Below are 72,089 nucleotides of genomic sequence, written 5' to 3'. Positions count from 1 at the left end.
AATTCAATGTATTTTCCCTTTTGATCACTGTGGAATATCTAAATCCTCATCCTCCAACTCTGATCCAGAGCAGAGATCATTATGGTGTTCATGATGAGATACAGCAGAAATGGGAAATCTCATTGCAGACTGTCTTGAACACTATTTGATTGATTCTTTTCTAAAAAACGTGCTCTCCTCTTAGTAGTCCACTTGCCACTTGTACAGTTTTGTTTTTCAGATTTGAGGGAGAGCTGGAAAATGAGGACCCTTCCACAACATGCTTGTTTTCAGTATGTTTAACCTTCTTTCCAAAGATTTGCAAAATGACAGCAAAATTTCAACAGCAGAGCTCTCACACACATACATACTAGACCAGCGCATCTTTGAGAAATACCTAAAAACCATGTGCTGGCTAAGTGTCAGAAAACGTGTCCACCTAGCAGGTAGCTGCCTAAACTTTCTTTTTGTGCATGCACATTGCAGACAGTAATGGAGCGTGTCACTCAATAGCATGTGTGACAGTTACGGCTTCAAAAGGGAGTCTCTTGCTTTCCTGTAAGTATGATCTACCTTCAGATGCCTTCGGGTGAGGTAGATGTTTTCAGAGCAAAGCTGAGATATTCCTTTCCCCCTGCTCCTCAAAGACTGTGTAGTGGAGCACTCTCCTCCTGTGTCTGGACCAGAAAGATCTGTTGATCTCACTTTCCTGTCTGTGTCTCAGTTTTGAGACAAGAAAATATCTGGAAGTTATGGTTGGTTATTCTCTGAAAGCATCTATGAGGGAGTGAGAAGTTTGTTTTTACTTTCTGTTCTGTCTCCTGTCTTGTGGTGGGAACCACCCCAAACATAATGACAGTGCAGTGGTTAAATGTGAAACAGTGAGTGCCAGCGCCTAAAACTTTGCTAAAAAGCTGGCATCTGGTGCAACTAAATGTCAGAACGCCGAATACCAAGGCTTGTAGCCTTTAATCCACTTTCAGACACTTCCTTACCCCTTTTCTCACGCGTGAAGGTTTCTGCTTTCCTGTTTGTGATAGTTTTGCCATCTTTTTCTACCTCTGTCAATCCAATCTGTGTGTTTTCTGTCTCTTGCACTGAGTAAATATCTAATACAGAAAAAAGTGCTGGTGCCACCCATCGGTAACCACAGGCTCAAATTAAGCACTGTGGTGTGGATGACGGACGTAGGATAATAACTTTAATTATTTTCAACAATACCCTACTCGATTGCCACAAAAGATGCCAGGCAGCAGTTTTATTTGGGTTCTTCTTTCACCCAGTTGCAGGCCCACCTCTCTGCTCATCTCAATGTGGCATCCTCGGCCTCTAAATAACTTGTTGTCAATGAAATAATTGACAATCACACAAAATGGAAGATAAAGGTGAACCTCAATGTGAGAAACATCCGAATGGGCGGAGATGCCTACCAACTAGCAGAGTGGAAAACATGACACATTAAAAGACCCATATAGAACTTTGGAGGTGTGAGACATTTTGTTATCTTATCTAATCACAGCATAACAGGACAGGATACCATGATTCATAACTTTTGCCAAATCACCAGGAAAAAGGTACTATGTGCAAACGCAGTCTTTTCATCTTACACCTGTTCGACTCCATGCATAAGCACAGGCACAAGTTTCCTGCAAAATAATTAAAAACAACCATGTGAACTTCAAGCAGGACATACAATGCTTATCTAGAGACTGCACTATAAAGTAACTACAGCGACCATGTACTGTGAAAGAGGTAGCAACAGACTATATTAAACCCACCTTCAGAAAGGGGTTCCTAAGATCCAGAACCCCAAATTCAAACAAATGATAAATATCATGCCAAAAAATAATAATAGCCAACAGACACAAACCACTAATAACCTAATGAAAGAGGTAGATTCTTACCTAAAGTTGTACAAAAGGATCCCAAATATTGCACTAGCCGAATTAAATGTGTTTGTCTTGTATTTCCGTTTCCAGTGTGCTACACAGGCACATTCTCTCTCCCGTACTCTGAACATTTAATCACCTTTCCAGCTATTTGTTAACTCACAAATATTCCCAAGATCCACTACAAATTACTGCTACAAAAGTGCTGCAAATGAAATCCACAGGAAAAACGTTTTTATTTCTGATGAAAGTGCATCTCCTTAGTTCCAAATACAGTGTTAAAACTTGCTTTTATCCCGGGCACAAGTCCTAAAAAACAGAAGTGAGGAGGGGTAACCTAGTTAGGCATGACGCAAGTGACATCATGGTGTGTGACATCACAGGATGTGACATTGCATCATAGAAAGTGGCTTCACAGCCCACGACCTCACAAGAAGTGACATCACAAGAAATGACATCAGATCAGATCACAGGGTGTGACATCGCATAATAGAAAGTGGCTTCAACGCCCATGACCTCACAAGAAGTGACATAAGAAATTACAACAGATCTTAACACTTCACACATAAATTTAGCAGATCTGTCATGAGTACATTTGAGCACATTACAATATTTAACAAAAGAGATTGTGCATTGGGGTTGTGCCAAAAAGTGACGTAACCCACTTATAAATGGATAAATTGAGGACCAGATTTTGTGTTGGGGTTGCATCACATTTTGGCACAACCCCAACGCAAAATGTGGGCCTCAACTTATACATTTATTTTTTAAAACCCTGCCACGAATAAATGGGCAACATGAAGAACGTAAAAGTAAATCTGTTCTGCTTAATTGGTTGCATAGCTTTCATTTTAAAATATCCCATGGGATTAAGGCACCTGCTGCAGAGATCTTTGTGTGCCAACTAAATCTCAGTAAATAATAATAATGGGAGAGCAACTCTGGAGGTTAACGTATTTGCTGGAGAAATATGTGCTTTGTCTAGTCCCCAGTTTTGAATCAAAGTAGCACAGAGGGTTAATAAGTCTTCTTCAAAGCACATTATGTAACACACACATGACAGATTTTTAGTTTATATCAATGGGGAAGTGGGTTACTGCTTTTCAAACACAGTTCCTTTGTTACTTGCAGTTCATTCATTGTAATCCTTTTAATATGGCACAGTGACCTATTAATGATATATGGCTCCTACACTTTTTAATCCTCACTGTCTTACTCAACACATCCTGTACACCGGTTGGCACACATATGTTTTATCGCTGCAGAACGTGTCTCAATGTCTGAAAATTACACGGGACAAGTTTACCATATTTCCGTGGGGGCCCAACCTCTTCTCAGGGTAGACTGCGTCCACCCTGTGAAAAGAGTTGGTAGACTCCGTCTACCCGCGTATGCCCGCGACTTGTGCCCTGCTTCTACCATCATCCACCTTAGACATGACTGCAGCGTCTGCCAATTGAACTAATCATCAGTGCATTTCGGGCATATTAGCCCATTACCGGGAGGCGCACTGAACAGTTCACGTCAGAAATTGCTCGTAGCTCATGCTGGTAAATACATATGCTGCTGAGGCGCCACCACTTCCGCTGCGCAGACTCGCAAACGCCTACTCTTGGAGGCGTCTTACTCAAACACCCAAAGGCGCTTCAGTGGTGTGAAGCGCTATACAAACGCACCATCCAGTACCAATGTCGTTTTCGTGAATTGATGTCCTTGCTCACCATTTTCGTGGAAAATTAAAGAAGTGCCCTGACGAGGTTTAATTACAAAAATTGTCATCAGAGCTTTCGAATTTGTTTAGTGGTGTACAAAAAGCCAGTTGTTGTTTTCCGTGGGAATAAACAAAGAAGACAGAATGCCGTGCTTAATTATCCACGGGATTACATCAGAGATCTGCAAACTCTAATTAAAAGCAGATGACAGATTGCAGGACATAATTATCCGCACGATGACATCAGAGATAAATAAATATATATTGGAACAAGAAGACAGCTTGCAGTGCAACAATTATCCATGGGATGCCAAGAAATAACAGCAAATGAAATTAACGAGACATCTAGTGGAGTGCCACAACAGTCCACCGGGTGGCGCAAGAGACTCAGCGATAGGACATAGTGCACGAAGCAAGCGGAGGCCTTATCTTTTCACTGGAGGGCACTAGAGATGAAGAAATACGATTTAATGTATATATGTGCAGTTTTCATATAGCGCAAACTTGGACCAAAAGCATTACAGCTCTTTACATGAGCACCACACTGCATTACAGAAGTTCAGTTTTTTAAGGCACGGAGATATTACACTATTTTCCCGGAATCATAGGAAGCTGAACCGACATCGGGATTCAAACCTCAAATCGGAAGTCCGCAGCTCTGGCCCTTAAGCCGCACATGCTCCAATCTCCTCTAATTAAAAAAATAAAATAAAAAAACCTGTCAGCTTCTGCATCTGTTCAAGACAAATCTTTCGAACAAAATCGCCTGTACGTTAAAAAAAAATATCACACCAAATGTTTTATTCTTTACGCGCACAAAGCTGTCCCAGTCCCCCGGGTTCGCAATTCTCACAATCTCCCCAAACTGCTACATAACAAGGGGGAACATTTCTTTTGTCCACTATTTTGAACAGGAACCTCCAACCTCGACCTATATTTGTGCCCGCTCCTTCTATGTTTATTTATTTTCTACACAGATTCCAAATGTATAGCACGGAGGCGCCTTTGCGATTTAGTTACATCGGGTGGACACGTGTCTATATGTAAACGGGATAGTGAAACGTCCCAGTGGGTCAAAGGTCGACCGGACTTAGGCTGTGAGAAGGTTCTTTCGAGTAGAACATGTAAAGAAGCAATGCTTTAAATACAGCGGCGACTAGAGTCGGGGCAAACTGGCGGAACGGGCACTAAGCAAACAAGCATTTGCAATGCAATGGGTCTGAAGTTTGCTCGCGTTAGAGCTATTAGCGTTGTTAATTCCTAACTGGACTTTTTTTTGCCACTTAAATTAAAAATGAAAAGTAAAACAGTTGACGTAAGCGAGCGGATTCAAAGCGCCATGGCCGCCATAAGCATGAACGTGAAGGAGAGACAAAAAAAGAAAAAGTTCACTCGCAGTCGGCAACAGTGCAATTATGCATGTAACAGGGGCCTGCAAGGCGGTAACAAAACCGCCCCAAGGAGGGATAAACGTAAAGCCTTTACCAATGATAACGAGTGATTTTCGAAAGGCAAGCCCACGAACGGATGAAAGTGATGGGCATGCGGTGGGTGTGGTTAAAAGCCCACAATAATTGCTCGACCTAAAAAGACACACAAAAAAAACCCCACTTTGCCTGCTGCTTTGCTGCTCTTCTGGGTCCCTTGTTCAAGGCATAGGCTCCCAGCATGCCCTGCGGCCAATCCTAACACTGCTCTCATACTGCTGGCAGCATGAGAGCAGCACCAAGATTGGCCTGAGTGCTCTCGATTTGCGCTCCTAGGCAGACTGGGAGCGTGAGAGCTCAGTGCGCACGTCTGTTTGGCCGTCCTGAGAAGGCCAGCCAAACACACATGCGCACTGAGGGGAGTGTACCTACCACTCCCCCTGGTGCCTGTCATTCCCATGGCCCCGCTCCCAAAAAATAAAACGATAATAAACATAGTTTATTAACATTTTATTTTTCAAGTTTGCAGCTGCTAGTGATGGTTGCGGGGAAAGGATGGAGGAAAGTGGGGTTTAACGCTCCTCCGCCCAGAGTGCATGGAAAAAAGAGAAGTGCCCTTATCACCAAATAGATTGGAGTTTGTCTGGTAGGGGTGTGTCTGCGAGGAAGGCACGTAACATTTTTTTTTTGCAGTTTTATAGGACAAACTCAACCCAAAGGTATTGAAGCACTTTTCATGAGAACCAGTTACGTTACACATTCATTTTTAACGTGTAAAACCACGTTCATTTTTTGATTTTCCCAGAATCACAGGATGTTGAGCCGACCCTGAGACTCTAAGCGGGTTCCCCCGCTCCAAAGTCAGCAGCTCTGACCCTTACACCACATGTCAGCATTAGGCGCTTTGACAATGGTCAGTGTATTCCAGCGCTGGGTTTGCTGGGTTGTTGCTGGAGCCTTACACCCTGACAGGGCGACAGTTCCAGTGTCCAGAGTTGTAGCCGTCAGGGCACTTCTCCTCAATGCTATTGCACGTCAGTTAGAATGGAGGGCTGCAGCAGCAACCTAGGGCTGGGATACATTCACCATTGGTACTCAGAGCGCCTCAGAGACAGGCTTCTTCAGAAAGCCTCATATTCAGCAGCAGCTATGCAGAAAGTACCCACACCTCAGTGCCTGACTGTTGCCACTAGCAGTAGCGGTATTCTAGCACAGTAAGGAGAAGTTCCGGTACTCAAGGGCAGAACAGTGAATAGTGTAGACACTCAGTGCCAGTGAGTACCGGGCATTTACAGCACTCTATGGAAGGGGAAAACAAAAAGAGAAGTGTGGTCAGAATATATGTGTTTTTTAGGTTTTGCCTGCACAGTACTTGCACTGTGCTTGCAAAATCTCCTGTAAATATAAAAACTTTACTTAAAATGGGTTTAGAGCCTGCCCATTACATACCATTGATTGGCTCCCACATCATTCTCCTTTCTTTGCTTCTCATTAGTCAGATCCTCTTCCTCGCCTCCACTTCCTTCTGGGTTTTGGCAGCCTATCCCTGCTGTGAAGCATACACCAAGTACCGTTTCCTGTCTTCATCAAGTGTCCTTCCACCGGTCACAGCCTCCTGCATGTTTTCTTTTGTAAAATTTTTGGCATGCCCTCTTGCCTTTCAGAGTGCATGTCTGCAGGTCCCGCCTTCACCCATGCCCTCTTTCCGCTTTCCGTTGTTTTTAAAATCAACCCCCAGCTCTCTTCAGCTCTCTGATGTTATTAACCCAGAACTCCCGCCCCCCTCCAGGTCGTCACTGTTGTTTTTTTTCTTCCAGCACCCTCCTCCACCCTCACCTTTTGTGCTGTTGTGCAATATGTAAAAAAAACACATTGACAAAGTTTTAGGTTTTGTACAGGTGAACCCTATTGGATTTGCCAGTGCTTGTTTTTGTTCTACTGGTTATGAAGTCGCCAGGGGAAATGGGGAATGGCATCAGGTCGTTCCTACATGGAGCTCCTAGGTTTCTCAGGTCAATGCGTAATTACCTGATCCAGGGCAGGTATTTTTTCTTTTCCATCTGGGACTTGTAGTTCTATTGATTCTATACTAAAAAAGGGACAACAAACCTCAGAATGCAATATGAAACCTGACCTGGGAGACTACACATGCATGGACCAGGGATTACTAAGGTATATGGCTCTACAATGGTGCCCAGCTAGGCACTGTTTACATCATGTCCTACCAGGAGCTCAGAAAATCAGTGTTTCTTCAGCCTTGCTCCATCTCCAGCTCTAGAAGGCTGCAAAAAAACACAACAAACCAAGGATCCCCATTAGTATCTGCCCATTGGTGGCTCTAGTCGGCCTAGTGCTGTCCCATCTAAGCTTTGGGAGCCGCAGAGCACTGTACCCTCTCCAAGCATAACCTTTGCTCTGTTAGAGACCTGCATCGCCTGCTGCTAGGACTGCAGGACTTGAGCCTCTCTCCATGGAATGAGCCCACACATCACCACCTTATTCACTCAGGGCCATATTTATAAGGGAGTTGCGTCATCCATGCACCACGCAACATGGTGCATGTGTGACGCAACTCTAAAATGCAGTTTATCAAACCACGCTAAAAGCCACCTTCCGTGGTCCTGAGTAGCTTGCTAAATCTAGAGTAAAGCAATGCAAGGCAAACCTCTCCGTTGCATTACACTTCCCCAGAGTGGCGTTTCGCGGGTGTTGCAGGGGTACTCCAATACAACACCCCTGGATTTTCATGCATTCCCAGATTTACCAAAAGTGGTAGACCTGAGAATGCGTCAAAACTGCTATGCCTCCCCAGGTGAGGCATAACGAGGAGATATATGTTTATTTCTCCTTGTGTTTTCCTCTTTCTATGTGTGCCGAATTCTTAAACACATTTAGAAAGAGGAAGATACCTCAAAGGATTGTTTTTGTGCCGGAAGGTGCCCTTTCCTGCACAAAACAATCCTCCTTACATTGCAGACACCCATGCACCATGGTGTAAGCATGCCTGCCTCAGTGCTAGACAATCAAAAGGGAACCAGTGCAAGGAAAAGGTAGGACTGTGCCATATTATTGTAAATATGGCACATTCCTGACCTTTCCCTGTCACGCAACGCAGCATGGCGACTTTCTGCGCTGCATGACTTTCTTATAACTATGCCCCCCAGTCTTTGTAATATTGGAAACTTCCACTCTAAGGTTTCTTGCTGCTGCAACAACAAGGAGACATCAGCCAACGTGAGCGATTTCACAGAAAAAGAAAAGCTTTAAGATTTGCCCAAAAAGAGATATTTTGGGATATAATTACACTCAGAAAGAAGAGTTTCCAAAGTCAGGGTGCTAAAATAGACAAGGATTTGCTACCAAATGTTGATTTATTAAGGCCAAGACTGAGAAGAAACTTTAATGATGTTGGGGTACATAAAGGACAATATTTGGCTAATTTTTATTCAACCAAATGAGAGTTTAAGCCGTACAGATATTTGTGTACAAGACAGAGGATTTTTAAGTGAACATGTAGGGTGGGATGGAGAGTAGTCAACTCAAATGAGGGGCTCCAAGCTACTCGCTGATAATCAGTGTGGTCACTGGCGTTTATTCGATCTATGTTATGTGCATTCCGTCTAGTTCAAGGCTTGAAGCTAAGTGCTCATGTGACGTAAACTGAAAGTGCCCTAGACTGGCTATCAAGTGGTGCTAGAATTCACTTCAAAAGTATATCCTTAATACACAAGTGCAAATGTGGTACAAGGCTTCTGCCACGTTTTGGAGCGTGGCATAAAGTGTGATATGAACATTCTTATAAGGTCAAATAATATGATAGACAGGTTTGTTCCTGGCTATCCGCCAAGAAATCTTCATTCAGCAAAGCAGAATGTTCTCCCCCAAAGGTTTTCACTATTACCCTTATGGAAGGGCTGCCTACAGCTCCTGGGCTATCTATAAGGAGTAGCCGGAACCTGGGCAGCCTGGGCTGGTATTCATGTATCAGTGTGCATTAGGAATCTTACCATCTCCACTTCAAGGTGGAAGCCCTTTGTGGTATGATGATCGTCAATGGTGTAACGAAACAGGGAGGCCGCCCCCTGCTAAAAACAGGGACCCCCCCACACACTCATTCATGAGCTCCCAGACCAGGCTGCTGTGCTGAGGGGGTCCCTGGAGTTTGCCCCACCCGAAACCGCTGGGCTGAGGTGGTCTTTGTTATGCCACTGATGGAGGGTTCAAGATCTAAGAGCAGCTGTCGCTGAGAGGTTGATCTGTTGAGATGTTTGGCATATCATTCTTAAATTGATCTATTCTAAGCAGAGGTTTCACCAGTAACACCTCATTCTAGTCCACTTCCAGTTTAAGCGCTCTTCGCTACATCTGCAGGAAGGATAACATGTCCACAATTTCTTCGTTCCATGTATCGCCTTCTCAGACCCCCACCTAGAGACAACCTTAATCAGTTTCTGTGCCACAGAAATGCTGTTAATCTGATTTGCTTATCCACGTTTGTTGAGAGCACTTTTCCACAAAAGTAGCTCTCCTGTTGCTGTTCTTAGTCTGTCACATCTCTGTAAATTGAAAAGGAGCTTTGCTATCTGTGTCCTGAACAGCTTCAGATGTAACTTTGTCTGTTTTAGAGGATTGTACAGTCTGTGCCACCACAGGCACATCTCTGCTGGCCATAACAAACGTGTAGATTATTGTGGAACTTATTTCATGAATCTATGAGTCTGTTCTTTGTGTGCTGCATGAGGCATAACTCTGCTTTGATACTTCACCTGTAAGGTTTATGTAATCTGCGATGTAGCTCTTCTGTCTAAAATTAAATGCTTCCAAAAGCTGTGTAACCTTAGCAGCAAGTTGGTTATCTAAAAATGTGTTTAACCTGAGGGATGGCTCTGCTGTGTGACGCCTGAGGCTGTGGGTTCTTTGACCTTTGAGGGAGAGTTCTCCTACTTGTGGTTTGGACTGGTCAGTTCTGGTCTTCTTCGTAAATTAATTATCTTCTAAAGTTCAGGTGAGGTTTAAGATTATCCTCTCCACTTAACATTTGATCGCCCAACACTACCATTTCCTTGATGGTGGAAACACCTCCTGCCTTCCTGTCACTAACCCTATCCCTTTCTTCCTCTCTGTCACAATAGCCCTACCATTCCTCCTTACGGTTGTCACTGTTCCCTTGTCACTCTCTCTTTAGTCTTCTTTCTGTCACTGTGCCACTCTTCTCATCCCACTTTCACTATATCTCTATTTCCTTTGTCTTTTGTCATTACCCTCTTCACTGAATGCCTCTTCGCCATCCCTTATTCACTGTCACTAGGTCCATGTCACTGTTTTTAAGGTTAAGTGCGCAAAGGGCTCTGTCCCTGTTGTTATCTCTCTACAGGCTTGTAACCATGCCCATCGGTTTGTTTGCTTCATAGGCTTGCCTTTTAAAATCCGCTTGCTTTCGTTAGTGAAAAGCATGCATATCTCACGCCTTTTCTGGTGTTTAGCCCTCGTCGAGCGCACCGACTAACTACTGAAAACATACGAGGCTCCATATTTTCCGTATGGTTTCTGAACTACTTTTCTCTTTGTTTCGTAGGCAGTGTGATCTCACTGGGCAGTAGTCGTGTGCTTTGCATGATATCGATCCTGTTACATAGATAATTGCACTTTTGCCAGTAACATGGATAATTGCACTTTTGCCGATACGTTTCACTGCAAGCAAACTTCTGTTTCTGTTTGTGTGTTTGCTTCGTGGCTGTCGGCTCGCTTACGTTAAACTGCTTATATCTTTATTTTCAGTTTATGTGGCAAGAAAACTCCGGTTAGAAGTTTACAACGCTAATAGCTCTAACTCGAGCAAACACGAGGCCCGTTGCATTGCAAATGCTTGTTTCATGCCTGTGATCATGTTCTATTTCCCGGTCACTTTACATTTTCTCTCATACCCCCCTACTTGATTCTGCTCTCTATGTGCTTTTCTGGTGCATGTCCCACATGCGCGGCCAATAGGATGAACCGCTTTGTGTTGTCACAGTGAATGGCTCTAATTTGTTACATAATACAAAGCTTCATGCAAGGAACTGTGTTCAAGAGGTACACTCAGACACTACGACCCTCATTACAACTGATCCCCAAGTCCTGCTTTAGGAACTGTGATTTGTGATAATTAGAGAACATCTAAAATGTTTCCCCTTAACATTCCACCAGGAACACTATTGTAAAATGTGAAAGAAAAAAACTGCCTAAAACGAGGCAAAACATAAGCTCATCGACATACAGTTCTCCCTTCCACTCATGTTATTCTTCATTCTGAGCGGAAATACTCAGAGTGTGGTAATTGCATATCCAGTAAATACCTGACCAAGCAGTATGGTCCTTACGTGGAGAGTCTGACAGTTATAAAGGGACCTAAACCTGCGTGAAAATCGTCTGCAGTAAGTGATTATTGCATGCCGTCATAAAGTTTGTAGTATATTGTGAACAAAGTGTGCAGTATTTTGAAATATGTGAGCAGGACGTATTTGGCTATCCAAAAAAGTAATCATAATGTTCAATATGTATTGGGTAGCTTTGAAACAAAAGCAAGCCTACTTTTCATACCATTTAGTATTTATTCAGAAGTAATCACTCATAGATAAGCCAAATGAGAGAAAAGTTTGAGATTAAAATTTGATTGTAGGTGCTCACATCCAAAAGATAATAAGCCAGTTGCCTCCTGATCAGTGCTTAATTCATGTGGGTGTTTGCTGGGGCTAGTACTGCCACTGATTGCTTGACACTGACACACATTTATGACAGTCTCCCACATGGTGGCGTAGTCTGTCTAATTTTAAACACAGCACGTCCTAGCATTGTTTAAGAAGTGCATTTTTATTGAATAAAACTAATAATGCCAATGTGCCCAGGCCAGTGCTTAATTTGTGCTTTTTGTTTCCGGTGCTGAGCACCGGCACTTATTTTTGATGGCCGGCGCTTATTCTACTGCCTGAAGCATTTGCTGCCAGCAAAAGACACATTTGGGAAGAACAGAGGAAGAAAAAAACGAAAAAGCGTTGCAATGGGAGAAAGCAGAAAGCTGCAAGAGTGAGCTGAGGGGCAGGGAGTGGCTGTAAACGGTTTAAAGAGGCCTGAGATGGCTTCATAATTACGCTGCCTCAGTATTCCGTGCTCACACATTTAACTGGAGCAGCCGTGTGTTTCAGAGGAGAGCTCTGAGCACCGGCACGTTTTTATTTACAAATTAAGCACTGGCCCAGGCCACTCTTATAACGTTTAGTGATGTGGAATAGTCTAGATTGTCACATTTGTAGGAGTGTGCTGGCTTGTAAGTAGCACTGGTGCTAGCATTTGGCAGCACCACATGGACAGTGGGTGATGCAAGCTTCAGTGGTTTCCTGAGAAAGATCCTTGGCCATAGTAGCACTTACTTATTTTTATTTTTTACAAATTAAGTACTGCTCCTGACAGACATTTGCCTTGAACTTCTCGGTTCATATCCAGCAGCTAATAGGCCTGCTGTTTCCCGATGGACCTATGCAGTGCTTAATTTGTAAAAATGTTGTGTCAGTGCCCGTATCCAAAGCTCTGGTCAGAAGTACACAGCCCGTGCAAATTAAACCTTGGCGTGCCCAATCCAAGGCTGGTAGTTTTACATCTATCTCATGCCCCTTTAATCCATCACCAGACACTCCTGCCCCTTGTCTCACTCTTGCAGGTTCCTGCTTTTTCCCTTTGTGATTTTTTTCAACCTTTCTCTTCCTCTTCCTCACAGATTTGTGTGTGTTTTCCCTCTGTTGCCCTCAGTAAATAGCTGATGTGGAAAAATAAATGCTGGTCCCAAAAAACAAATGTCGACGACTCCCACGGCTCAAATTAACCACTAGACCTACGTCTAGCTTTTTCGGGTTCACATCCAACAGATAAGAGTCCAGTTGCCTCCCAATAGAGCCAGTGGCGTAACAAAACTTAAGTCCCCCGCAAAGTACATGGAGTGCCCCCTCTCCCCTCTGGACTTAGTCAGGAACCCTGTCCGTGTACCGTCCTGAGGGGGCCCATTGAGCTTAGGGGTCCCATGCACCATGAGGGCTGCGGGGATAATGTTCCACCACTAAATGGACCTATGCCAAAACCTTCCTCTGACTTTTTACACCTCCTCCCACTCCTTTCTCTAATAAAGGAATTGAGGGGCACAGTTACTTCTTTCAAAGAAAAGACTGAATGATAATTGCAGGTTTCCCAGAGTCTATTGAGTCTGCTGGGTTGAGACAGAGTATTCTCTGACTAGTGCTGCTGGTTTGTCCCTGGCCCCTTTATATTGAAAGGGAAGACATGCCTCACATTGGCACTGCTGATACCTTCTGAAGGCCCCAGGGGAAAGCAATTGCACTGAAATCTGTCCTCACATTCACCAGGATCTAATTTTTGACCTTTTTAGGGCACAGAAAAAAAACCTGCATGCTTTAAAAAAGGCAACATTTTTCTGAAACAGTAAACATATTTCACAGATTTATTTTATTTGAACAATGTGGCTTCATTTTTGTGTCTTGCATCATCTTTTTTTAGAAAGGGGCCTATGTAGTTTTTATCTCAGATAATAAAGCCCTTTACAAGTCAGCATAACATAACATAACCAGAGTGGCCACTCATCCAGAATGACCACTTGAAATATCATTTAGTTTGCATTTAGAGGTACAAAAGAGAAGGACTGAGAACTCATTTTGTCTTTTTCAAAGATTGATGTTGATTTATAACGCTTTTATTGAGAACGCAATGTTATTTAAGCACAGCCATTTTGTATGCCCAGTTTATCAGGCCTGCAGTGTCTAGGGGCCTCTGACTTATACAGCCTCCTTTTCATATTTGCCCCTGTAAGAGGCTTCACAAATCTCTAGCTCAGCGGCTGAGAAATGTATACTGTTTGTATCTTTTTAAAGTCTGTCTCGATCCTTTTCCTGTATAAGCTCCGCACTTGCAGAAGCCCCCAATGCCTTGGGTTTCGGTTTCTGTCACTTGTATTTCTCCATTGCTGCTTTGACGTAAGTGCATAGAAAGAGATGATTTGTGGGTGGGGGGGACGGGGTCAGCTTTACATGCTCATTAACTCGGGAGGTGACGCGCAGTTTCACTAAGTGCTCAACTGCGCTAACGCAGTTTTGCGCCAAAAAAATTAGCGCCGGCTAACGCCATTCTGAAGCGCCATGCGGGTGCCGTATTTATTGAATGGCGTTAGCCGGCGTTAGTCGACCGGCGCTGCCTGGTGTGCGTGAAAAAAAAACACGTACACCAGGCAGCGCCGGCGTAGGGAAAAATGGCGTTTGGGCGTCCCAAAATGGGGCAAGTCAGGCTAAGGCAAAAAAATCATCTTAACCCGATTTGCGCCATTTTTTTTTGGCGCCCAGACGCCATTAACATGACTCCTGTCTTAGCAAAGACAGGAGTCATGCCCCCTTGCCCAATGGCCATGCCCAGGGGACTTCTGTCCCCTGGGCATGGTCATTGGGCATAGTGGCATGTAGGGGGGCACAAATCAGGCCCCCCTATGCCACAATTTTTTTTAAAAAAAAATACTTACCACAACTTACCTTTTCTTCCCTGGGATGGGTCCCTCCAGCCTTGGGTGTCCTCCTGGGGTGGGCAAGGGTGGCAGGGGGTGTCCCTGGGGGCTTGGGAGGGCACCTCTGGGCTCATTCTGAGCCCACAGGTCCCTTAACGCCTGCCCTGACCCAGGCGCTAAAATACGGCGCAAATGCGGGTTTTTTAGTCCCGCCCACTCCCGGGCGTCATTTTTGCCCGGGAGTATAAATCAGACGCAATAGCATCGGAGTCATTTTTTAAGACGGGAACGCCTACCTTGCATATCATTAACGCAAGGAAGGTGTTCACGCAAAAAAATGACGCTAACTCCATGAACTTTGGCGCTAGACGCGTCTAACGCCAAAGTATAAATATGGAGTTAGTTTTGCGTCGAATTTGCGTCGAAAAAAACGACGCAAATTCGGCGCAAACAGAGTATAAATATGCCCCAATGTTCCGAAACCTTTCAAAGGCCACTGCAACTCTTTATTTCAGAATCATATTTGAATATTTATTTTTGTATTACTGTTTGACATTCTTTGGTGGTCTTATCCCTTTTTAGGGAAGCGCTCTGTGTTGCAGTCTTTCTTTGGGCTTCAAACCACGCCCATGTCACGTCAGTTTCTTTCATTGGTTCCTGAGCTTGCCTTTTAAAATCTGCTTGCTGTCATTAGTGAAAGGCATGCATAAGTCATGCCTTTTCTGGTGTTTAGCCCTCCTCGAGCGCAGTGACCGAATTCTGAAAACATACGAGGCTCCATGTTTTCCGACGGTTTCTGGACTACTTTTTCTCTTTTTTCACAGCGCTATCTCGCTGGGCAGAAGTCGAGCGCTTTGCATGACATTGACCCTGTTATATAGTTAATTGCACTTTTGCCGGTTACGTAGATAATTGCACTTTTGCCGGTTACATGGATAATTGCACTTTTGCCGATAGGTTTCACTACGAGTGAACTTTTTTTCCCTTTGTGTGTCTGCTTTGCACTGATGGCGGCTGTCAGCTCGCTTATGTGAAACTTTTACTTTTCAGTTTATATGGCAAGAAAAGTGCAGTTAATATATGAAACAGTTTTATTTTCATTTTCAATTTATGTGGTAAGAAAAGTCCGGTTAGGAGTTTACAATGCTAATTGCTCTAGCTCAAGCAAACGCGAGACCCGTTGCATTGCAAATGCTTGTTTATATGAGCGGGCCATACTGGGGAAAACACTGTTGCAGCTGGAATGACCCACCCCATATCCTGCTCTCGTATCACTGTTTGCACCCCCGGTGCCTTGCATCTTCGGATCATTTTCCCATTTTGTCTTCATTTTCTCCCTTTCTCCCATGTCCTATCTCCTTGTGTCCTCCCTTGACTCCCAGTCCCTGACTGAACCTCATGTCCTGCACCCGTGACTACACCTTTCCAGCCCCGCGCTCTCTGTGCCACCACCATCCACTGCTATCATGAATGGACTCTGACTTCATCTCTTGTGAAGTGCCTATGGGACACCTTGAAGTGGACCGCTCAGGTGGCCCGCTCCTCAGCGACAGCACCAACACGTGATGCTGGGACTAGAGGCCGCCAGCCTGCAGTGCTGGATGGAATGCACTAGGAATTTGACTTACAATGTCAGCTTTGAGAAATCTTGAGACAAAATAGTTTTTTCCAGTGATGAGTGTCAGAAGCCCAGGCCAATGAATCGTAATGCCCCCCTGTTTGCCCCCCATCTTTTTGAGAATGTTTCGCAAGTGCCCCCATATATCATTAATTAATTGCATTGTGCCAGGGCCAGCATGTTGTCATGGGTGCTGTTCCTGTGCCATTGGTAGTGCTTAGTGCCATGTGCCAGTACCAGAATGTTGGCATTGATGCTATCCATTACCTTTGGTGACCTTTGTTTACAAAATTACATTTAGTATATCAGAGCCAGCATTTTGTCATCGCTGTACCCCACCATATGCCACCGTTGCCCTCCCTTGTGCCACAAATTACCTCCAATATGACACTGCCAGCATTTTGCTACATGTGTCTCGTATGCCAAAAATTATATCCTACGTGCCAGTATTTTGCCATGTGTGTCCCAAATATGAAGAAAAACTGCCAGTATGTTAGAGCCAGTATTTCATCACAGGTACTTGTACCAAAAAATACCTCCTCCACGCCAGTGCCACCATTATGTCACAGGTATCCCATGTTGTGGGCATGGGTGCCTCGGTAAGCTAAGAATAACCTCCAGTGTATGAGGGTCAAATGCACTCACAAATGTAGCATATTCTCTTGTACTCATGCTCGCTTACAGTCGCTCACTCACACTCATTCCAATCACTCTTACTCACTGTTGCTCATTCTCATTTATTCTTGCTCACCTTCACTCTTATTCAGTCTTGCTCATACTCATTCTCGCTCATTCACTCTCAGTCAGACTCCTCACTTACATTCACTGTTGTTCACCTATACTTACTCATTTACTCTTACTACCACCCACGTTCTCTCACCCTTACTCTTATACACTCCTTATTTATTAATTCTAACTCACACACACTTGCACTCATTGTTACTCTCACTCAGTCTCACTCATTCATTCAAACTCACTCACACCCACTTGCACTCACTTTTACTCTCACACACATTCTTTCACACTCATTCTCACTCAATGAAACTGTTTTAATGCACAATTAAACTCATTGCAATCACATCTAGAAAAATAGATGGACATTGGAATAAAATAGCTAAGTGTTCATTAACCTCTAATAATTAAAACCAGATATGTAAAGATGAATGGCATTTACAAATGTTCACCTGAATGGAACATCACTTAGTCAGCTAAAATTTTATAAGAGCAACTTACAAGCTTTTCTAAGGCTAAGCCAATAAAACTGTAAAAAGCGCCCATTTATTTGGGAGTCAATGCTACTCATATGCAACCACCACATCTATGCATTTCTTAATTTTCAAACATAAAAGAGACAGTCTTAACATTTTTGCTCTTGTTCAAGACAAATCCTGACAGATGCACAAAATATGTTGTTGCCATAAACTGCAACCTGTATTTTAATCACCATTGATTTGGCCGTAGGAAAATCTCACCATAGTAAATAAACAAAATCTAATTCTTACTCCTGCGCTTTCCTTCAGAACTCATGGGAAGGTGGAGGTAGTTATGTGAAGCTTTACTGAGAGTCACCCACATGCATTGCCTCCTTTGTACCTCTTGTTGGACTTCAAAGTGTGATTGCAGCTTTGCCTGTGTCATAAGCAGGACTCTAAGCTGAAGGTGCGCTAATAATTTATTTGTTATAATAATTGCTTATACGTGTTCGAAATGTGCTTTTGTGTAAATACGTGAAATTTCAGGAAAATTATATGCAAGTCCATCTTTTGGTTCTATATTTAAGCACAAAATGTTGCATTATGTCAATTTTTGCCGCAAGGCTCCAATTCACTGGAAAAGTATAGGGTGATAAACACAAGTCGCGCCAGCAACAGCGGCTCGCATTGTGGCCGTTCATGTTATTTGCTTCTGTGGTAAAATTTAGCCACAAAGGAATGTAATTTACATGACGTGACATAGTAACGTAATGTCAGGAATTTTGCACACAACACAAAAGTTCCCAAAGTGTGCAAATTACACAGGGGTAATTTAAATTTCTCCCGGGTCTAATGACTTATTCCAATTATTTCACCCTTTGTTAAGTTTCAGCTGGTTAAACCCGCCAGAATTTACCAGGAGAAAAGTATACAGTATTTACCATGTCATGCAATGTTTCCCTCTCGTTTCTCGCTGATTCTCTGGGACCTCTGTGAGTGGCTGGTGTAATGCAACATTGCACCTTTCAGGTGATTCTCTAGGCCTCCTGAGTGGCTGATGAGATGATAAGTTGTATTCCTGCACTGATACACGATTCTATGGGACCTCTGAGAGTGGCTAGTGTGATGTAACGTGTATCTCTCCACTGACTGTTTGTGTTTTCTGGGAATGGGTGGTGTGATGCACCACTTTATCTCTCCATTGGTTCTCTAGGAGGACTAGAGTGCTTGGTGTGATGCAACGTGGCGTGATGCATCACTGTATTTCTCCCCTCTGTGAGTGGCTGGAGTGAGGCAACACTGTATCTGTCCACCACGTCTCTATATTTTCCCTAAATGGGTGGTGTATTGAAACACTGTATCTCTACACTGTTCTCTGTGAGCTATGTGAGTGGTTGGTGCGATACAACATCTAATCTCTCTACTAAGTTTCTGTGTTTTCTGTAAACAGGTGGTGTTTTGAAACACTGCATCTCTCCACTGGTTCTCTGTGAGCTCTGTGAGTGGTTGGTGCAATACACCATGTAATCTCTATCTTCTGAGTTTTTGTGTTTGGTATACACGGATGGTGTGTTGAAACACTACCTTTCCACTGATACTTTGCGAGCTCTGTGAGTGGTTGATGCAATACACCATCTAATCTCTATCTTCTGAGTTTCTGTGTTTGGTATAAACGGGTGGTGTGTTGAAACACTAACACTGCACTGATTGTTTGCGGGCTCTGTGAGTGGTTGGTGAGATACAACATCTTATTTTTCTACTGAGTTTCTGTGTTTTCTGTAAACGGGAGGTGTTTTGATACACTGGTTGTTTGCGCGCTCTGTGATTGGTTGGTGCCATACAAGATATTATCTCTCTACTGAGTTTCTGTGTTTTCTTTAAACGGGAGGTGTGTTGAAACACTGTATCCCTCCACTGGTTCTCTGAGAGCCCTGTGATTGGATGGTGTGATGCAACATTGTATGTTTCCACTGAACCTCTGGATTTTCTGTAAATGGAGGTGTGTTGAAACACTGCATCTCTCCATTAGTTCCCTGTGAGCTCTGTGAGTGGTTGGTGCGATTCACCATCTAATCTCTCTACTGAGCTTCTGTTTGCTGTAAACTGGTGGTGTGTTGAAACACTGTAAAGTCGGTGTGCTTTTCCTGGATCCATTTTTGTACATTCCTGATAAGGAATTTCAAATTGTGAATCATTAATTCTATCAATTTCTGATTCCTTAAAAGGAATCGTTGTACATGAGGTCCCTTGAAACTAAGAAGCTTTGCTGCTGAACTAAGAGGAATCTAGCTTTCTCATTTAGGAGGACCAAGGTGAAAACGGTGTATGCCCTCACAGAGGAGGAGGCCTGCACTTCTTACTGTAGCGTAGGAGTACAAAGTAAATGGGATTTCAAAAGATCATGGCTGCTGCAAAGCTTCACTCTAATCAATGTATTACTTATTGGTACGTTTACATTTGCAGGCCACAAGCTTAGCCTTACCGAACCTCGGAGAAGGCCAAGAGAGATCACATCACCCCTCCATCATGAGAGATCTCCACTGCTTTCTCCCAAAACCAGAAATCACTAAGTATCCAGCGTAACACAAAGAGCAATACACTTTACACTACCCTCCAACTTAAAGGAAAAAACTCATGATCTCTAGATGTAACAGACCCACCATCAACAAATGATGTCTTTCATTAGAAATCCACAAAGCAAAAAAGATCAAGACTTTAAACCAGGCCTCCTCCTTTCTGGCTCTGGTTTGGAACAATCTGCCTAAGGACCCAAGACTAAACAACACTGTCCTACAATTTAGAAGAAACTAGAAGGATCATGTATCCACGTCTATATTTAAGACTCTTCTGCTTCTATGTTCCATCATTATCTACGTTTCTGCCTCTGTCATTGCCGGCTTTTTATTTCCTACACTGTCCTACCTTGGACTTATCTTTAATGTCTTTCTCCGCTAATATGTAAAATGATTTGATTCCCATGCAGCAAGGTCTGCACTTGGTGAATACTAGAAAAAAAAAAAAAAAAATAGTGATAATCCTGAGTAAGATTGGATTCGATCACTTGTGCGGATTTCTTAAGACAACCTTTAGTTCAGTGAGTTAGGTGCAGAGGGCGGGCATCTCCTCTACAAAATTCAGTGTTGACCCAGTGTAAGGAGCTGAGATTGAAGTGCATTGGGTGTTAATGATCGGCCCAATCCTCCACCACACTTGCAGGAATGCTTTACAAACACAACCGCACTGGGTTTTGACCTGTACACTAGGTCCATTGGGAGAAATCAGCGAATCTCGCTGCTAACCCAGTGACTTGGAAGCTGGAGTATTTGTATACAGGTGGTAACATTGAGACACTGCCTTGAGAAGAGCACAGCCTTAACTGCAACCTGATCCACATGAGAGCCCACCAGCTAACCATAAGTACACATTCTCGCTTATGTAAAATGGACAGGTAGTTCATTGAGCAAGCATCAGCTGTTCGGTACACATGAAAACAATTGGTTACATTTTTGGATACTGGTGGGACAGGTTCCAAAGTTCATGCTTGTGCTGTCGATAAATAAGTGCTATGGAGTTCAGTAACAGTAACTCCTACTTTACAGATAAACATTACCTGGCAGCAACGTGGTAGTAATGTCTTTGTTTCATCTTCAAACTTGTAGAAAGACATAAAGGTATTCTTTTTTGGTTTATTCGTGGGTGTGAATATAGAGGTTTAGGAATAATTCCATTATCTATCTATCTATCTATCTATCTATCTATCTATCTATCTATCTATCTATCTATCTATCTATCTATCTATCTATCTACATGCCTGTCTCTCTTTCCCATGTATCCCCTTTCCTCTCTGTCTTATTCTCCTCATCTCTTTCTTTTTCTGTTTTTTTTCTAAATATATGTTCACCTTTTCCTCTATAGATTTCTTGTTTAGCTTCTCTAACTCTGTGTTCTCTAAAATTGTCTTCTCTCTTTCCTCAGTTTCTCTCACAGACTTACTCCTTCGCACTTTCCCTTCCCTCTTTCTACCTCGCTCTTGTTAGAATTTTCTTTATTTCTGTCACTCACTATCAGTTCCTCTCCTTTTCATCAACCAGAGTTTTTTTGCTATTTCGCCTCGGTGCTTATTTACTGTTAAAAAAAACTGTAATTACTGCAGTTTTTACAACGCTTTGCAGTCACATTTAACAGCTAAAAATTTTAAATGAATACCACCACTGTTGTCAGAATTAAGATCTCGTAAATTGTGCCATATTGGGTGCATGCTAATGTATGCAGATATATGCACACTAATTTGCATACATTACCAGAATCAACGCCGGGCCCTTTTTTTAGATTCATATTTTGACAATGACATCGGTGTGATTTTTATTGCCAATTTGCTACTCACTCCTCAGTTCAGATGTTGGATCCAAAAAACAATTAGATTTGACTCAACACGTTCTGATTAAATGTGAGCAGCTGCGAAGTGCAAGAGCAACTTTTATGTTGTCAGGAGCGACAGAGTCCCGCACAGTGGGTTTTAGTAGTGTCACTGTTAAATCTTTCTTTTATCATAGCTGGATACCACTGTGTCACGTAGGCGGCTTTATTTGGTGTCACAGGGATCTTTGCTGGTGTATGCATTTTGTACATATATGTCTTACATTCAAATTCCACCAGGAATTTGCTCACGGTGAATGCTCGGTCTGTTTCACCAAAGTTCCAGTTCACTTTTGTATCTTCTGCAGATGGGCTTGGGGCACAGGGAGGTTGGAGAGGCAGCTAAGTATGTGAGTGGGTTGATAGGAAGGTGGGTGGTAAGGGGGGAAGACTGGCAGAGGGACAGAAAAAAGGAGGTATGAAGAGGTAGAATGCGTGTGTGCGGACTGTACCCGAAGAGGGAGCATGGCTTAAAGCAAAAGGAAGTTAAGTAAGGGTTCATGTGGCCCCTAATACATTTTGTAATGAAAAATGAAAGGGAGTGAGGTAGGTTCACAGCAGCCTCACCCATGTGCTTCTTGATAAAGGGCAATCTACAGCTATGAAACAGTAGCCGCTGGTCCCACCACAGCAGAACCAGTTCCATTCATAAGGATGTTCTCAGGGAGGGCGATATGAGATGCGGGGAAGAAGGAGAAAGGTGATTGGGTGAACTGCAAAGATTTGAGGGCCTTTCAGATGTCGAGCGGATCATCAATTGCTTCAGTAGAAGAGGGTGGAGTGAGAGGAGAAACTGGACTTCTGCACAAACAAAATTAACTCCGCAAACTCCACTAGAGAGTTATTCAAAGTGATAAACATTTTGTCCACAACTAAAGACCCTACCAACTTGGATGGATCCCACGAATTCTGCAACAAGTTAGCAAACTATTTTTAATCAAAAATTCTCATCATCTTTTCAGAATACATACGATGTAAATAATCCTGCATACTTTGATCCACAAGTTAAGCTAATTATTTCAGAAAGCAGAGAGGGAACCATAAACCGTGCTGTGGTCCTTTCTTCTGTCACACAAATAAAAGAAGAACAAACGGAATCCCATTTTTTGGACGACAAGTCTGGGTCCCCTTTTGAGGCGTGCCCTCCTAAAATCATTCAAGTATTAGCCAGCACAATTGCTGCCTCCTTTACCTCAATCATGAACAGAGCCATTATCACAGGATGCCAGCCGCATTTTTGGAACGAAGATGCAGTTAGATCTTTGTTGAAAAAACCTAATCTAGACCACAATGGTTTAAAAAATATATATATCATTAGATGTCTCTGCTCACAATACCCGCAAACATTTTAGAAAAACATCTAAATGTCCAGCTCATGTCCTATTTTGAGGAACAGGAATTGCTGAACACCTCTCAATTTGGATTCAGGAGCAGCTATGGCACAAAAACTGCCTTGGCTTCAGCTGTGCACAGCATTAGAACATTAGTCGATGCAGGTCAGGCTGCGGCACTGACCCTCTTGGATCTGTCCGCAGCCTTTGAAACCATCTACAGACCCTTCTGACAGATCAACCACTACAACTAGGTATAAAAGGCTAGGGCTTGTAACTCTTAACATCTTTCCTTACCCAAAGATCTCAGATTGTGACCTACAATCAAATTAAATCAGGGTCTTTTACTCTGCCATGTGGTGTGCCTCAAGGATCTCCCTTGAGCCCAACATTGTTTAATATATATGTATTCACGCTGGCCAAATTGATTTGATCTTTTGGGTTACATGAACTCTCCTACGCTGATGACACACAAATAATTTTGTCCATCACAGACGACAGACATTTCATTTCCCTCAACTTTTGCAATTGCATGAAGGCAGTTGCCAATTGGATGAGAATTAATTGTCTATAATTAAATGCAGACAAAACAAAAGTCATCATGGAGATCAATCCTCCATATGGAATAACAACTGGTGGCCAGATGTGCTGGGATCGTTGCCTGTACCCACCAATTCGGCAAAAAGTCTGGGTGTTATTGTAGACAAAAATCTTGCTTTTGATCTGTAGATTAACCGTACAATTTTCACGTGTTTTAATTTTATCAGGATCCTCTGCAAAGTGTTCCCTTATATTCCAGTGTCAGCAAGCAAAGTAGCTGTTCTGGCCCTGGTTTCCTCACAACATCACTACTGTAACACACTTTATCTGAATATCAATAAGTTATCTTTGACCGAGCTGCCAACTGTTCAGAATGCAGCAGCGAGACAGATACCGGACATCCCCAAATCTCAATCAATCTCACCAGGATTAATTAAGCTTCACTGGCCACCAATGAAAAAATGCATCATGTTTAAGGCCTTGTGCATTGCACACAAACCTCACATGATTCAGGGCCTAGAGCATTCAGAACAATGTTTCACTGGCATGTACCAATCAGACTTCTTCAATAGGTGTCTGAGAATCTGGTAGTGGTCCCCAAGTTTTGAAAAGCAAAATGTGGAGGTAGATCCTTCCTGCTGGCTACTGTTAAATTATGGAATTCTCTTACCCGTCACGTTATGAGTCGGAAAAGCTGCATGGCTTTCAGGAAAGCCCTTAAAACTTTCCCCTTACCTTATAAAATACAGGCCCTTGGGGGCATGCAATGAGAGTCTGCTCTTGACATCCAGCCAAGCACATTCTTTAGTGTCTTGCCGCCTTCGGGTAACTGTGCGCTTCTATGCACTCCATTTCATTTCATTTTAAATTGGAAGGCTGGTAGATTAACCAGTTGCCTTTTGTGTTCAGGAACACAGTTTAGAGTTTATAGATCTGGCATTGCTTGGCCTCATGGGATGGCTGGGGTAGTTTTAATTGAATCCAGAGGTGGAGACGAGAAGATCACTGTTGTAGAAAGATTTGTGGACAATACAGCATGTCTTTTGGCTACTAGATATCAATAGAGTGAGTGTAACTACCTTGGGATGTGATTAAGGTGAGGCGGAGGCAAAACAGCTTAACAGAGCACAAGTAAGATTGATAGGAAGTGAGTTGGTTCAACCAAGATCTCTGGGTGTGATTGATTGAGAGTTCACTGAGACTATATCGACACCAGAGATTTCCGCTGGCATTAAATATGATTTGACTGAAAGAGGCATGAATCCATATATCAGCCGATACCAGCTATTAATTTTACTGAAAATCTGACTTTTTATGGTGATCACATACATGAGTTTAAAGCAATGCATGGACGCGTGGTGCAGTCAGCTCGAAGTTGCTTAAACGCAACCACTTTGATAGCCACATTACTCTAAATATTGCTTATTCAGGAAATTATCAAAAAAGCACCAATTTAATTGTGGTATGTTTCTGTTTAGATAATTTAAAGGTCACATGTAGTTGTCCATATTTGGACCACAGTTCCACTGATGGGGCAGAGGAAAAAACCTATGCCACACTGGTAAAACAAAGACGGCCATGTTTCTTCTTCCCCACTTTCATGGCAGGGTTTTACACTGTGGTGTCTCTCAATGGCAGAGTGGCTTAACAGAGGGAATCCTCAGTGGCAGACTCTGCCCCCTGTAACCTGCCACTTTTCTCAGCCCTGTGACTCTCCACAATGACTCTGCCCTTCATGACACCACCCGCATACCTCAGCCTTGACTCTAGCCCTCTTCTTCTGTTGATTAAAAGGACCCCTTTCTTCCACCCACCCCCTTCCCGGACCTGATGTGTGCACTGGACATGTTTCATCTCCAAAGTGGAGTTGCTATTGCAGTCCCCAGCATCCTTGGACATCAGGGACCTTTTTGTACAGTTTCATGACAAAATGTCAGGGTTTACACTAACTATGTGCAGAAGATTCAATAGAAGTGATGTTCATTTTCACCCCTCACTGTGCCTAGCACTATCCACAGATTTTAGGACATGGAAGCCAAGCACAAGACATCTATTTGCCAATAGCACAGATACTTAGCTCAGAAAAAGTTCGCAGAAGAACATTATAGCGTGTTCTGTGACTTATGGCATGTGTTGTGTGAGCTCATAACCATAACTGGCAAATTTTTGTGGTTTTACATGTTTGATCAAGAACCATAGCTCAGTTTTTATTTGTGTTTTTCAGTGAATTTCAAAGTTAAAAAAAATGATTTACTTAATTTCCAGCTCCTGCAGTACACAGCCGTCAGCTGTGCACAGCCGGGGTTGGACACAGGGCTTGGCCGGCCTGCATCCATACCCTGCAACCAACCTGCTGTGTCCACCCAACACCTTCTGCACACATCCTTTGGCAGTGTAGAACGGACTTGCCACAGCCCCTGGATTATGGCCAGGCCCTGCTTCGTACCGGCAGTTGCCAGGGCCTTTGCCCTACCTCCTTTCTTCCAAGGAAATCCAAACACTCATTTTAGTGCTTGGCTTTGCTTGTGCTTTTTTTTACATTGCCTAAAACACTCAAAGTCAGAAGCAACACAAGGGTCATTCAAACTGGAGGTCAGATTCAGCAAATAAAACGGCCCCTGGCAAGCATGCTTGTTGGCTTTGAATGAATTCCATGTTGTTTCTGTGCTTTTTAAAGGAGGGCCTTGTACTTTCCACATGTTCGTGTCCCCATCAACACTGACGTTGGGTCGGTCACCTTCTGGGTGCCCCTTCAGGACTCTGGAGTTTTTTTCCCGCAGCACAAAACTTGTGAGTCGAAGTTGACCCTGGAGTTTCAAGCTGGTGTAAAAAATAAGTGCTAGTCCAGCTAATCACAGTTTATAAAAAAAACAATTGACATGATTCATTAGTCATGACATGCATGTTAAAATAGCAGAAGCATACAAATGTGTCAACCCTTTAAATTCAATTCCCACCTAGCAACTTTTTAAAATGCTAATACCTAAAAAAAAGTACTGAACAACCCCCCCCCCAAAAAAACCCCACACTTTTCCAAGTAAAGTTCTACTTTCATGAAACGTTTAGAGTAAGTCCATTCATCGCTCTTTACTGCTACATCTGTCAGAAAAAACTCCAATGAAAGCTAAAATGGGAATCCACTGTTCCCCCTCCCCCCACCCCCCACACCCTATTTTAACTTTTTTCCCCATGGACAGATCTTCTTGAATCTTGCCATGCTGAAACTTAGCTGACCTGTTGAGTAGATTGGCAAGTTTCGTGTAAATCTGTCACCTGGGTTAAAGGTTTTTGGCAAATCAAAAAATGCCTTTTGAAAGGAAATACCATTTCAAACATAACACAGTGGCTATCACCACTGTGTGATATATGTACACCACAAGTGGACTGGCATTTACATTGTCCAATCCTAGCAAAGGACGCTGCCGAGCGACTGTGGATTGACTCATTTGCCTTTCTCATATATTTACTATTTGGGGCACAAGACGAATAAATGATCTTCCCAGAATCACGATTCACCGTCATGTGCCAGAGCAAGGATTAGAGTCAGAGTAGTGAACCACAGCTTGATCACTGGGTCATGTCTTCCTTGCATACAGTGCATAATACAAGCCACGTGGCTTCCCCTCGAAAAGGCAGTACTGATCTCCTGGCACAAAAAGCTTCAGTGGCATACTCTGCAAAATGCTGGATGCTTGCACTGTCAAGAATTCCATCAACAATTTATGGAATTCTGCTTTTAATAATATCTACAATCTGGCAGAGGCCAGTGGACAGACTCCCTGTCCCCAGACAGGTTTCAGGAATCAGACTTCTGCTTCCCATTCAGGCCCTGATTAATACTTGCACTAGGTCTGAAATGACTGATTCTTGCTGTTCTTGAGATTGTTGTACCTCTACAATAATGCGCCCCCTCCAATGAGGTCTAACAATGCAGAAGCAAGAATTACTGGGTCCAAATACAGACGGTTGCTCCCAGATCCAGGGACAATTCTACTCCCATGAACCTCCTGCACTGAGCAAGTGGTAAACGGAAACGAGGGGCCAGTGCTGGGTATGAGGGCTGGGTCAGGAGGCGAGGAGGGTGCAACTGGTCAGGAAAGAGAGGGTTGGCAGGAGACTGAGCTGCACCTGTGCCCACTGCCCGATGCCGGGATAAGCACATGATTATACAGAGTGGCATTTCACACGTGCAGCAACACTGGGCCAGCGGTGATCAGCCAGATCCGTATTCTGCCCTCCGTGAAGATACAGCTCTGCCTGACTTGTAATGGGCCCCTAAGTCCTTTCCTTAGCCCTTCTGGCAGAAGGTCTTATTATGAAGCAAATCTTCCTCTGCAACATACATTTGATATTGACTCTGTTTTGGATAAGGTAAGCCCAGTGCTAGAACATTTCTAGCACTGAACAGAGCTATCCTAAGGATTCTGGTCATGTGATCTGTCTTTGCCCCTAAATGGGCCTTATCTTACCGAATGCTCATGTATTTACTTGGTCGAGCTACTCCAACTATGTCCTTCTAGCAGTGGTATAGTGAAACTTGAGGCCCCCCCTGCACAGAGCAGGGAGGGCCCCCTTCTGGACTCACGCAGGAGCTCTCAGGCCAGAGTACTGTGCTGAGGGGGCTCCCTGGAGCTCCAGCTTGCCCCCGCCCTGTGGCGGGTGCAGAGGCCTTTGTTACGCCATTGCCTTCTAGGTCCTCTGGTTCCTCTTTCGACCCTTGTTTACCTCAGATCTTCTCAAGGGATTCTTGTTCTTGACCAATAATCTTCTATCCATCTGTAATACGTCCATACAACTATCTAAGGTCCCAGAATTATGGAAACAGGCCAAACACAGATCTGGAGGTCGTAAGTAGGGGTGTGTAAAAATCACGTAATATGCTTTTACATAATTACACAAAATTACAGCAAACGTACATGAAATTATGCATAATTATTCACAATGCAAATGAGTAATGTTACACTATATTTAAACAAGAGCACCACAAACAACAGCAGCTCATGGTCTGTTGTCCCTGTACGTTTGTGGTACACTTTTTAACATAATTTACTATGACTTGCACCATTCACAGTAATTTTTACCATGAATGGCACATAATTAAGCCAAGTGACACAATGGCGTCATTTCAGGAATTTCTTGTGACAAGAATAATGTGAAATTCCTAAAAATAAACAAATTACGCAGACAAAATTAAAAATTTGCACAGGCCTAGTTCTAAGCAACCTTTGCCCTAATTCCCACATTCCTTTTCCTATTTAGAACAAATTTTTGTGTATGTCAGTGCATGTACTGAGACATCTAGAATACCATTTTTGAACTGATTGTTATACTGATTGTTATACTTACTCAAAACACTACTAGAACTTTAACATTTAATAGATTTATGCCTATTTTAAATGCATTGTTACCTTGTTACCTCATGCTGTACACTGCACATTTCTGCCTAATTGTTCAAGAAAGCCTAGCCTCCTTCTGAAGTTGGCATAACTAAGTGAGACACTGCAGATTTAGTGACGTCAGCCTTTTACCGTAGCTTGTTGTCTCATTTTTATTTCAAGGCCTTCTCACATTTTTTCCCACAAAATAACCTTGCACCTGCCCAATAGGTTTTATCTGAAGTTTCTGTTTAATCAAAGTTTATAAACGTAACGCTGAAATGTATAGAATTTAGTATAACATGCTCCAACTGATCATACAGCACAGCACTGGTTTCTTCTTTCAGCATAAAATGCAAGAGCTATGCAGACAATACCCAAATTCTGCCATCTCCACATACGTATAACAATGCAAAATGCCAGAAATGGCCCTGGACACCTTTAAATTCAGAAAACTGCCTGCATGTAGAGAAAACTCAAAACTATTGATAGGATCACAAAATAATATATGTGAACCAAAACATGTGAAGCAAAAACTCATGAGTTTACAAAGCCTAATAGTTTACTCCACCCTTTGCAATTTGGGTTTAGTGCTGGCCACAGCACAGATTCGGCGCTTCTCGGTGTCATGAACTTCCTGAGATATCAACTGGACAATAGTTGAGCTGCTGCACTGATTTTATTAGATCGTAGTGCAGCATTTGATACTGTAAATCACAGCACGCTCCTACAAAGAATAGAGGGCATCGGAATAAAGGATAATGACATAGCCTGGCTCAGATCTTTCTTGCATGATCGGACGTTCTATTTTAGAGACTAAGAGCCAGATGTAGCATTTTCCGATTTTGCGAATCGGAAATTGCGAGTCGGTGCGACTCGCAATTTCCGATTCCCAAAATCGGATGCAGTACGGTGTCTCAGACACCGACTGCAAGTCGCTATGGGGTCATTAATATTAATGAGGTGGGTCGCATTTTACGACCCCATAGCGAGTCCCTGCACTCACAGGGATGGTGGCCTGCTGAAGTCAGCAGACCTCCATGTCTGTGACTGATTTTTAAATAAAGCAGTTTTTTTATTTTATTTTGCAGCCCGTTTTCCTTAAAGGAAAACGAGTTGCAAAATAAAAAAAGTAACGAGACCATTTGGTTTCGGTTTTTCATCCATTGGACCACTGCCTGCTCTGAAAACCCCTTTTTGGCAACATTCACAAAGGGGAAGGGGTCCCATGGGGATCCCTTCCCTTTTGCGAATGGGTTACCACCAGTGTGACACTGGTGGTAACTGCGAATTGCTTTGCGACCGCATTCGCGGTCACAAAGCAATTTAGCATAGCAATGCGAGTCGCAAATAGGAAGGGGACACCCCTTCCTATTTGCGAGTCGCATTCACAATTTGCGAGTCGGTACCGACTCGCAAATTGTGAATGGGCATCGCATTAGGCATTTTGCATGGCGCAAACTGCAATTTTTGCAGTTTGCACCATGCAAATTGCATGCTACATCTTGCCCTTGGTGTCTCTGTATGCCTCTGAACACTCAATGCGCACCAGTTTTATGAGGTTGCCCGCAATTCTGTGAATTAGGAAATCCTGCCAAGGAGGTCGAGTATTCTTTTTCCTTGGGCTAAGACTCTGGAATGATCTCCCTTCTAGACTGAGGGAGTGTCAGTCACTCTCTTTGCTTCACAAATCTTTAAAAACAGGCTGTTTCAACTTTCAGAATCCTCCTAATTCTGGTTTTCCTTGGATGGATCCCGGTCTTAATCTACTTTCTGTCTTTGAGCGTAGTGCTGGGAAACCTTTTTTAGGTAGCCATGCGCTTTACAAAGCATGCATAATAATAATAATAATAATAATAATAACAGGGATTGTTTGTGTGCCTAATGTATATGTGGAATGTAGGGCTTTTAGAATAGTTGTGAAAAAACATGAATGTAGGAAGTGATAGCTTATTTTCAATTGTTGTTAAGATAAGAGCTTTTTTTAATGTTATAGAAAATGATATTGGCATAGCATAGCAAGTTTGTTGATGACTTTATGTTAATTAAACAGAGTTCTCCCAGGATGGTGTATATGGACAGTGTAGTAGTGATCCCCCGTTCATCAGACTGTCGAACCACAAAAATGCAGCAATCAAATTAGAGGCTCAAGAAAAAATGAATTAACTAGCTGATCCTAAGTCTTAAAGCACTTTCATCTATTCTGTAACACATCGGATACCTGGATGTGGGCATAACCAGGGTCAAGATCTATACATAAGCCCCATCTCATGGCAATGTTATGCAACATGCAACAGGCTGCAAACATCTTGCTCACATTTTCTGGAGAGTACCTCAGCATCCACCAATAGGATCAAGACATCTGAATCATGAGTTAATGATCTCAAAAGTGTGTTCAATAATGACATATGTGTATCCTATTGCACCTCTGTTGAGGAGGTGTGGTTGGATAACTTTTGAGTGTGATGAGAGGGGGGAGAGAGAGCATGCACTGCTTCACCTGCAACACAAATTATTTTTTACAAGGGAGTCCTCTAATGTAATTCATCCTGCAGCCATACATGCAGTGGGTTGAAGGCAATGTGTGTATATTGTGCTGTAGGAATTGCTGAGTATGACTAAGATGCCACTCAGATGCACATGTAGCCTGAGTGTTAGGTCTTATTTCCTACAGAATGAGCCACATGTCTCTGAAAATTCCCAGCAACCAAGCAAAGTGGAAGAGGTGACTGCTGAAAGATGTAGCTGTTGTATGGGCTTCCACGAAAGGCAGCATATACATCAGTGTCAGATCCCCTGACATCTGAGGTGTCCGCCACCACCAGAGAGCTTCCATCGGAGGATGTATCACTTTCAGAACTGTCCCCTCCTGTCTCCGCCGTGGTGCTCCCCTCGCCCTCAGTCCCACTGGTGCCCTCACCGTCGGTGGATTCGGCCTCCTGGGCCCTGTGGGATGAAGCTCCATCCGTCGCCGGTACCTCTGCTCCTCCGCCAGATGATGCTAATGCACAGAAGGACAGGGAGACAAAACAAAAAGGGGGGGGGGGAAGAGACAGAGGACACACTTGGTCAATGCCAGCAACAACACCACCGTTGGGGTACACAACACACAGGGAACAGCCCTAGGCACTAGGCAATGCACTACCAGTCACAATGCTAGTCACCAGGCCATGGACAGTAATATCTAACACCAGTTGCAGCATACCTGAGTCCCACAAATCCCTGCCCAGTAGTGGATGCCCACTAGCTTGTTTGGAAGTGGAGTGCATGAGCCCCTGGCCAACATGGAACCTACCCTGCAATGTCCGGCCTGGCCTAGGGGCACCAACAGGCGCACATCCCCCACCAGAGACCCCCCCCCACGTGCAAGTAGTATATTGGGAACTGTACTCACCTCCTTGTGGCTGCTCTGATGGCCTCAAGCACCCATCCAGCTACGGATAGGCCACCAATGCACGCTGCCCAGGACCCCTCAACCACCCCCCATTACACAGGCCTTCACACACAGCACTCCATGCATTCATGCCCCATGCATCGTGCACAAAGTGTACTCACCTGTTGGTCTGGAGGCCCATACAGCAATCGGTACTGGGGTAGGACCCCATCCACTAGTCTCTACAACTCCGCAGCGGTGAAGGCAGTGGCCCTTTCCCCAGTGACTCGAGCCATGGTCGCTTTCAGACACAGGTCACAGCAGCACTTGCAGCGTAGGTCCTCTCCTGTTGAAGGTCAGGTAGCAAGTTAGTGAACAGAAAGAAAATGGCATTCATGTCCGCAGCGGTGCGTACTGTCACCGCCGGCATACATCACCATTGGCTACTGTAACCCATAGGGCCCAATGATAACCAATGAGGAGTTGCACGGCGGTACTCGACCGCCTCCTGCAACAGCGCAAAACGTCAGCGGCATTACCTCATTTCCACCTGTCCCTCCACACAGGACAGGTGTCCGCCATTTCAGGGGGGGGCAGGCCATGGCACCTAACTGCGTCACAGCAGACATAAGAACATTTTGGGACTAAACATCAACATACTGTTTCTGTCACAACATGCAATGCATTGTACATTGAGGAAATGTCGGAAACTTACCAGTTGCTCATCGTTTTGCCCACTAGATTACAACCGCTGAGGATGAATAGGAGATGGAGACATACCCCGTGTACAGGCCCCTGTTGGACTTGGCAACAATGGAGGACAGGCACATTATCCTCACCTACAGACTTGATAGGGCCACAATCCAAGATCTGTGTGCCCAATTGGAGCCAGACCTGATCTAAGCTATCCGTCAGCCCACTGGGACCCCCCCAACTCTTGTGCAAGTCCTATCTGTGCTCCATTTCTTGGCAAGTGGCTCCTTCCAAGTGACAGTGGCCTTGGCAGCAGGAATGTCACAGCCAATGTTTTCAAACGTGCTGACCAGAGTGTTGTCTGACCTGATGAAATACATGTCCACATTGTATTCCCCCAGGTGGAGGATTTGGTCACAGTGAAAGCTGACTTCTATGCAATGAGACATATCCCCAACATTGTTGGGGCAATTAATTGATGGTACATTTATTGACTTTGTCCCCCCCCCGGAGAAATGAACAGAAATCAGAAATCGAAAGAGCTTTCACTCTATGAATGTTCGGATAGTGTGCCTGGCAGACCAGTACATCTCCCATGTGAATGCAAAGTATCCTGGGTCTGTACATGATGCCTTTATCCTGAGGAATAGCAGCATCCCATATGTGATGGCTCAACTCCAGAGGCACTGGGTGTGGCTAAAAGGTGAGCCCATGGTCACCACCCAGTGTATGTTGGTATATGGGTGTGGGGTTGGCCCTAAGGGTGAGTGTGTGGCTAACAGGTATCCCTCGATATTTGCAGGTGACTCTGGTTACCCCAGCCTCTCATGGCTACTGACCCCAGTGAGGAATCCCAGGACAAGGGCAGATGAACGTTACAATGAGGCACATGGGCGAACAAGAAGAATTATAGAGCGAACCTTTGGCCTCCTGAAGGCCAGGTTTCGGTGCCTCCATCTAACAGGTGGTTCCCTGTGCCACTACCCAAGAAGGTGTGCCAGATCATCGTGGCATGTTGCATGTTGCACAACATTGCCTTGAGACGCCAGGTGCCTTTTCTGCAGGAGAATGAGGCTGGAGATGGGCGTGTGGCATCGATGGAGCCTATGGATAGTGACGAAGAGGAGGCAGAGGATGAGGATGTGGACAACAGAACATCTATGATTCAACAGTACTTCCAGTGACACACAGGTAAGACACTGTAACTTCACCTTCCATTGCAGTTTTGTGTTGAAAATCTCCACTCTCAGGCTGCTGTTCCCACTACTATGGCCACTTACTGTACCCTTTGACATGTCTATTCACAGATATCTGTGCCCTACTCTGCCTCCTGGTGTATTGACTGCAGCACAATACAGGTCATACCTATGTATACATTACTGTACAGTCTAATTGCAATGTCTACAGATTGTTTAAAGGAATACATACCTACATCATTTGACATACTACATACTTTTTTCAAAGGGTGTTTATTTAATTGCTGAAAAGTTAATGAGGATGTGCAGTGGGCTTGGGTGATGGTGGAGGAGAGTCCAGGATAGAGTCCATTATCTTTGTATCACAGGTGCATTGCCCATGGGGGCATAGGAAGTGGAGCAATGGCAGTTCAAGGTGGACAGGGTGACAGAGTGGGACACAAGGGTGACAATCAGGAGAGTCTTATTTCCTGGCGGAGGTCTTGGCAATGTTCTCTGGCTTCTGCCTGGATCACAGCGACAGTTTACGGGGTGGTTCTCCTTCTGCAGGGGGAGGGGTGCTGGTGGCCTGTTGTTCCTGTGGCGGGGCATCCCATCCACTAGCATCAGTGGAGGTGGAGGGCTGTTCATCGATGTGGCTACTGTCAGGGGCCCGTTGGTGTGCCACTGCCTCCCTCATGGTGTTGGCCATGTCTGCCAGCACCCCTGCAATGGTGGCCAGGGTGTTGTGGATGTCTCTCAGGTCCTCCCTGATCCCCAGGTACTGTCCCTCCTGCAGCCGCTGGGTCTCCTGCAACTTGTCCAGTATCTGGGCCATCATCTCCTGGTAATGGTGTTAAGCTCCCAGGATGTTGGTGAGTGCCTTGTGGAGAGTCGGTTCCCTGGGCCTATCCTCCTCCTGTCGCACAGCAGTCCTCCCAGCTTCCCTGTTGTTCTGTGCCTCTGTCCCCTGAACCGTGTGCCCACTGCAACTGGCCCCAGGTCCCTGATAGTCCTGTGTTTGTGGGGTTGCCTGGGATCCCTGTAGTGCTGGACACACTGCTGATTGACATGTCCTGGGGACAGAGGTATGGACCCGCTGGGTGGGTGCTGTGGTGGTGTTTCCTGAGGGGGGAGGCTCTGTGGTGGTATGGGACTGTGGCTGGGTAACTGACTGTCCGGAGGTCCCTGATGGGCCAGGTTGGTCATCCTGATCCAGGCGAGCAGAGCTGCTGTCATCCCTGTGGACCTCTTCTGGGGGGGACTGGTTGTTGCTGGCACCTCCTCTCCGGTGACGTTGGGTGTGGGACCTGTGGGGATGTAAATGCAGTCTTAATGTTTCTGCATGTGACATCTTGTGCATGGGTGTGTTGCCCTGTATGGTTGTGGGTGCCCTGTCAGCTTTGCCTTATGTGATTAGTTATTTTGTGGGCTAGGTGACTCTCTCTAGTGTGCATGCTGTGGTGATGGGTGTCCATACAGGGCTGTGAGTGATGTCCATGCATTAGTGGTGCATGCAGTGCTGGGTACTGGGATGGGTGGGTTGTGATGGTGGGGTGTATGTGAGGTGGTGGGCTGATGGGGGTGAGGGTAGGGGTGGGGTTATGTGATGGCATGCAGGTAGGGGGTGATAGTAGTAAAGAGTTGACTTACCAGAGTCCAGTCCTCCTGCTACTCCTGCCAGGCCCTCAGGATGCAGTATTGCCAAGACTTGCTCCTGCCATGTTGTTAGTTGTGGGGGAGGGGGTGGGGGTCCACCACCAGTCCTCTGTACAGCTGGGGGAGGAGGTGGGGGTCCAACGCCAGTCCTCTGTACAGCTATCTTGTGTCTTGCAACCATGGAATGCACCTTCCCCCGTAGGTCTTCCTGATGTCATCCCTTGTTCTGGGGTGCTCTCCCACGGCGTTGACCCTGTCCATGATTCTCCGCCATAGGTCCATCTTCCTTGCAATGGATGTCTGCTGCACCTGTGATCCGAATAGCTGTGGCTCTACCCGGATGATTTCCTTCACCATGACCCTTAGCTCCTCCTCTGAGAAATTGGGGTGTCTTTGTGGTGCCATGGGTGCAGTGTGAGTGGTGTGTGTGAGGGTGTGTGGGGTGATGTGTTGGGGTGTGTGCTGTGAGGTGCGTGGATGGTGTATGGGTGATGGTGTTCTGTGGCTCTGGTTCTGTGGGTGCTCTTGGTGTGTCTCTCTCTCAGTTGTCAATTTCTTTGAGTCATAAAGGGTTGTGGGTAATGTGTGTGTGTGTTTTATAGTCATATGGGTGTGTGGGAATGGCGTGTGTATGAGTGTCAGGTGTGTGTTGTTTGAATTGTCCAATGTGGTGTTGTTTTGTATGTGTGTGTGTATTTTGAGCACGGCGGTATGAACCACCAATGGTTTACCGCGGTTGACTGTCCGCCGCAGTGATTCGTGGGTCATAATGCTGTGGGCGTAGTTCTGTTGGTGTAACGGTGTGGGTTTTACCATTTTATCACTGACCTTTGGGCTGGCGGACTTGTGTTTGTGTCTGTATAGTGATAGATTGCTATGTGTGTGTCATAATATGGGTAGCGGTATACCGCCGCGGTCGCCGTATGTTGGCGGCAGTCGGCATGGCGGTAAGCGGGACTTACCGCCAATGTCATAATGAGGGCCTAAATTTCATTTGTGCTTCTCTGGCGCCTTTTTCCCAAACCTCTATCAGGGCAGACCATTCTTCCATATCATAGTCTACCCGTAAGCATGTTTGCCACTTGGCCATGAGGGATAAAAGAAGAGGTGTTGGTTCAGCAGTTTATGCACGCCTGATGTCACTCCACGAAAAGAGCCCCAGGTTTGCAAATAATCAAGCACCGGTGAGTGGTGCAGAGTCTGCGGACAAGTACCCATGCGGCTATAAAGACAATGTGAAAGCTGCTGGTATTGCCAGGAATAATGGTTAGGGAGGCTAAATTCGGCTTGCAGAGCCGGAAACGTTTTTAGTAGTCCATTCTCAAGGTGTTGGTCGATAGTTAGAATACCTTTAGTTCGCCAGCCTTCCCAGTCAACCATTTCCCTGCCTATCATTAAGCCAATATTACCCCAGAGTGGAGCGTGAGTGTGAATTCGAGGGTCTACTCCTAAAAGGCAGTGGGCTCGACACCATGAATGTAGCATGGCTTGCACTACTGGGTGGGTGGGATGTGATGTGGAGGCTTTGATGTCGTAAAGTACGTTCAGGCCTCTTGTTTTATTCATGAGAACGCGTTCCGCCTGTACTCAAAGGGGTGGATCCGGTTTGCTCGGGAACAGGAAGATCAGCTGAGACAGGTGGAGCGCCAGCGCATAATGTTCCATGGAGGGCAAGCCCAGGCCTCTGTATTCCCGACGCGCGAGGAGCGTGGCTTTGGATAGTTTCAGCCGCATGGCACCCCATATGAATTTACGTATGCAGGAATCTACTTTCCTTAGCATTGGTAACGGTACCTGTAGTGGTAGCATCCCAAGGATGTATGTGTAGCGGGGTAAAGCTATCTCCTAGGCCGAAACGCTTTAAGGTTTTGAAGAGGTACCACCATTCTATTCTATCGAAGGCTTTTTTGGCATCAAGGGAGATAGCCACTGCTTCCTTCCTGGAATCTCTAGCACCCCAGAGTGAGTGTACTAGTGTGCAGAGGTGATTTCTCGATGATCTCCTGGGTACGAATCCTATTTGGGCATTATGTTTGAGACGGGCCGCCAAGACACAAGCCAGTATTTTGACATCTCCATTGAGGAGGGAAATGGGTCGGTACCTGTTGCATAATAAGGGGTCTTTTCTAGGCTTTGGGAGGACCAATATGGATCTCCTATTAGAAACAGGGTTCAAAGAGCCTGTCCTTTCCGCTCACTGGAAGGCTTCATACAGAGAGTCCACAGTTTCAGATTCCGTCCATTTATAGAACTCCGCCGGAAACCCATCTTCCCCAGGTGCCTTGTGGTAAGGTAAGTTAGAGATGGCCTGCTTAATTTTCTCTTTGCTGATATCTCCTTCTAATAGCCCTCTACCCTCCTCCGTGAGGCTGGGTATTCAGGCCCCCTCAAAGAACGCAGTTAGACAGTCATGGTTCGTTCAGTTTCTGGGCACCAAAGGCACCGGCTATGTCCTGAGGGTGTATGAGGAGTGTACCATCAGTATCTCGGATGGCAAGGATGGCTAACGCTGCCTGTTGTTGGCATAATTGGGCTGCTAACAGTTGCCCTGCCTTTTCCCCCTGCTCACAATGTCTGCCATTTAGCCTTAGTAGTGTGTACTCTGCCTGGGAGGTATAGAGGACATTAAGCTCTGTTTTCACCGTTTCAGGGTGACACCGTGTGGCTGGGGGGGGTCACAGTGTATGCTCGAGTGCAAGATATTATTAGTTCCTCTAGATCCTGTCGTTGGGAGCGGTTCTGGGCGTTGGTGAGGGCAGCATCCCTCATAAGTTGTCCTCTGATTGCTGCTTTCGCCGCTGCCCAAAAAACCTGAGGGGACTAAACCGAGCCCAGTTACATAAGTAGTGACGTGATCACAAAGTTGATCCTTGCCCTGTACTGTACGATAGCGAGACGTGTTTAGACGCCATGGCTTGCGGTCTGGGAATATAAGACCCAGTTCTAGTGCTAAGAGCACTGGGGCATGATTGGATAGCGCCGCCTCCAGGAGGCCCTAGCCACAGGAACCAGTTTGTGAGAAACAAGGAAATAATCCAGTCGGGACTGCGTACTGTGGACCGGCAACATGAATGTGTATTCCCGATCGAGCGGGTGGGACAAGTGTCAGTGGTCCACCAGCCCATGATCTGTCAGTACATCTCCCCATAGGGCTCTGTCTGCATTGTTGCTGATATCTAAACTGCCTGTTCGGTTTAGGACCGCATCGCAAGCCAGGTTCCAATCTCCTCCCAAAAGGTATTGAGTGGCTCCAATCTCCGTGAGGAGACGGTTAAAGTGCTGAAAAAATGAACGTTTGGAACCTGTGGGAGCATATATGGACCCTACACAGAGCGTGTGGATTCCGAGTTTGAGTTCGGTGAGGATGTGGCATCCGTCCAGGTCAAACCAATTATTTGAGCACCTTGCACTGTAGGGAGTGGCGGATTAGTATCACAACACCACATTTACGCGCTGTGCCGGAGCCCCCCGATGTGGATGGTGGGCTTCCGCTATAAAACACCCGGCCCACCCAATCTCAGCGTAATTTCTTGGACTCTGAGGGAGATGAGTGCTTTTCTTGCAGATGAGCAAAATCTGTACGTTAGATTGTAAATAGGATAGGACCTTCTTTCTTTTGATATAATGTGTGAGGCCATGAACGTTCCACGACACTGTCGTCAACGGGAGGGTAGTTCCCATGCCCTGGAGTGTCATCTGGGTCTGGCGGGTCAGGGCAGTTGCTTTCAGTTCTATAAAGTGCGCTGTGAGTGTACGAGCAGTTTATGTTGGGGTGGAATATACAATGGTGATATCAGGAAGGGAAGTAAGGTAAGACAGGTGGGAGAGGAACCGCGATCGCACTCCAGAGGATAGGACCAAGCAAAGAAAGAGGGAAGAGTAGGAAATAAGGAGGAAGGTGGTGTATAGGTAATGGGCAAGAGGTGAAGCAGGAGGCAAAAGAAAAGAGTGGGAGAAGAAAACAAGCAGTAGTGAGGTACAAGATTCATAAAGAGATGAGAAAGTGGTCCAGGTTCATCACAGGGTCTAGTTTATTACTCGTAGGAGCTTGGTGCTCTTAAAGGTCTAATCCTGTGAAACCCGCAGCCGGCCATGTCTGCAGAAAGGGGGGAGGGGGCAGAGAGCCTGTCGGAAGAAACTAGGACACATCATAGCCAGGTTGGGGAAAGTGGAGGTGGGGGGATCAGGGGAGGAAAGAGCGGGGCTCAGGAAGGAATCCGAATTGTGCGCAGGCGCGCCTATTGACTATGGTGAGAATAATGCGGATTATGGAAGATGCGGCCGGGAGGGAATGGAGATGGGTATCGTAAAGTACCGTAAAGTACCCCCCATACGATGGGGATGTGCTTAGAGAATCATGGTGATGAGGATGAACAAGGAGAGCAGTCAAGGCCTATACATAGGATATCAGGATTGCAGGAGGGATGTGATGTAGAGGATCGCCCCACGATCATCAGTTCAGTTCGTTAACGAGATCTATATATATATATATATATATATATATATATATATATATATATTTATATATACATACATATAGCCCGGAGGGGACGGTAGAGCGAGGGTCACCACCCGGATTGTCCTAAATATGTCCAGTGCCTGGTGTTGGTACTCATTTATTGGGAGTGGCTCCAATCTAATTAGTATTGTGACTACATCAGCAATAACAGCAGTAATAAGAAGAACAAAGATAACAATGATACATTAGAACAATAACAGCATATGTAAACATGCGTGGTACTTAGCGCTCAACCAATGGTCGTCCTGTAGTCTCGCTGGCGGAGAGTAGGAGGTCCATCCGGCATCCCCAGGGGACATGCCAGTGAATCAGTCAGCAGGGAGCTAGGGCTTCAAGGGGGACCTTGATTTGTCTCGGTCTCTGAGAAGCCCCTGGGTGATGTCAACCACGGCTTGGAGGGCCACGTCCCTCCCATCCTGAGATCTCTGGGGGCAGTCCAGGAATCTGCCCCTTTTTTGCAGACTGAGGTGGTCATTCCCAGTTTGGAGGTAACTGAACCACCGCGCCGGCAGCGGTCTTTTGACCGTCACCACCATGGCGGTGCAGACTGCCATATAACGAGTAAGGCGGTGAACCCAATGCAACAAAGACAACTCACCGCCAGCACCGACACTGCTGATGAGTAGCCTACTTCATGCTGGCGGTAGCCAATGTCCCGCCCTCCATATTCCAAGTCACCACACCGCCAGGATATATGGAGCGGGCTGGCCGCTATGAAAAACCTAGCGGAAACAGAAAGTACAAAAGGAGAGACCCACCTCCAGGCACAGAGATGCCTCCGGTGCCGCCATGGCAGACAGACTGCTAGTCTTCCCAGCGTTGTATCTCCCCATACACCTTCAGGGCCACCAACAACGACGGAGACAACAACTGTAAGTATGCCTAGCACAGAGGGGAGGAAATGGCAGTAATACATTCCCACACATTCTATGCACAGACAGCTAAGGCCACACACAGGCACACACAATATACGTCAATGGCAAGTACCCAATACACACACAAAGCCAAGCAGATACATGCCAAACATACAGCACAACGCACACCAACACCACCAACACACCCCATAACCACACAGTGACAACTAGACCACAAATACCTCAACGCATGCATAGACAGGAACGTTGTGCGACACCACACATACACACACTATGAACTGTATGGAGCAATGACACACAATCAAAAGCAGTGAACACACATCCAAACAATGACACAGGTGATACAACACGTACAACAAACAATCAAGGAAATCCACACATGCAGCACCATACACAAGGACGCACACAACACCCTATACAATCCCACAAGCAAGCATTCACACACATTACAATATCCCCATGGCCCAAACCATCTACCCAGCGCATGCAACAACACAGACGCAATCCATACACAGACCACACACACCGTTGCACACAGATGTCACACCGCCATGTAGAAGGAAACCAGGACAAACATCTCAACTTGCCAACCACAGCAAAGTGGGCAATTGTATTCAACAACAAATTATATAACTAAACTATATACAATATGTGCCAATGGCAAGCCTAATGTCCAGAAATACAGGACACATTGTCCATAAATCATGGGCCCCACTTGACTCCTGACAACAAATAGGCCTCCACGTCATAGGGGGATCAATGGGACAGGCAGTCACCTCAAGGGTGTGAGGGTGGTGGGGGAGGTTTGGATGTGGAAGGGGCACGTTTCGGTTTGGGCTTAGGAGGGGTGATTTTGGCACTGGGAGGGGTGGATTTCTTACTGGGTGGAGGAGCAGGGGAAACACCAGAGGGGGCACCCGAGGAATGGGAGGTAGAAGGGCCTAAGAGGGGCAGGGGGACACAGCATTTACGGGGAACAAGGGGTGGGAGAGGAGTAGGGAAGAGGTCAAGGGCAGCAAGGAAAATTTTCTTAGGTACACGGGGGCGGTCACATAATTGAGGGTTGGGAGTGGAGGTGGAGGGAGTGCTCATCTGATGTGTTGGTGTGCTGTACGTGGATGCTGGTGTGTGTAATGTCTGTATGTGTGTGGTGGCTGAAGGTAGGGTGGGTGAGTAGGTGCATGTGCATTCATTGGGAGGAGGGGGGCAGAGATACAGGGAGAGGGAATGGGAGATGTGTGAGTGAATGTTGCGGTGGTGTGACGGTAGTTGTGGTGAGTGCGGATGTGGTGTTTGGGCTGTGTATCCGTGAGTCTGCTGTTGAGGTGATTGAGGGTATAACAGGAATGGTAGCAGGACCAGTGAGTGATTAAGCAGTGCTGGCAGGTGTGAGTGGAGATGTGATTGCAAGGAAGGAGGTGGTGGGGGAAGTGTCTGTTGTTGTGTCTGCAGATGTGTGTTGTGTGGGTACATGCCTGTGTGAACGTTTGTGATGCCTATGACTGTCTTTGCGCACCTTGTCCGTTGTAGTTGGTGCATGCTGGTATGTAGGTGTGCTTTGGATAGGTGTAGGGAGAGGGGTTGTGGATTGGGAAAAGGTAGCTGGAGGGGGGACGGAAGATGAAGGGACACTTGCTGCTGTCAACGAGGAGGCCAGAACCTGAAACGATCTCTGTAGGCCAGGCAAGGCACCGTGAATGCCTTCCAGGAACGCATTGGACTGCTGCATCTGGGATGCCAGATCCTGTATGGCATTCACAGTCTTTGTCTGCCCCACAGAGATGGACCTCAGAAGGTCAATAGCCTCCTCATTGAGGGCAGAAGGGCTGACTGGGGCAGGGGCAGAGGTGCCTGTGGCGAAGGAGACGCCCACCCTCCTGGGTGAGCAGGCACGGACAACTGGGTGGGGTACTACAGGGAGCGTGGTGCTGGTAAGGGGGTGGCTAACAAGGATGGTTCTGGGGTGGTCCCAGATGGGTCCGCCACCATCAGGGAGCCACCATCGGAGGAGGAATCTAAATCAGATATGTTGGTAGCTCCAGTCTCCCTCGTGGTGCTCCCCTCGCCCTCTGTCCCACTGGTCCCCTCGGGTTCACTGGTGTCCACCTCCTGGGCCCTGTGGGCTGCTGCATTCCCACTCGCTGGTGCCCTTCCTCCTTCGCCAGATGATACTAATGCACACATAGACAGAGGTGGAGAGAAAGGAAGGAAATTATGTTAACCCACACATCCACTTCACAGACAAACAATACAGATTACAGCTCCTGCCGGGGAAACAAGAGACCATTTAGCAATCATTTACTATTGAGTCATGCAAGCGATACCCAAACTCACCTCATCCCTGCAACCTAAACACCTGAATGAAGACCACTACATGGCTATCAACTGCCTAAATGACTTATCCAACAAACCAGCCCAGGACTCTACCCATCCACATGCCATCCATTACAGGATTATACAAATCTGAGCACAGAGGGACTGGGAACACTAACTAACTGACATGAATGTGTGGAGTACATGTGGTACAGAGGTCCATTGATGTAGCAAGTGAAGCAATTGCAATGTTTATGTAAAATGCCTGTCATTACCCATATGCAGTGCCAAAATGACCACTGTGTACTACAACTGTACACGCAGAGATGGAGGATGCAGACAGTGACATGATAGCATACTTGAGCGACTCATACCTACAGGTGAACGTGTGTCACAGTACCCCACTTCTTTTCCTGCATGGATCAACATAGCTAACGTCACACACACTCCTACTTGATGGGTGTGACAACCAGGACTGTACATTCCCTAAATCACATCTGACCATGTCAATTCCAAGTCCAGTGAGGGTCACAGTACACAACCATGCAGTAGTCACCTGACAGTCAACACTTACCCCCTTGTGGCCGCTGTGCTGCCTTTAAACGACCATCTAACTCTGGGTACACCACCGCCAGTATGTGGGCCATTAGGGGGGTCAGGGTCCGACGGGCACCCCTCTTACGTTGGGAGGCCATCCGCAGCTGGGCCTCCGCGGTCTTCCAGGCCAAGCACTTCAGGTCCTCCCCCCACTTCCTACAGTGGGTGCTCTGCCGCCTATGGGCCCCCAGGGTCCACACTTCCTTGGCGATGGCTCTCCATAACCCTTTTTTCTGGTGGGCGCTGACCTGCATGGGAAACATTCCGAAAATGGGGGATATGATGTTAATTACAACAATACAGCAGTAACCTTTGGCGACGCAAAGAAACATGGGCCATGCACACTGCCAATAACCCACACATATCCTGTGCATGCTAAACACCTAATCAGCCATGACATGTCAATGTGCACACACATACATCGTCAAACACCACCCGACATGTGGGAGAAAGGACGTTGTACTGACCTGTTGCCCGGGAACACCGTACAACCGCCCATAAACGGGTAGGGCCCCTTTCACCAGTTTCTCCAGTGCCTCCGTAGTGAAGTCTTGAGCCCTACACCCTGCAGTGCGTGCCATCGTCGCTCAAAGAGACAGGACACAGCAGCACACAAAGTGGAGGTCTGTCTTGCCCGAAAGCCAGGAGTCAAGTGAGCTAGCCCATACAAAATGGTGGTTACGACCGCAGCGGTCATGACCGTCACCGCCGGCGGTGATCGTCATTGGTTCCAGTCTCCCATAGACGTCAATGTTAACCAATGGGGAGTTGCACGGCGGTTCAGACTGCCTTCCGCCATGAAGACTTCCGCCGGCGGAACGAGGTAACTTCCAGCTGTAAAATGCATGCCGAACAGGCGGATGCCATATTAGTCTGTGACATGACTGTCCTGGGTTCACACGGTGTAATTACCTGTATGTCGTCACAAATAGATACATCAGATCACACATGTAGTGAGTGTCTGGTAACATCACCACACTTGTCACTACAGTTGTCAGCATATATGATCAGTATAGTGGAACACCTGGAAGGTGTACGTGTACATGTCCTGTATGCGTCCATTACCACAGGGATCATGTGCCATCGTTAGGTTAGGAATGGAGTGTGGAGTAATGTGTCTTCCCACAATATGACAGCCAACTTGCATGAATAACACTTCGTGACTGTTGTATGTCATACTTGGTGCCCTACATTGTGAGAGGTTCCCAGATTGTTGTTTGTGTCCCCACATAGATATCGCCACAATGGAGTGATGAGGAAAACACCAGTTTACCGGCCACTCATAGATCTTGATACCATGGAAGAGCGCCACATCATCCTGACCTATCGACTGAACCGTTTGTGCATCAGGGAATCGGTCGCCCAGTTGAAGCCAGACCTCCTGCTGGGTTTGAGAAATCCCCATGCCATTCCTCCAACAGTCCAGGTGTCAGTCCTGCATTTTCTGGCGAGTGGCTCTTTTCAGGTCACAGTGGGACTGGCTGCAGGGGTTTCACAGCCCCAGTTCAGTAAAGTGTTTGCAGTATGTGCTGGATGCCCTCCTCAAGCATGTGCACAGGTACATTAGGTTCACACAACATCCAGAATTTCCCACTGTAAAAGCAGCGTTCTACAACATATCAAATGTCCCACTTGTAATTGGGCCATTGTTGGGACTCACATTGCCTTGGTACCTCCGAGGACCAATGAACAGGTGTACAGAAACAGTAAGAGTACATATTCGCTCAATGTACAAGTGGTGTGCCATAGACGAGTACATAACACATGTGAATGCAAAAATTCCCAGGATCAGTATATGATTCCTATGTCCTGAGGAACAGCAGTGTCCCTGCAATTATGTCACAGCTACAGGGAGAAATAGCCAGGCTCATAGGTATGTGTACTGCCCTCCATGTCAGACGTTTTTACCCCTCATAACACAGTCAGAACTCTGCGTATCATTGTTACCTATGGTCATGTTCCCTTTTCCACACAGGTGACTCCGGATACCCCAACCTGTCCTGGCTCCTGGCACCTTTGAGACATCCAACTACAGGGGAGAACAGATACATGGACGGACGGGGCAAGTGATTGAGCGGACTTTCGGTCTCTTGAAAGCTAGATTTCATTGCCTTCATGTGTCTGGTTGTGCCCAACAGTACTGACCAGGGATAGTCTGCAAGATCATTGTTGCATGCTGCATGCTCTGTATTCTGTCCCTCAGAAGGCACATCCCACTGTTGGAGGAGGGGGACATTGATGCGGGAGCAGTGTTTGGGGCCGGTGACTTTGATGCTGATGGGGAGGCAGAAGAGGATTAGGCACATGACAACAGGACTGACATGATTCATCACTACTTTCAATGATGTACAGGTATGTGTGAATTGTATGTCATCTGCACATGTAAGATGTATTGCTGAAGCCAACCTGTAGCCAGTATTTGCATGCATCAAGGTGTGTGTGGGGACTACAGCCTTCCATCTTGGTTTCCGACCTTGAAGGGTAGTTGACTTACCATGAGGGGTAGTGGTAATGCACTGCTGCTAAGTACATGTGTGGAATGCTGGTGCCATTGCGGTACAGCCTTATAGTTGTACGAAAGATTTAGGGTCCTCAGTCTGTCTGTTTGAGGATATGTTAGGGGGACTTATCAGTCTTATCCTGCTGTGTAGGCATGTCATGCTGCATTGCGAGCTGCTGTGTGGCAAGTACCTGTTCCTGACTACTCAGGGAGGAGAACAATAGAGGATGTTACTTATGTTACAACTTTCCTGTCCCACACGTGTGTGAGTGCCTATGCAAGCCCTTACATATATGGTATCATAGCTGCTAGGCCAGTCATCCTGTGTATGTGTTCAAATGCTGTGGATGTATGTCTTGTTTACATGCCTTACAACTTTGTGCCTGATTCCATTTCATTTTCCCTCTTCAGGTCACATCTCTGTCTACAAGCTGATTTCTGTATTGTCTGTTGCCATCGTTGACACTGGATATCATTATAATTTGGATGTACTTACACACCTGCCTGGGTGTCTCACTACATCTGTCACTTCAACATTGTTGTGGTGGCGACATGCGTATATATTTGCTGCTTGGAAACAGGATTGCCACTACATAAAATGAAGAGACGTTCACCATGACTTGGGTGAATTTGTGTTTATTAAGTGTACGACATCACAGTCAAGAGGAATGGGGTAATGGTGTGGGTTCTGATCAGAGTGGGTGGTACAGCTGTTTGTCTAACAGGTCCTGTATCCATTTGCCCGGTATGCTGTGTACTTGGTATCAGACCGGCAACAGGGTGTAACAGTGGCACACAAGGGTGACAGTTCAGAAGAAGGATCACTTCCTGGTGGGGGAATTGGTCTTGGCCTCAAGTCCTGCAGGATGTCTGGATGGGCAGCCTCTTTTGCGGTGGGGGTCCCTCAGCTGCCGGGGGAGGGGTGCTGGTGGCCTGTGGATTCTCCTGCTGTGCCTTAATTCCAGTAGCAGGTGCTAATGTTGGTCGAAGTGGTGTTGCCTGACTACTGGATGGGGCTTGCTGTTGGGTTAAGGATGTACGCAGGATGTTGTTCAATTTCTTGAATTGCCCTAATATGGAGATCATGGTGGCATTGAATGCCTGCCACTGCTGCATGACCTCCTGGTGGTATTCCCTCTGCAGCCTCTGAGTGTCCGGCAAGGTGGTGAGTATCTGGCCCATCTTGTTGTGGGTTTGCTGGTAGGCTCCCAGTACTCTGGAGACGGCCTCCTGGTCGGTCGTGTCCTGTACCAGCCTCATCCCTTGGCCCACGATTGCCCTCCCACTGGCCCTTGCCCCCTGTGCCCCTGGTGCAGTGTGCTCCCTCCCACTGACACAAGGACCTTCATTGTCTTGGGTTTTCACCGTTGACTCCTGCCCCTGTCCTCTGGGGCACACTGTTGTTTGATGTGACCTTGGGACACAAGTCTGGGAAGGTGGGCTTTGCTGTACATTGGCTGCCACAGGGGAGGTGGTTTCAGTTGTGGGCAGGGCGGGGCTGGTGGTGGTGGACTGACCACTCATGCCTGATGGGCCAGGTTCGTCATCCATATCCAGACATCCAGGGGAGTCCTCCCCTATTGGACCTGCTTCCAGGCCTGGACTTTCTGTCACTGGCTACTCTGCTGTGTGGCAGTACTTGTGAGACCTGTGGAATGAGAGGTATTGTGTCAGATGATGGTATTGTAGCAATGACACACATGGTTGTATGCCATCATTGACTGGATTTGCAGGGCAGTAATGGCAATGACAGTAAGCAGTCCACTGCTTGTGTTTCCATTAAGGGAATGTCACAATGGGACTATTTTGAAGGGTAGTTAATGTTTGCCTTGCTACTGTCATTGCCATGTACTGATGTGCATTCCTTATACTTATTGGTGATGGGGAGTGACATGGTTTAACGTGCAATTGCAGAGATATGATGCGGATGTAGCAGTCATGCAAGGGTAGGGAGTGTTACATTGTGGTAGATGTGGTGCTTGCTGTAGTGTGGGGTATCCATGCACTAGGTGGGCCTGCGAGGGAATACTGTCAGTAGGGTGCTGTGGTATGCAAGAGTGGTTACTGGGTCCATATTGGGTTTGTGCATGTTAGAGTGGTGTGAGAGGGTGGTGGGGGCACATGCTGTGCACGGGGACATGTTGGCCGGGGTGTACAGTAGACTTACCAGTGTCCAGTCCACTAAGTATTCCCGTCATCCCTTCTGGATATAGAATAGCCAGGACCTTCTTCTCCCATGGTGGCATTTCTGGGGGGGGCGGGTGGGAGCCCACCACCTGTCCTCATAATGGCGATTTGGTGCCTGGAAGCCATGGCCGTACCTTCCCCCTAAGGTCGTTCCACCTCTTCGTAATGTCCTCTCTTGTGCGTGGATGGTTCCCCACTGCATTCACCCCGATGACTATCCTCTGCCATAGGTCATTCTTCTGGGCTATGGATGTCTGCTGGACCTGTGCCCCACACAGTCGCAGCTCCACTCTGAGGATTTCTTCAACCATTAACCTCAGCTCCTCTTCTGTGAATCGTGGGTTTTTTGGTGGTGCCATGGTGGTTTTGTTGTGGGTGCGAGTGAATGTTGTGCAGGGATTCTGGGTGTGCTGTTTGTTGATGTGAGTTTGTGTAGTGGTATGTGTGTGTGCTTTGTGGTGTTTGTGTTCAGTGATGTGTTGTGTGTTCAGTGTGATGGTGCCTGTAGTATCTAGGTGCAGTGCCTTCTTTCAGTGTGCTCTTGCCTCGCTTTGTCAAAGTTTCTGGTTGTAAAGGGTTCTGGGTATGTGTGGAGATGTGTTTTGTAGTGCTGTGGACAGGTGTGTGTATGTGTCTCAGGTGTTGGGTAATGGTATTGTCCAACGTGGTGCAGTGGACTGGTGATGGTGCCTTTTTTCCCCGCGGCGGTTCGGACTGCCAATGGATTACTGCTGTGTTGGGTCCGTGGTGCTGATTTGTGAATCGTTATTTGGCGGGTGAGATATTCTCATCGTGGCGGTGCTGGTGGTGCAGCCTCCTCCTTCATGCCATCATTTCGGCCGTCGGTGTCGTTTTTTGGTTGTATTTTGGGAGGTGTTGTGTGGGTGACTTGTAATACGGCGGTCTTCACTCCGCCATCACTGGCAGTCTTTTGGCAGCTGCTTGCACGGCGGTATTTGGTGATGACCGCCAAACTCGGAATGACCACCTGAATGGGGAAGACACTAGGATCAGCAGCTGCAAGTGAGGTGGAGTCACGTGGTGGGGGGGTGTTCACGTGAAATCCCCGGATTCCTGAACCATAAGTTGGGCGGAAATATTGTCTAAAAAAAGAACGCAGAACCACAGGTTCGAAGAAGTCTCTGGATTTTCCATCCACCATTGTCCACATTCTGGCTGGCTCAAAGAGCCCAAACTTGATATTCAGATGATGCAATTGAGGCCTGAGAACAAGGAACGCCTTCCTTTTCTCATTTCTCTCTCGGAAGAAGTCTGCAGGAACCTGTACCTCTTGGCCATCTTGTCGTTATGGACTGTGTGCCCTCGCGGCTGTCAATAGTTGGTGGAGCTGTTTGTGGCATAGAAAACAGGCAATTATGGCTGAAGGGGGCCAATTCTATGGGCTTGTTGGAATTCCAAATTGGTTGAAAAAGTAAGGCCTGTAATGGTGGGAATAAAGTCACATAGGAAGGCCCTCGTGTCGGTGCCCTCTGTTTTTTCCAGCAAGCCAAAGAAGCGAACATTGTCCCTCCGGCTCCGATCCTCTAGATCCGTGATTTTGTGCCAAAGGTATTGCAGTGTCAACACCAGAGCAGTACGTGCTCTATTGGCGTCAAAAATGCAAAAACCCAGCACTCTCAAAACAACGTAATTTATGCATTGTGCTGATATGTTGTGGTTTAACCTTTTGCATTGCAGATTTAAATCCTGAAAACTTATTTTTAATATGCTTACAAATACTGTTCCTTTGCAATGTATTGCTGCAGGTTTTCGGAGTGTGTTAGGGTGTGGCCCCTTTCCAGGGCCTTCCAGAGACTTTCCCTGCAACATGCCTGGGCGTGGTTCTGGGCTGGGCCAAGACTCTATAAAAGAGAGCCAGCCCAACTCCCAGTGCTCACTATTCAGAGGTCCCGGTGCAGAGCAGCAGCTTCTACCTGAGCTCCTGTCCCGGCGGCCTATTTGGATCTTCCAGTCTTCTGCCCTTCATCCTTCATTGGTGATCATGGTTCCAGGCGGTAAGACGGTGGTTGGACTGTCCCAACACCGTTATTGAGAATTTTCATATTCTTGGTTTAATTCTTAAATGAGTAACAGATTACTTGCGCGCTACCATTTCTTGACATTTATATGGTAGTTTACAAATAGGCAAGACGCTCGATTTGTTTCATAAAGGTTTGACTTTGTTATTCAATGCTTGCTACAATTTCTTGACATTGGCATGGTGGCTTAAGAATCGTCAAGACGCGCAATTCGTTTTATGGTGTTTAAACATTGTTGTCCATTGCGCGCTACTATTTCTTGACATTTACATGATGTTTTACGAATTGGCAAGACGCGCAACTAGTTTCATGAGGATTTAACTTTGTTGTTCATTGCGCTACCATTTCTTGACATTTACATGGTGGCTTAAGAATCGGCAAAAGAAGCGCGATTCGTTGTACTTTGATCTTGTAATTTATTGTGACTGTTATTTCTTGACATTTACATCGTGTTTTATGAATCGGCAAGACGCGCGATTCGATTAATGATGATTTGACTTTGATATTCATTGCGTGCTACCATTTCTTGGTATTTTACATGGTGACACTTGAATCGGCAAGACGCACGATTCTCTCCTCGAGTTTATTTCATATTGTTTATTGTATGCCACTATTCTAAGATATTTATTATGTAATATTCGAGTTGACAAGTTATGTGATTTGTTTCCTGAATCCATATTGTGTTATTCATGGTGCACAATCCTTTTATGGTGTTTACTATATATATATATATATATATCTGCAATATGCGCAATTTGTGTTGAAACATTTTAAGAGTACACAGAAGGCCAGAGTTTCTAGATGCAATATTGTATGTTCCTAGTATACATTCTCAAAACAGGATTTATATGACTGGTTTAAAATTTAGTCAGAATGTTTTTCTGATTCTCATGTAAAGTAAAGTACTTGAATAGGAAAGTTTTCATTTAATTCATCTTGATTCCCCTACAGGTATCCGGCCATCTTGAAACTTATTCATTTTAAACTTAACTCTTAGATTGTTCATGTTTTCAGAGTGACTAGGCTTAGAATCACAGTCTAGTATTGATTTCAGGAGATATAATTTTCATATTGTGTGTTCTAACCTTTTTCTTACTACAGGTCTCCTTCCCAGCGGTTCCCTTCCTAATCCCCTCTTCCCCTCTTGGACTCTCTCAGTCTCTGTGATTTATCTATCAGAGTCTTGGAGCTGTTCAGTGGTGGACGTGTTGGGAACGTGCACAGACCCCGAGGATCTGGTGAGTCTGACATGCAGTACTGGTTCGGTATCCGGGAAGTTTGTCACTTGACTTTCGACAGTGTGGAGACGGTGGTCCAGATCCGTAACTTTGACCTGGAACTTGCAATGTCCACTCGGATTGATTAGGAGTCGGATGAGAGGTCTGTAATCTTAGAGTCCAATGTTTCCAGGAGGCGAACTACTGCAGAGATTTTCTGCAGTATATGCTCCATGGCAGTGACTGGTTGGGTGCCCGCTGGGGAGACTGTGGGAATGTTATCCGGATGGACAGTAGAAGATGACATTTGTGGCGGCTGTGAAACAGCTTCAGAGAAGAGTAGTTGACGTGTAGTTTTACCATACGATTTGCCAAATGATTTGCCAGGGGACAACTCTTCTGGGCGAGGAGCCAGTAGGACACAAAACCGGAGGACCGGGATCGCAGGGCTGACTACTAGTTACCGCGGCAAGACCTAAGTTTTAATGGCCGCCGCACTGGACATACGCAGCGTTCAATAGTTCCCAATTGGTGTAGGGGCCTTCAATCATGGAGGGGAGGAAGTGGAGGGAACCCAAAGGTCGCTGTTACGCACCCTTGAAGTTCTGTACTGTCCGTAAGCAGGTCCGCATTGGTTGCCTCCATTGTAATCCGTGGATTCCTTCTACCACCCGGAGGGCGTGTTGACCTCACACAGAGTCCCACTTTCGAGTCACCTCTGCTCCCAGCCGATCCCGTCAGCTCTCAGTGATAGGAGAATAATTCCTTGGAGCCCGGAGATTCTGGTTGGTGCCGTCTGGGAGCCCACCTGCATGGGATGAAAGGAAGATGGTGCGTTGAAGCCCTTCCAAAAGCACTGTGGTGCTGACTGTACGGTGGTACAGTCGCGGGGCCCGTCAGTGCTGGGTGAGAGAGCGGCTGTGTCTTGGGGTGCTTCTGATATCGCCTTGGAGTGCTTCTGATAGCGCATTAATGTGCTTCAGATAGCCGGTTAGTGCTTGTCAGCCTTGAATAAGAGGATGATAGCGCCTTGGAGACCTTCTGATATCGCTTTGGAGCCCGAAGGCACCAGCTGATACAGTCTTGGAGCCTGACGGCGCCGGATGCAGAGACGACAGTGCCTTAAAGCCCTTCTAAAATTGCCTTGGAGCGCGGAAGCACTACATGATGGGGTCCAGGCCCTGTGAGGGGTTCCTATCCTCGGGGGACAACAGCTGAGGGTTTCTTAGAGTGGGTCCTCCATACTGGAATGGGGTCTCAGTGAGGGGTAAGCTCCTCTCTGGGAAGTGTGGGGCCCCTATGGCGCTGGGCTTTCCTCGCCGTGGGGGGAGGTGCTTCAGTAGGATGTGGGTGCTCCTCTCAGGCACAGGTGTGTGGTGTTCTCCAGCAACACTATGCTCCCCCTGTGGTTACGTTTTTTTTTTACTTGCTTTTTAAATTTTACTTTGCTCTTCTTTTTTTAGTGCTCTCACTCAGGTCCTCATTCGTCATATACTCATCCATGCCTGCAGCTCCTGCTTCATTCTTGATGTGGGCCGCAGGCGCTGCTCATCTTGTGTTTTGCCCGGTAGGTGCGTGTGGGGCCCCTGTCTCCGCCGAGCGCCTTCAGGACTCAGCTGTGCTTCCAGTGAGGGTCCCAAGATAATAGCTGAAGTCCTTGCAGCGGTCCCTCATCGCCGGCTCCACCTTCAGTCCGAGTGCGGCGGCTGAAGCAGTTGTTGCGGGCGGGTCCCCTCTGGCGGGGCCCCGCCGCACGTTGTTGCGTCCCCGGGCAGGGAACAGTCCAAAGCAATCGTGTCTGCGGCTGCCTCCTGCACTGCAGGCCTTGGGCTCTGACGACGCTTCTGCGCAGCCCCGGGGGGGCCCACTGGGCAGCTGGGTCTGCCCCCTGACATCTCAAGGGGGGGTAGGGAGGAGTGGGGGCTTCCCCAGTGACCAACCCGCTCCACCGCCTTCCCCAAAGACACACCGGGCCATAGAGCTCGATTTCAGACAGCCACAATCTTCGTGACTAGACCATGCCCCCGTAAGCCTTGTTCTACAATTACATGAGATGTGTTAAAAAATTGACATGATTCCCTATAAAGTTTGAAAAAATTCGGGTCTTCAAAAATCCACAGAAAAGATCCTTTGGTTTCCAATATGTTTCTATGCTATTTTGGTGCATCCCTTACTTTTCATGGGGGTGCATTGCTGGCTGACTCTGTGGCTGAGATGATACTACAGTTTTGGGTCAGCTTTGACTGTACTAAATTTAGAAGTGCAGTTTGTGAATTGCAATGGTATTACTGTTTTGTAGATGGGTGATTGCCCCTCCCTAAACCCCTTTTTAACCCTACCATAGCTCCTCCTTACACCACCTTAAACCCCTCGCAATCAGTAGTAAGTATTCCCCATTTTTCAGCCACTTCACCCTTGTCTCTCCCACGTTTATGACAAAAACATGTGTGTGTGTGCGGAGATCTCCACACTTGTGGCGGAGATCTCAGCACAGGAAAGATAGGTGAGGAAGAGGCGGAGGTGGAGACGTCCGCATGGAGATTTGAGGATAGCATTCTGTAGTACATGAGCAGTACCATTGTAATACTAGTTAACATACTACAAACTGCTGTTTGTGAATAGGCGTTACTATTTTTCCATTACTTTGCCTACTACTGCATTGTCTTCCTTTGTTATTAAAGTTTATGTCAAAGTATTAAAATACCCATTTCTTTACTATTTTAGTTTAGTTGTATTGTAAACGTATTTGCTATTTTTAAACAAAATGTATTAATGGATATTTAATGTGATATGTATTGTACAGATTATATACATTTATGTTTTGTGTGTTTTTTGTAGTTTATTTGCATTAAGTTTTAAAATATTCAGCTTGTTTTAATGTGCACAAAATTGTAAGGATTTTTAAAACATAACGAAATGAAGAAGAGAAAGTAAACAAGCATTTACAATGCAACGGGTCTCGCGTTTGCTCATGTTAGAGCTGATCGCGTTGTAAACTCCTAACCCGACTTTTCACCTATCGGGCAAAAGTGCATTTATGTACATAACCCGAAAAAGTGAAATTAACTATGTAAAGCGCTCGACTTCTGCCAAGCGAGATCGCACTCGTAAATTAGAGAAAAAGAAGTCCACCAGCCCGATGGAAAACAGCGAGCCTTGCATGTTTTTTGTACTTGGTCGCTGCGCTCGAGGAGGGCTAGTCACCGGAAAAGGAATGAGTTATGCCTGCCTTCGACTAATGAAAGCAAGCAGATTTTATTAGGCAAGCCCACGAACCAATAAAAAACACTGACGTGAAGTTGACAGGGCTCCGAGCCCTTTTCTAAATACAAAAGAGTCTCGCTGCGATACGCATGCGCGAGCGCATGCAACGCAGGCTCGACCCTAAAAAGGAAAACAAATGGCCATTCTAGGGAGATCAGACCATATGAGCTTGGTGGTTGTGCAGTGCTAATGATAACTTCCCTCTTCCAACATGAGACACCTCTGTGGTTTTCCCATAGACTTCAGTTGCACAGCAGGCACCGTTTTGGTACTCATGGCTGGAGATTTTGCACTTCCAACTCTTGGGACTTACACCAGCATCCTTTTGGTACGTCTCTCTTCCTGGGTAAGATCAGTTAAAACTAAGAAAGGTGTTGTAGTGAGAAGCAGGAATAAGGATAGCAATTGTCAACTAAAACTGTTCTTGGACTAAAAGAATGTGAATGAGGAAGACCCGAGCAATGTAGTCTATCATTCCTCTTGGGATACTTTCAGAGATCTCCCTCTAATAAAACCATCATCATAGACATAATATTAAACCGAAACTGGTGACATTCCTGTAAGGCATATGCTTTTGCATCTGGCTCTGCTGCCTAAATGTAAGGAGCTGGGAGGTTCCTGGTGAACATTTTACTTGACTGGCTTCAGTTTATTTATGCTGTGAACTGGATCTTCTACACATCTCATTAGTTTGTTTTTAACCCTTGTCTTCCAGACAGCACAGGCTATCTGGTTGCAAAAGACCTATTGTGGGATTACCAAGAACCTACAGGGGCTTACAGCCTGCCTGTTGAATTTTATTTTCAATCACATTTGCTTGTCTCTTATTCAACAGCGTTAAATGTTCCAACTTGACCATCTTCATCTTATGTATGTCTCTCCCCTGGTGCATAGTCTTGTAAGAAATTGAGTTTCTGTTTTGCAGCAGTATGCTCCAGATCCAAGCAGGAACCACAATTCTAGTCATAGTAAGTCACAAACACACCCTAAATTAACCTGTGCTTATCTTCTAGTAGCTTGGCACAGAGTAGTGAGACTTAAGAGACCATATGTAAAGTATTTGTGCAACACTTCAAACAGTAAAACAGTTAAAACACCACACAAACAGATAAAACTTTATTTAATAAATAAAGCAAGACCAAAACAACACAAATTCAACACGTAGAACTTCAGTTATGATTTATTAGATTATAAACTATAGAAAAGATCTCCAGTTGGGGAGATCTGGTCGCGTCGGACTGGGACAAAGTCAAGAGTTCAAGCAGAACATGATGGAGCGCAGGCTGGATACCTGGTCCGCTGAACAAAAGTACCATGTTCCTGTTTGCGTCGAGGAAGAGGAGAGGTGTAGCCGAGACAGCAGGTCGGTTCTGATCCTGCAACAGAAGGAGATGCCTTAGTTTTCTTTGTGCAATGTGTCAGTTCAGAGATCGATGCACTGATCCTGAATGTGATGTGTCACTTCTGCTCCTGTAGCTGACGATGCATCGATTCTGAGGGCGTTGTGCTGGTTCTGAAGGTGATCCGCTCTATGAAGTGACAAGGATGCACTGGTTCAAATGCACGCAAAGGTGAAAATGAGCCGGTTCTGATCCCCACAATTGCGACGATGCGCCGGTTCTGATGAGGATACATGGGATGACTGAAGAAGCACCTTAGGCCTCGCTTGGCAAGCCAGACTCACAGATGGCAGAGTCTAGGTTCAGATGCAGGTAGACTGGAAGTCTTATGTTCCTAAGGCTTCAGAAAACAGGAGAACAGTCAGCTGGCCCTTGGAGTCATTCTGGGTTCTGGGGTAGAGAGATGCAGGTCCAGTCTTTCTGGCTCTCAGGCAGGAGGCATCAGGGAACAGGTCAGCACAGCAAAGCAGAAGTGCAGCAGAGTAGCAGTCCAGCAGAGTGGCAGTACTTGTAACAGCACAGCAGTCCTTCTTCCTGGCAGAGTATCCACAGGTCCAGAAGCATACTGAGTTGGTGGTATCAGAGGTCCAGTACTTATACCCAGTTTGACCTTTGAAGTGGGGGAGACTTCAAAGACAGGCCTTTGAAGTGCACAGAGGTCATGCCCTTCCTTCCCTGGCTTCAGACTCACTACAGGGGGTTATGCAGCCTTTTCTGTGGGAACAGGACACAGCCTTTTTAGGTGTGTGAGGCTGTGCCCAGCTCCTCTCTCCCATCCTGCCCAAGACGGCCCATCAGCACGTGGATAGCCCATCAGGTCACACCTGAGCTCCCATTGTGTGTGCCTGTCTCTGAGGAATACACACAGCCCAGCTGTCATCCCACCCAGAAATGTGATCAGAGACAGGCAGCAAGAACCAAATGGCTAAAGTAAGAAAATACCAACTTTCTAAAAGTGACATTTTTAGAATTACAATTAAAAATCTGACTTCACTATAAGTTGTGAATTTAAATTGTGATTTCAGACACATCACACTTGAAAAATGTATCTCTTCCAGATTTGTGAATTACACTTGTAAAATGTAATAAGGTAATCCCAATGTTATCCTAAGAGAGAGATAGGCCTTGCCATAGTGGAAAAAAACTGAGGGAGTTTTACACTACCAGGATATCTAAAACTTAAAAGTACGTGTCCTGCTTTTAAATACATTGCACCCTGCCCTCTAGGTTGTCCGGGGCCTACCCTAGGCCTGACTTATATGTATAAAAAGGTTTGGATCTGCCAAAAGGGTTATTTTGCCAGGCCAACATGGCAGTGAAAAACTGCATACACAGGCTCTGCAATGGCAGGTCTGGGACATGGTCAGAATACTACTTACCTGGATGGCACAATCAGTGCTGCAGGCCCATAAGTAGTATTTAATTTACAGGCGCTGGGCACACATAGTGCACTTTACTAGGGATTTATGAGTAAATTAAATATGCCAATTGGGGTTAAGCCAATGTTACCATGTTTTAAAGGAGGGAGCAAACACACTTTAGCACTGGCAAAAAGGAGGTCAGAAAAGTGGAAGAGGCAGGAAAAAAGTTGGGGGAAGACCACCCTAAGGCTGTCAGGGCTAACAAAGCCTTTTTACCATTTCTTTGTTTATTAAGCACTCCAGCAAAGTGCATGTGTTTGTGAGAAAAGGCGACTTTTTGACATAGTTAGCCCCTACGTTTTGCCTGATGTTTGATGTAGCCTAGAAGGTGCAATGCCCAGGGCCCCTGCTAACCAGGTTTACTGAGTCAGAGCTCTTTCCCTAAAACTTTTGTGATTTATTGGCACAATTGGATACACCCTTAACTACTACTATAAGTCCCTAGTAAATGGGTACCTAGGTACCCAGGGCATGGGATACTATGAGGTGGCACCTGCGGGCAGCAGCACTGATTGTGCCACCCTCCAGGGCCATGCATCCAAATGCACCCAGCACTACCATTGCAGGCTGAGTGTCCTGGTGCAAACCTAAAACATAAACTAGACATGGCACACTGCCTGTGTGCCCTGTCCACCATACACTGCATTTACCATGGGTAAGACACCCCTCTGACAGGCCTTACAGCCCTAAGGCAGGGTGCACCATATTATATGTGAGGGCACAACTGCATGAGAAATATGCCCCCACTGTGTCCTTGCCAAACCTGGGACATCATGAGCGAACAGAGCAGCCATTTTAATACATGTGCTGGACACTGGTCAACACACATTTCCCAGCTACATGATGGCCACTCTGAACCCTGGGTTGTTTTGTATCAAACAACTCAGAATAATAAATCGAAACTGGTACCAGTATTGGATTTATCCTTAAATGTACCCAGGGGTCACCTTTGCGGTGCCCCCTGCAAAAGCTAGCTACCCTGGCATGGTTGCTGTCTGGTTATATCCAGCCTGCTACCTCCAGACACCCAATATACAAACCTTGGGGGAGAGGCCTGTCTCTCAGGTTTGTAAAACAATGCCCTTCCTGGGGGGAGGAGGTAACACCCCCTCCCTCAGGAATGTGCACTGCCCTGGCATTGAGCTTCAAAGGGCTTACCACCTTTGCAACTTGACCCCCAGGCCTGCTGCTAGCAACAGATGGCCAGCCCCTTGGCAGGCCCCCACTTTTGGGAGGAGCAAAGACAGTAAACCACACAAAGGTTAGGAGGAGTGGCCCCACCTGGCATGCACCACCCCTAAGGTGTTGCCTGCGAGGTGGACACTCTATTTCATTTTCCTCCATCTTAGATGGGAGAAATATAACCAATCAATTATAGGGAAGGGACCCTCCCTTCCCACAGGAAGTGGTCACTATAGTGGGTGTAGCCACCCAAATGTAAGTGTACAATTGGAGACTAGCAGGTACCCCCTAAAACGCCTACTAAATTCAGTATTTGATGGGCATCCCGTGTCCAAGAAATTAGATTTGAATGACACAAAGAAGACCAGCATAAAGAAGAACAAGGCATGAGAACTGTGGACGTGCTGCAGAAAGAAAAGGCACCAAACCCTGCCTTCTGCACCCAGGACCTGACAATCGCCGCTGAGGAGCTGCTGGACAACTGGACTGACCTCAAGAGACCCAGAGGACCTCCAGGCACCAATCGCCCAAGAACTACCTCCAGAGTGGAGGTACCACTCTGCAACAACAAAGAAACCAGCAACCCAGTGAGAGTCACTTCACTGACCGGCTGCTAACTCCCGAACCTGAAGCTGCAGCTGGACCCAACAACACACCAATGACCACAAGGACAAACCTGCATGTTTGCCAAGTTTGGTGGCACTGCACCCTCCAGTGGCCGTACCGTACCAATACCCTGGGTACTGGTCAGCTGACGTCGGACACCAGAAAAAACAGCCCGTCTGGGGCTGAAGAAGGACCAGGAGGAAGTCCCATTCAACGGACTTCAGAAACAACCTAGTCCTCCTGCCAGAGTGCCACCATTGTCCTGCAAGCAACCCTTAAATAGACTTACCTCCAGACCCAAATGGCATCTTTGCGCACAGCTCCTGGATCACCAATTTGCTCTGCACCCAGCTGCCCTGCAGCAAAGAACCTGCTGTGCCCTAAGGGTCCCTCACCCCTTGCGACCTAGACACTCAAAGAGGAACCCAAAGAATCACCTCTAAACTTACCTGTACAGTGCTTTTCCAAGTGGTCTCCCGCTTTGGCCCTGCACCAGCTCCAGAGACTTTTCCCAGCTGCTCCCGACGGAACCGAGATCCGCCTGAACTTCTCCAGCTGGCACAGTATGCCCACCGATGACATCGACCAACCTGCAAAAGGAGAACTTGTAACTCAACTGTACGCTTTTATATTATATTTCAAATATTCCATTGATTCCTATGGTGCGTAGTTAAGCACAGAAAGACTATTTTCTTTAAACTTCAAAAATTCATATCTCCAGAAGTACTTCACTAATTTTGATAATCTTGGTCTTAAAACTTATATAAAAATCTAAAGTATTTTTATAAATTGGTCTCGAGTTCTTCTTTCGAATGTGTGAGTTGCATGATTGATACTGTGAATATAACAAATGCTTTGCACTTCTCCAAGATTGGCCTAACTACTCGACCAAGCTACCATACAAATTAGAGCATTAGGTGATCAAGTTTTTACCTCTGTAAACCAACGTGTGGTTGCCTGGACCCCCTGCACAGTATGCCTATCTTTGCACACTACATAGAGGGCCAGCCTCTACAGAGTTTCCCACTTAATGTTGGTCTCACATGTGTACTGCTTTCTCTTGTCAACTTCTTCCCTGTGCTGTGTTGCTTGCTCAGTAGTGTGCTTCTCCACTGCGTTGCTCTCACCACTGTTTGCTTCTCCCCTACTTCCTGTGGTACTCTTACTCGCTCTTGCTAATGCTTTTCATGTGTCCCTGCATTCTTTTCACCATCATGTGATTCTCTACTGCCCCATGTTGCTGTCAACTTCATGTGCTGGTTTATCCCTTCTTTCCCTCACCTGCTCCCCTCACTTTTGCCTCCATTGCCCCTCCCATGTAGCAGTCCATTTTTTAAAAGGTTTGCACTTTTGTGACTAAAAAAGTATTTTTTGTAACTTATTGTCCTAGGGGGCGTCCACAATCTTAGACCGGTAAATAAAGAAAATAGAAAGCAAATAGCATCAGTATCATTCTGCTTAAAGCAGACAAACAAATGATGTATGGAATGCTTGCTTTTATATCAGCCACCGGTAATCTCAAACGTATCCCAGATCATTGGTATTTTGCACACCATATTACCTTAGTTTGGACTCAGCCACATGCAAATCAGTCTTTACCCTGCCCCAAAGGGAACAGTGCAGCCAGGTGTAGCTTGGTTCCAGTAACCCAGTGTGCAGGGGACCGACTTCTGGGCATACCCGTCCCATTTAAGGCAAGACACTAAATTACACAAACGAGTGATGGGTGGAAAGCTTGAATTAATCTCAGCCACTGGTAATCACTCGGGCCGCATCCCAGTCCATCATTAGTTTGCAAACCATGCTACCGCAGCTCGTTATTCTGCAGGCGCACGTGTTGTTATGCATGCATGTGCATATGTAATCACATATGTTTCTGTGCCACTGGAATGACATGTCCGCTAGCTGCAGTCACGTCATTGCAGCTTTTTTCTTGATTTTTCTGAAGCTGCGCAGGCAAAAGAGCTCTGGTAGGACCCTTTTTCTGTGGGATAGAAGGGACTGCGGGAGTCCAGATGTAAGTGTGTCAGCAAGGTAGTCTGTGTGTATCAGAGCTACAGCGAGGAAAAAGCTGTGGTTGCTGCACGTGACAAGTGGTTGTTAAATGCAACACGGTAGGTCAAGACTCCATCGTTTTGGTAGAAATGTGTTACTTCAATGAATAGCAAGGATTGCTGCATGTCAGAGGGTGTATTTTCAGAGCTGTGCGTATATCACTTGGGAAAGGGACAGTATCGAGAGAGGAAGAGTCTGTGTGAGTGAGTATGTGTGTGAGTGTGTGTGTGTGTGTGAGAGTACACTTCTATGTTGGATAAAGGGACTTTACAGTTGTTTGTCCAGTGACGTTAAAGTAGGCATTTTTTAAACTATGACCTATCACTTGGGAAAGGGACAGTATCGAGAGAGGAGAGTCTGTGTGAGTGAGTATGTGTGTGAGTGTGTGTGTGTGTGTGTGAGAGTACACTTCTATGTTGGATAAAGGGACTTTACAGTTGTTTGTCCTGTGACGTTAAAGTAGGCATTTTTTAAACTATGACCTACCTCTAAACCTTAAAATGCACAGTTCAGTGACCCAAGCCTAGCACACAACATAGTGACAAAGTGGCACAGTGCAATTTATTATGTGCATAGATACTATTGTATATCGTGTTAATTTGGCATTGCACTGTGCCACCTTGTGAACATGGTACTGTGATACCTGATTGTCTTATGACATGTATTTCTTATACAGCTGGTCCTTATGGCTTGTGCTTGGGAAACCATGGAAGCAGGTTTGCTTTCATCAGCTTAGGACCTGTGTGCAAAGAAATGGCCTTAAAAATGTTCCCTTATACCCTTCCCACCAGGCTGTCCGGCATGCCCGCGTATTTTTGTGCAGGGAGCTCCCTGTTGCTTGTTGGGAATGCTCGGGCTCACATTCCCCTAATATTATTGCCTAAGCTGTGCTTCTGCACAGGGGCTCTTTATAATTCCTAGCCCTGAGGCTGCCGCTGCATCTATCAGCCTAGGATCTGGAGCACATCGTTGTCTCCGTAAATCTTAGAGACGAGGGGTTCAGAAGCCAATGCCCTGGTGCTCAGAGTCACATTTTATGGCTGTGGCAGTAGCCTTGCACTTGGAATTATCATCACCTTTGATGAGTGGACCAGTGGCTGCTTTTGTAGGAGGTTCTGTGAGTTTGCTGCTACCTCCTTCAAGGATGGGGCCTTCATCCTGGATATTCCTCATTTTCTGTACAATAGTGGTTTGCATTTAGTTTTAGCCACATATATTGTGCCTCCATTGCACTCGTTATATGTACTTTCTTTCAGGTATCCAGTACATGGTTGCCTCCTTATAGTGCACTGTCTCAGGTTGTATGACAGACTGTTGAGGAGAAAAAGTACTGTGGACCAAAATACCGATGCCTAAATATCGAGGACCAAAATATTGAGAAGATAAGTGCATATAGGTAAATATAGTTTAACTACTCTTTACTCCACATCTATCTATGTACCTTGCAATTACGTTTAGTTACGTTTAGTAAATCTATGCTTAGCTATATAAACGAACTTTCACAATATTTTGGTCCTCAACAATTTTGCCACAATATTTTGGCCCCACGATATTCTGTACTTGATTTTCTGTTGGAATACCTTGTCTGAGGAGGCAACCAGGTCCGTTGTTTGCTGGGTCATAATTTACAGGTAGGTCGGAAACCGGGGTTGATATGGTGTGCCTTCACGTACCCTAGCATTGTGTGCTCATGTCCAAATGGACGGGGAATGGTGTGAAAACAATATTTGGCTTAATGCGTCCTGCATGTGGCTTCCATGATGAACAGCAAGGGCAATGATTATTACCATGAATGTGCAGGTTATAAAAAGTAGGTTTGGATGCTGTGTTCAGAGTGACATTATTGGAGAAGTTGGTCTTGGGACTCCTTGATTACTGGTGGATAATGTGTCTGTAGGTAGCTTCATTGCTGGGAGTTTACCAACGACTTGAGTACAATGGCTGATCTGTGTTCATGCCCATACTCTGTGTGTATGATACTGAAGAATTTCCACTTGTGGCAGTTAATGTTTTGTGCCTACACTGCTATTCAGTTCAAATTTTTTGTGTTGGTGTTGCTTAATTGTAGATCTTCAAAGACTGAGGTTCTGTTTCAGTCTTCTAATATTTAGAACTGATGAGCCTCACATTTTATAGATTTATGTTTCATTTACATTGAATGATACAATGAGTACATCATAGAATGGGTTACAGAGCACCAAAAGTCACTGTGCTTGTGTCCTTGCCCAGCACACACTCCTTCTCCATTAACAATTGTGCGTGAGGTTTACATGTGACATCGGACACTAAAATTGCCTGATACTTCCGATCGAGAGTTTTTGATAAGCGGTAGTGACTGGAGCAAATTTGAGAAAGACATCACTCGCTGCTTTCGTGGTGTTCATTCAATGGTGACCCTTCATTCAAAAAAACACTGTCTCCTGGAAGAAAGAAAGCCCACGATAAAAGTATGAAGACTGTCAAAAGTTACTATGAAATTACAGCATGATCATCCTCTGGCCCGTTTCAGACTTTGAACATTCTCTCTGTTGGGTACCTGCCTTGTGCAGATGTTTTCTTTCAGGCGCTGGAGGTTAGGTTGCATTTGTGGAAGCTTTTGAGTGCTGTCTTGTGAAGACCAGAAGGCAGCTTAAAAGTACCAGAGTGGGGATGTGTGTAGAATGGTCCTACGAAATGAGGCCCTGATTCAAGAAGGCAAACTTACACGTTTGTGCAAGTTTACTCTTTCGGAAGTCACAAAACTGTGATCTAATAGAAGTTTTATGACTGTTGAGACTCTATATTTTGGGCGGAGAAATCTGCACATAAAAAAACAGGCATGTCTTATCCTTTTTATCAATTACAATTTTGCCTCGGATAATTCCAACAACTGTGCAAACCATTGTTTCTAGTGGCATTGGTATTATGGATATGTCTGTAACATTCAACAGCTGCATTTTTAACCCGTTTTTGCTCAGTAGGTCAAACCTGCTAAAATTTACTGGGTAAGAAAAACAGTAGATAATGGGACATCTACATTTTAGTGCGGTAAGTACTGAACTCTATGACCCTAATTTTTAGGGAGTTGGTTGTTTTTGAACCCCTGCGTAAAATCCTGTTTGCACCCTGATCGGAATTCCAGGTTATGTGGTATTTAATGACACCCAGTAATCGCTGTTGTGTTAAATGCCTCACCCGTTGTTAAATTTGAGCACGTCAATCCTGTCAAAATTTGGCAGGAGGAAATTAGACAGTTTTTAACATACGGACAGTTTTTAATCCGTTTAGCACCAAAATCTGCATGTCATTCCCCAAAAACTCAGAATATATGCTATATATATCTCCCGATAAATAACGTGGGCCGGGGTATCGTTATTTGTTAGATGGAATAAATGGCACCTTAATTCCAATTAACTTGGTAACATGCATATATATCCTGCCCCATTTATAGGGAAAATCGTAATTGCTGCTATTTAACCTATCCTATAAATAACGAATCTCGGGATATTGCCATTTATCGGAAGCATATTAAATGTAATTATGCCTATAATGAAGCCTTTATTTCTCGTTTTCTTAAATAGCTCCTAATTCGAGGGCTTACATGTTACTCATTGTGCCCAGTTTTTGATAAAGGCACCTTGTCGAAAATCGTATTTCTCCAGGATTACACACTGTGGCCCATGGTGGGAAATGGGTTTAGAATGCAAGTCTTCCCGTTGCCTAGCCAACAGTCACTAGGCCACATCTCATCACTTGTACCAGAACACTCTGCACAGTACAGAACCTGAGGTCCTCCCTTTTACAAGGTTCGGGCGGACGTGTGTCCCTTGTACTTTCCTTTATTTTGTTTGTGGTTTCTGCCCTCTCAGTTCTTTTCATTATCTGCCAACTCCTAATCACTGAGGACGAGTCCAGAGGTCTGCACAGCTCTGTTAATACCCTCTTAACAAAGGCTCCCAAGTGTTCACCTGCCTCTCTTGGCACGCCCACAAGGGATGTGCGCGCATGTTTATGTATCTTTTAATTGAAATGGATTGTTGTTAAATATTTATTAGCAGAGCTGAGTGAAAAATAGAAAGACACTGAGGAAGCGATACAGGGTGTGTTCTGGGAACAAGCACATAAAGTCCTGGTCATCAGGGCTAAATCACTAAATAAATACAGATATGGGTGCGTTCACTGGCAATACTCAGCTCCAAGTTTTAGTCCCATAATAACCCATCTTGGTTGGCTTTCCTCCCTCACAAAATCATCAGTCGGGCTCAGAAGGAAGCTGGATGCGCGTTACTACAGACTAAGGCCCTCATTATGATGACGGTGGGATACTTCGCTGTAATTCGGGCAGTGAAATGCACAATGGGGCAGTGCAGGGCCCGAGCCACCCATTTCGCCAGCCTTTCCCTGGCGGTGTAAACTGGCAGGAAAAGGATGGCGGAATGGGACTCATAATCCTCAGGGTAGCACTGCCTGCAGCGCTGCCCTGTCAGATCTGAAATGCCGCCACCGCCAGGCTCACTGGTGGCAGGAGCCTGGCAGTGGTGGCATTTCCACCGTGGCGTTTTCACCATGATCATAATAGGGCGGGCAGACTGCCACTACCGCAGCGGTCCACCCGCCACCGTGAGTGTGGCGGTCCATGGACCGCCCGATTCATAACGAGGGCCTAAGTCCCGTATTTGGAATCACTGCTAAGGGGAGGTGCAGATACTGTGATAAGGCATAGCAAATCCATTCTAATGCTACACTCCAATTACCGGCCATTCTGAGTTTTCAGGTAAGGAATGGGGAATAACGTGCTGACCCAGAAACGATCAGGTCCAGTGCTGCATACGGTGCCCAATTCCTGGTCCGTTTCGCTTGATATGTAGAAAAACACATTTAGGGCCTGATTTCAATCCTGGCGAAGGGAATGCTCCGTCACAAGTGTGATGGATATCCTGTTTGCCGCATTATGATTCCCATAGGATATAATGGGGACGTAATATGGCGGATGGGGTATGCGTCATGTTTGTGATGGACTAACCCCCTCCACCTGGATCTAAATCAGGACTTTAGTTTTACGGAGTGCATTCCCGTATCCAGTAAAACTTAGAACTAGATGAACTGCCCACTGAGACAGTGCTCTTATTGACTTGGAATGAACCTGTTAGTGGATGCAATACTGAAATATCCAGCTTGAAAAATGAATGACTGAATTAAGCTAAGTGTGACAAATAACTCAGAATGTCACCTGTGTACCTCTTCTTTGCCCCAGTCCTTAGTCAACGATGTGGATGTCACTTCAAAGACTAAAACATCCTTAAGCTGAAATTACTTAGACCTGCCCACACTGCGATTGGGTATAAAACCCTAATAGTCCCAGCAGCTCTCAAGAACTTCCTGTCTCCTACAGACAGAACAGCCCATGGCAGTATAATGATGATTTGGTGATCATGCAGATAGCAAACATGCCTTGTATGTCTCTTTTACTTCTCACTGCTATCATTTTCCAGTAGGTGCTGATGGTGGCTTCATACACTAGGACTGACATATGTGCCTTACTCACTCATTGTTTATTTCTTTCATTGGGGACAGGGCCAGGCAGTTGACACTGAGGCACCATGTTCAGGTGTCTTCAGCAGGGTGCATCCCTTGTTTCACTAAGGCACTTCACACCCAGCATCAGAATAAGATCTTCATATCAACAGAAACTCACCAACAACAATTGCACAACCATGTCACCCAAAGATATAACTAACCAAATGATGGACCTGTGCTGCTAGGGATCACTGACCTCAAAGGACCAAAAGATGAAGGACATGCACCAGCCTGTCAGAAATAACATCGCACAACACAACTAAAGAAGTTGAAAGCTAATTTTTTGGACATAGAGAAAGTATTTTATTTTATGAGAAATAATAAGATTTGTTTTTTTCCAAGTTGAAACCGTATATTTGACAGCAACATCTGATTGTTTTCTTAAATTGACAAGGTGAAGATTGGGGACAAAATTATTGCATTTTGAAATAAACATTTGGGACAAATATTTCAGTGGTATTTACCACTACTGTCAGAAAAGCTGATCTATAAGATTAGTATAACCGGTCTGATTTCCGTAACACACAGCACTGCTGCATGAGATTGTAAAATATATATGGTCTACTATCTGAGATCCTGAGAATAGTGTATTTAAAATCTACTTGCCCCCATTTTTTCAAAATAATCTTAGGTCATGTGACCCTGCAAGAAACTCCTGCGGTAGGTCAGAAGCAGAATCAGATTCGGGGAAGGTCAAACAAACTGGGGACAATATGAAAGTATTGGAAAATTCATCAATGTCCTCTTAGACCCTATGGCTTTTTAGTAAAACCATGTGAAAGCTGTGCTGAAAAATGCACTATTGCCTCAATGTTTTAAAAAATGGTCTTGACTGGAGAACTCCTCAAATCACCAAGAGGAAGTTGGGCTTCCTCAAATCACTTGCTTGCTTCTGTTTCGGGGGCAGATATTAAACCACACCACTTTTGAAGATTACCAGTTCCTACTTAATCTTCCTATGTTCAAATGCCTGGTAACATCATAGAAAATGAAACACTCTAATGTCACTGGAAATAAAATGGTCAAATATGCATGCTATATAGAAGCACGCTTACCCCACTGGCCTTTTAATTTAGGTGTTCTTAAAACGTAGGCTCTGATTACAAGTTCAGGCATCTAAAGCAAGAGTTTAAATACAGAAAGGAGTTATGAGTTGTGTGATAATTATCACAGCCTAGTGGTTTTCCCTTGATAGATTCCGACATGTCAAATCTGCCGAATTGTATTGTCGTGGATAATATCTGGGAAAAATGCAACATGTGCAGAATTCGGTTTGTCAAATTCCGATTTTCCATTTTACCTCTCAGTTGAAACTTGAAGACCAGAAATGGCTGGTATTTGCCACATCTGGTATATACCTCAGCCATGGACAATGGTGTTTACCAGGTGTGGCAAATACTTCATTTTAATCAACACAAAATGCGATCAGGAACCAAATGTGCAACAATTCTCATTGTAAGCTAGTTGCAAAGACTCTATGTTGTTTTGTATCCTATAGAAAGAAAATATAGCGATTTTATAACTTTTGTTGGATTAAACAAAACTACATTTGCACACCCAAACAAGTTTATATGCTGGGTACATGATCCTTTGACCGCCAGGGTTTTAATGTGGAATGTGGAATGTGAAGGTCAGACCGCCTGGAGTGTGGCAGTCCGACCGCCACCGTGAGGGTGGCAGTCACAAGACCACCAGCCTCATAATGAGGCGCTTTGTTTCAAAGAGATGAAGAAGAAAACTGGTGCTTTGAAGCCATCTAGCACTGGTGTACCTGAATTCATAAGGAAATAATATTATTAGGTTAAGCTCCCAAACTTAACATGAGATAACCTTTGGTCACTGAATTTGTCCTACAACACTTCCCAGTGTACTTTCCTCTTAGTATGTTTGCCTCGCGGTGGCAGTCGGACTGCGGCACTCCAGGCGGTCTGACCTCCACATTACAACTCTGGCGGTCAGACCACCAGGGGAACGCTGCCACCACCCAGAACATGGTTCCTGGTGGCATGGCAGCAGTCAGAGTCATGGTTAGCCATGGCGCCGCTCAGTTCAGCACAGATGTGCTCATCTCTAGTCCAGTTTCTTCCAGCCTTTTCATGGCAGAGATCTTGCCATGAAAGGGTTGGCGGGAAGTCAGTGCTGGGAGCCACAGGGGGGGCCCCTGCACTGCGACAACGACCATAGGTCCTAGGCAGTGCAGGCCCCCGCCCAGCACCCTCGGACTGCACACTGTCTGCTCCGGCAGACAGTGCGCATTCCGAAGGTGCTGGGGACACCCTCTGTGCAACAGCATTGACTTTGACTCCATGAGGAGCCAAGGCCAATGCTGCTGAATGGTTTCCACTGAGCTGATCGGCAGAAACCTCTGATTTCAGAGGTTTCTGCCAGTCAGCCCAGTGGAAAACTTGTAATCGACCTCGGGGAAAACCGACTGCTCAGCGGCGGTCTCCTCTCCATGGGGCTGGCATGCCGACAGTTGGCCCACCAGCCTCATAATGAGCCCCAAAGTGCTACTCGAAATGCCACACAAGGGGCATATCAATTTCAAATATACCCAGCCTGAAAACATAGATTGAAATGTCACATCCATGCCCACTGAAAACCTGCCGGCTATGTGAACATGACCATAGATATTGAAAAGTAAAGACTTTTCAAGTTGCATGACTTGCAAATAAAGTGCTTTGCAATTCCTATTACGGAGCAGCCTAGCACCTCCAAAAAAAACTAGAGCCCATTTCAGAAACTCTATTTTGTAGTACATAAAGTAATATCCTGGTAGTACTACTCACATACTACAAGATGCAATTAGCAAATCTAGTGCCAAAACTACCGCCTGTCCTACCCTTTTCTGTGCGGACACCTCTGCCACAGTGGGGGAGATCTCTGCACACGTAGGTAAATTATTTTGTAGTAAATGTGGGTGGGTCCAGCAGGATCAGTAGGAAAAGGGGGAGTAATTACTCAAAAATGGGTTGGTTTTATGGAAATTTAAAGTGGGCTTTGTGGGGGACGCAATAATATAAAACACTCACACAGAAAATAGTAAACTATTGCAATTCACAAAATGCTCTTCTAAACGTACTGCACACCTAAAAGTGTCATATCAGACTCAAATGTACTCCAAGCCTAGCCTGGTAGTATGTGAAGCACCACATATGGTCAGGGACTGGTACTGCAACACACACCCATATATAACAATGGAGACAGGGAATTAAAATAACACCCTATAGAAATGTATGTTAAATTATTTAAATTTGTTTGACATTTCAGTTCTCTCACTACCTCTATATATATATATATATATATATATATTTCGTAACCAAGTCCCGGAATGCAGGTGCTCCACACAGCGGTCCTGGATGGGTTCCGAGAGACCCTAATATAACCTAAAACACTCCTTCCAATATCAGGAGAACCAGGACACCTCCAATATGAAAATTCAGTTTATTTCAGCACAAAATCCAACGCGTTTCGGCAACAGCCTTACTCATGGACATCACATAAATAAAGTGCTTCACATATATACAGCCCAAGTTGGTCATAGAAATAAAGATAAGAGTGAAAATAAAAATAAAAAAAGTAAAAAAATAAAAAAAGAAATAAACAACAGACAAATCCTAATACACCCACAGAAGAACACGTATTTGTGGTGGCCATCTTTGAAATGCACATTCAGTCTTAATACCATGTAATAAATGTTAAATAATTTTTAAATAGTTTTTAAATCACACTGATATCCCTCATAAGATTTACATTATCAAAAGACTTATTAAAAGTTACTTCTCATGATGTTACTCTTCAAACAATTGGTAGAAAATATAACAAATAAATAAATATTTGATACACCATTACAAATTTATAAAATAATTCAATTTTTAAATATCTCAATTAAATATTACAATTAGGTATCAAATACTAAATATTAAATATTAAATATTTCATTTCCATGACGTTTGAGTAGAAATATCCATATATATTTTATCAAGTTAAAATCCAATATATTTTATAAAATATTTCATATAAATATTTAATACTCAAACCTATGTCTCAATTACTACCATTGTATCATGTACTACCCAAGTGGGCATATACATTCACAAGTAACTATCCTGGAGGATAACATATCATTTCTGATGTTATACATAAACGACCTCGTTCTACTAGTGCATCATGACTTCTTAACCCAAGTGGGTGGACATACAAATTTCATTCATAATAAAAAACTAACACCTCTCCATATCTTAATATACATTGAAATAACACCAACACTGCAAAATACTATTGTAATAAAAAATGCTCATTGTACTACAAATCTACCACATATCTTCAAAATATATTAATTACTCTAGATGGATACTCAGTTCCTCACTCGAATTCAGCCCTACAGGTTCCAATGTCTCAAACTCAATTATGTATTTAGACTCCAAAGTGCGTAACGTCCTTACTC

Source organism: Pleurodeles waltl, chromosome 6 (assembly GCF_031143425.1).
Source record: "Pleurodeles waltl isolate 20211129_DDA chromosome 6, aPleWal1.hap1.20221129, whole genome shotgun sequence".
NCBI lineage: Eukaryota > Metazoa > Chordata > Amphibia > Caudata > Salamandridae > Pleurodeles > Pleurodeles waltl.
Note: the sequence above shows the minus strand (reverse complement) of the source record.